Raw genomic sequence first — 60948 nt, forward strand, 5'->3', positions numbered from 1 at the left:
GAACCGGGGCTCACAGGGAATTCCCCGCGGAGCGCTGGATACAAAGGGGGCGCGGTCGGAACCGATTGGACTGCATCCCAGGAGGCCGACATTTCGACTGCAGCTCTTCTCCGATACATTTCCGCTTGGAGCTCCGTGATCCCCAGTCGGTTACATAACGCCTGTCTCATTTGAATTGCCTCATTTTTGCTTCTAGATAAGAAGTAAATTGTTCTATCATTAGCCTGTTGAACCACGAACTCCGCCATAGCAGAGTACATCGCTCCCTGATCACATCGGTACTGCCCGACTCCAAATGGAGTGAGAACTAAAGGTTCCGGTTCAGTTGGTATTTGCTCAAGCAATCCCAGAAGGATCTGATATTGCTCGCCCGTGGGGAGTTTCGCTGGATTTTCCCAACAACACCACGCTATCTGATTAAAAACAGGATCATTTTGTTCAAGGGCGTAGGAACGAGTTTAATATTGGGGGGGACACATTTTGGAAATCTAACAAATCTGTTGTCAATATATACCGTAGGTCAACTTCACTGAAAAAAATACATTAAATGATTATTTCTGATTCTAACGTGTCACTGAGTGTTTCATGCAGGCTGAACATGAACAAAGTCTCCTGCCGCTATCTCCTGCATTAGCTTCTGATAGAAAATCTGATAGACGGTGAAACTCTAGGATTAGAAAAGTCTGACAGATATGACTAAGGGCGTAAGGCAAAGCCCAGAAAGACAAGAAAATAACTTTTATAGCCCAGTTCACTAACATTCTGTTTTTTTTTTTTGATCGGGGACCCATGAGCCAGCCAGAAGGGGAGGAGACTTAGGCTCCTTTTGACACTGTAGACCACAACATTCTACTAAACAGGTTAAAGGCCCTGCTGGGATTTCAGGTTCTGCTCTAGATTGGCTCTCTTCTTATCTCACCACCAGAACATTCACAGTGAAGTCCGAAACCTTCTCTTCAGATACTGCCTCTCTAACATGCGGGGTCCCACAAGGTTCAGTTCTAGGGCCTCTACTATTCGCATTCTATATTCTTCCCCTAGCTGGCATCCAGGGACGTAGCACCAAATTCTGGGCCCTAGGTACAAGTCTTCTAGGTGGGCCCCCATGCTCAATTATTTAATAGCTTTCTTACACATTTTTTGTCATGCTATAAGACAAGATAATAAATATGATCTTAGTTTAACCTCTATATTGAGCAAATACAAATGCCAGCATAATAAAAGTGAAATGGCCAGACTTCACACATAATTATTTTTATTTGCCAACAATGTGTTCAAACAAAAATCCTGGAATTTATTTTCCAGTAAATGCCCACTGACGGGTCTTCATGTTAGCAAAATCACTTATGAGATCTTTAAAGTCCAATCCTTTGGCTAACTGGCTTTCAATAGACAGAAGAGCTAGGCTGTTCAGTCTATCCTGGGACATTGTTGATCTCAAATAATTTTTCACCAGTTTCAGTTTGCTAAAAGCCCGTTCACCCCCAGCAACAGTCACAGGTAGTGTGCAAAATATCCTCAGTCCAATACAAACTTCTCCAGAAATGCTCTGTAATTGCATCCTGTTTGGCATTAAGCAGCTCAAGAGGAGACCGAATGTGTGGAAATGTGGCACAATATATTGTTCTCAGGTGTAGCATCTCATTCTCAAATTCAGCTGTGAGATCCTTGTAATATTTTCTCATCAGTGCCTGGCATGATATCTTCATCTGCTCTTCAGTCATGTCTGTCATGGTTCATGATGTTAAGCTTTGCTGATATATATTGATATATTAAATACATATGACATGAAATAAACCAGGTTCTCTCTGTGAATGTAATGTACTCTAAATTTTATAATCCCTGCATTATCAGCCAAATTATAAGATTGTCCGTTTTCAAGATCAAATATAAAGAAATTTAAAATAGGCTTAAAATATCTAACCAAGTCAATAACAATCCTCTAACACCAGTGTCATCATGCTATACGAAAAGCAGTGGCAGCTTCTCATTCCTGAGATTACCACGAATCCATCGATACCAAGTTTGTCCTGGTCCATGACTGGGAAGGAGCTGAAATATCCACACAAAGTGAACCTGTTATTACTGCGAGGTCCGCGAATTAATTGGCGGCGGCCGCCCGCGATAATAATTCTGATTAATATATATATATTAATTAATTAGTGTTTTCACTGGTAACACTAATTAATTTATATTTGATCTTGATGGTGAAACTAAAGGCGTTTAACACTGAACACCTAACATGAATGCAGCTTCTGAGAGCTAGCTAATATCAGCTAAAACTGTGTTCTGCTGCTGCTGCTCACCGTCCTTCTACTTGCTTCTGTTCAATTAACTTTTCCTCCTTCTCCTTCTTTTCTTTTCTGGAAGCCAGATTTCCCTTTCTTGGGAAAAGACATGACTGACTCTCCTGCCTCCAGCTCTGGCTGTCGGCATCTGCGATGTCTCATAGCTGTACATGCGGCCGTGCAGCCCCTGGCCGCTGGTGTGGACTAAACCACTTTGCACATTTTTAAGGGGTGATAGATGCCTCAGAGATTATTCAGTTATTATTTTTAAGGCGAAATTCTGTTTCTTAACCTCTTTATCCAGGTAAAGGGATGTTTATTAAGACATTAAGTAAGTTGGGGGGAAAAAACAACAACAATAAAACATTTTTATTCAAACTGTCTCAGGGCCCCTCCCTGCAGTGGGCCCTGGGTAAACGGTACCCTCCCCCCCCCCCCAGTCCGACGCCCCTGCTGGCATCATTCAGTCTTTCCCAGACATCTCCTACCACATCTACGCTGATGATATACAGCTCTATATGTCCTTTATGCCACACCAGTTGGACAGGCTGGCCACCCTTGTACTCTGCCTGACCCAGATCAGTAACTGGCTGTCCAGCAACTTTCTTGCTTCAATGCTAACAAGACAGAGACCCTGATCGCTGCACCCCCGGAACTTCAGCCAAAAATCGAGCAAGAAATTGCCTCTTTTTGCCCATCAGCCAAGGCCAACATTAGAAACCTAGGAGTTATTTTTGATCCAGCCTTAAGTTTAGACTCACGTCAAAACCATATCCCGCTCTTGTTTCTTTCAACTGAGAAACATTTCAAAAGTCCGTAAACTGGTTTCTACTGCAGATCTGGAAAAAATCATCCATGCCTTTGTGTCATCACGCTTAGACTACTGTAACGCTCTTTTTACTGGTCTCAGCAAAACCTCCCTCTCACGCCTTCAAGCCATCCAAAATGCAGCAGCCAGACTCTTAACCAAATCCAGCAGACGAGCTCATCACTCCAGTTTTACAGTCCCTCCACTGGCTCCCGGTAGAATATAGAATCCAGTTTAAAGTTTTAGTCCTGACCTATAGAGCTCTTAACAACCAGGCTCCAAGCTACCTATCTGAGCTTTTATCCCCACACATCACCTCTCGGAACCTTAGATCCACATCTGAAAACCTCCTGGCTGTTCCTCGAACCAGACTGAAAACCAAAGGGGACAGGGCCTTTCAGACTATTGCACCCAGACTTTGGAACAGTCTACCTTCAAATCTCCATCTCTCTAACACTGTAGAGGTCTTTAAAAATCATCTAAAAACTCACCTTTTCATCCAGGCGTTCCCTCCTTAAATGTTCAAAAAGATGGCTTTGTTTGGGTTCACACCTTCACTTTGTTTATACTCATGATTTAATTTTCTATGTTTAACACTGCTATTGTTTTTCTGATGTTTTTTATTTGCCCTGATCTTTGTCATGTTGTACAGCACTTTGTGATTTATGTCTGTGAAAGGCGCTCTATAAATAAACTTTTACTTACTTACTCCCCATTAGCCGGATCCAGGTGATTACCGGCCAACGTGGACGTTTTAATTATAAAAAAGCTGTTTATGTGTCAGTAGTGTTTTATTTTTATTTAATAATATGAATGTAGGATATATTTTAATAATATGAATGTAGGATATATTTTAATAATATGAATGTAGGATATATTATCTTATTCCTATGGGTAGAGATGTGTAAACAGATTTAATACAAGACTAAAGCTGTGAATATTCAGTCTGAATTGATCTGACTCTCATCAGAATATTTTAAACTACATCAGCCAACAATGCTGACCAACAATCAGAAAAATCTGTTTGTTTCTGACAGAATGAAAAAAGAAATAATTCACTTACAACAACAGCTGGAACTACGTTAATTTTCAGATGGACAAAAGAAACAAACAGTGGCCAAAATTGCAGTCTAAATGCACCAGAAAGCAGAGTTTAACACTTATTTTTCTGATATTTCTAAGGAAGCGTGTACAGAATGTAATTTATTCTTAAACCGTACTGCCCAGCCCTACTTGTTATGGAATTACATATATTTAACTGTGTTCACTTATTATTACATTCAAATCTTCCTCTTATCAGTAACCAAAACCATCTCATTCTTCACTGTAGCACCTACCTGCACCTCAGCAGGTCTGGTGCTCCCTGTCTCACTCTCAGCAGGTCTGGCGCTCCCTGTCTCACCCTCAGCAGGTCTGGCGCTCCCTGTCTCACTCTCAGCAGGTCTGGCTCTCCCTGTCTCACCCTCAACTGGTTCCTGCTGAACTTCATCTGATCTCTAATATAAAAACAGTGGACAGGAATAAGGAGTAAAAACACTGTTGGACGACTAGTGCAACATTAAAATCATGGTTGTTATAGTATTATTTAGTCGTGCTCACTTGTTATCATGCTCAAATCTTCCTCTCATCATCAACCATCTAAAATCTCACTCCACTGTAGCACCTACCTGCACCTCAGCAGGTCTGGTGCTCCCTGTCTCACCCTCAGCAGGTCTGGCTCTCCCTGTCTCACTCTCAGCAGGTCTGGCTCTCCCTGTTTCACCCTCAACTGGTTCCTGCTGAACTTCATCTGATCTCTAATATAAAAACAGTGGACAGGAATAAGGAGTAAAAACACTGTTGGACGACTAGTGCAATATTAAAATCATGGTTGTTAGTATTATTTAGTCGTGCTCACTTGTTATCATGCTCGAATCTTCCTCTCATCATCAACCATCTAAAATCTCACTCCACTGTAGCACCTACCTGCACCTCAGCAGGTCTGGTGCTCCCTGTCTCACCCTCAGCAGGTCTGGCGCTGCCTGTCTCACCTTCTTCATCATTTCCTGCTGAACTTCCTCTGGTCTCTTATATGAAAAAAGTGACATGAATAAGGTTTAAAAATGAAATGTGATGAGAATGTCACAAACAAGCAACAATCACACTTACAAACTCCATTTTTATGTGGAGATTCTACTTTTTTTATTTATTTCGTGTCAAATGGTTTTTGTCTGTTACTGTTAAATTCGCCATTTTTTGTTGACTAGTAGTGTTGTTTAATGTTTAACGCTAACTAGCAAGATGTTTACGCTAGTCAGCCATTTTAGCGTTTGACCAGAAATACAATTATACTCTTGGACTAAATTATTCCCAGCTCACAATTCCTTTATTTTTTTGCCCATGAGAAGAACTCGCTGAGCTGCTGCCGTCTCTCTGACACCTGTGTCTGCCCTGGCTCCGACTCCGAGAAGGGTCCTGCTCCTTCACTCAGCCAGCTAACTCCCTAAGGGGAGGGGCTGTGTCGGAGAGAAGTCCGCGGTGTCTTTCAAAATAAAAGCTCGCGAGTCAAATATTTCTAAATCAATCTTTTTCTTCTCCATGTTATTGGGGGGGACAAATGCGCGTTTGTCCAATATTGGAGGGGACACGTCCCACCCGTCCCCCCCGGTTCCTACGCCCTTGATTTTGTTGTTCTGCTAGAATCACTAAATCACCCACTAACGGAAATACATGATCATTTTTTACTTGAGTTTCAGCATTCGGAGAGCGCTCCGCTGCGGCTTGAGCTGTGCCGGCCTCGTTCTGAAAGCTCCGGGTACAGGATATTGCCAAAACGCTTTGTGGTTCACCTTGAAATGTCGCTATTTCTCCGGTGACAAATCTCACATTAAGGAGAACATTTTCCGGTTTTACCGTTAAAGATCTATCTGCCATGGCTGGTTGAAAGTTTCTCTTTTTTATTATTTATTTTATTTTTATTCGTTCTCACGTCTTATTCTTTGTTCTTACTCTTTATTCCTTTTTATTTTTTTGCCTAGCTTTTATCCTTGGCTATTCTTACGTCGGAAAGCCGTGATTTCTTTATACCTCTTTGAGTTAATCGTCCGTTCTCCCAAATTTCTTTCCTTTTCGAGAAATTGGTGCGGTTTTCACTCCAAGGTTATAAGCTTAACAGGTCCATAGCGCGTAAGCTTTTATCAGCCTAAAAGACATAGTTCTACGTCGGATAGTCCGGTATTTAATATTTGTACCTTCGCTCTGTAGCCCCACGTTGGTGCGCCATGTCGCGTGCCCGTCCCATTTACCAGTTCCTTTAGAACTTATGAGACGGTGCATCTATCAGGGTTCGGGGGGATGTCGGCGAGTTTTATCGTATTAAATCCGGGTTTGGACCACCTAATTAGAATCTTGTCTTTTATTTTAAAGGTGAAATGACTTGTACGAATAGCCAGCCTCAGAGTATTCCACTTCTTTTAAACTCGTTACCTTTTGGTTAAGATACTAGAGAGAAGTCTGGAGGCAAGCCACGCCTCTCAGCCATTTTTTGGGTTATCCGGAATTAATTGCGCCTCTAACAGCTTATGTGGGAGGTTGGTAACTATAAAATGTTTTATGCTAGTTGGTCAGGCTATCATAAGTTTATCAATTTATTTATTAATCCAACCACTCCAGCTGTTAGAGACTTTTTCAACCTGCAATCAGAGCCAAAATAACCTCTAATAATCTGTTTTTATCACCCTTAAGACAACTCGTTACTCGCAAGGAGGGGGAAGTTAAGACTTCCCTTATCTTAAGGTTTCTTTATATTATTCTGTTACAAACTGAAAAGTAAGTCCTGATAATTCAGAGACCTATGATCGACAAGCTTACCTCTGTGCAATTTATGGCCAGGGCCCCAAACGTGAAGCTTTAGAGAAAACCTGAAAGAATCAGGATTATGTTTCTTTTTCAAAAAAGGTTTATTACAAAATCAAAATACAAAAATGGGTAAATAAAAAACAACTGCTATCCCCCAAGGAGGAATTAGTTCAAAATGATTAAATAAGAGTTAGTTTACACCAGCTCTTGTCTTCTCAGAATCTCCCCAAAACAGCTCCCAAGTCTCTTCTTCCAAGAGTCCTCCTGCCCGATCTGAGCTGCATCCTTTTATATCATTCCTGAGACTGCTCTAAACAATGTAAGAGTCACAAGTCATTCTCTCCTGACAGTTTAGGTCAAGGGGTCATTTACCAAATACACTTTTTTAGCTCTACATAAGACATTTGGTATCATTTTCACTACATGCAGTATTCACATGAGGGCACAAAAGTTCATGTTGCACTCCTGGAAAGGGAGCACAGGCCATAAATCTTCATGTTGGTAGCAAATTGTAGATCTTCCTTCAGCATTCCTGAGAACTTCTGGGTCCAGATGGACTTTCTTCACTCCATTCCAGTCCTTCTTTTCCCGCCAGAGGTGGAGTTAGGGGCGGGCCCATGGGTGGACCCATGGGTGGATCCAGAGAAGCCAGCCTGTCTTTTGACCCTTTGCCTAGTTCTGTCCTCACCAGCAAGTCCTGAACTATTGTCCTCTTGACCCTTGTGTGACCCTTGTCTCTGACCACTGTTTCTAAGCCTTGACTGCCAGGAATCGCGACAATACAACTTCTTTGATTAAACATAATGGCACACGAAAGAGTACAGTGGGATTCTGAACCACCATTACCACCCACCAGTAATCCCGGAACTACTGGTGGGCTTGCCCTTTTAAACGCAGAGCACAACTTGAGATTCTGTGACCGGTTTGACCACAATAGAGGCAGAGGTTAGTGGCGAAGAGGTGTTGCCGTTCCTCCTGGGTTAACTGAGTTCTGCCTATCTGCATGGGCTCGTCTCCAGACGGTGATGCGACTGGTGGTTGAGGATTTCTGGTCTGGGTTAGCGGTGGATGGGGTATGTGAGAACCTTTTGAACGCTCCTTGAGTCTCTTTTCTATTTTCAAAGATAAAGCTATGAGAGCCTCCAGATCGGTGGGTTCCTGGCATAACGCCAACTGATCCTGGAGGTGGTCGTTTAACGCCTGGGAGAATGCTCCAAGGAGAGAGCCAAAATCTAGAGAGGAAATCGCTGCCAGCGTGCAAAACTCAATTGCAAATTCGGCCACGGTCTGCTTTCCTTGACGGAGGTTCCACAACTGTTTCGCTATCTCATCTGGGGACTCAGAGGGGTCGAATGTCTGGTTAAATTCAGTCAGAAACCGTGAGGGGGCGCGCAGAAAACCAGCGTCATGACTCCTAGCCTCAGCCAGGGGCGGATTTAGGACCGAAGAAGATCCGGGGCTTCACACACACACACAAACACACACACACACACACACACACACACACACACACACACACACACACACACACACACACACACACACACACACACACACACACACACACGCACTAGTCAACATCATATATATTTGTCTTGTACCACATAATTTTTAATCTGAAGCTACATATTAAGCATATGCAGGGCAGAATATTGTTCCTATTGGTGTTTTGTGTGAGATGATAGTAAATATTCCCTATCTTTCTCCAGCAACTTTACCTGATAGTAAGCTAACTTTAGGCAAGCCAGCAGCACAACAAATATTTTCACATAAGACTCACAAACCTGAGTCAACACCAGTCTCATCAAAGCTGGGGTTCTGTCGTTGTACTTTAGGTCAAAAAAACGTCCTTATGTCCATCTTCACTCATGCGTTTCAGGCAGAGACTGTAGAAGAAGCCGGCTGCTGAAGGGCTTCTTCTTCAGTGGTGGAGGTTCAGGAAGGCTGTATACAAACTACTGCCAGCTGCTCCCTCTCTGTTGGACTTTGGTACTGCATGTTACTTCCACAATTTAGATCCGGGGCTTTTCATAAAACATTCGGGGCTTGAGCCCAAGTAGCCGGGCCTAACGCCGCCCCTGGCCTCAGCCCAGTCTAAAGCCTTGCCTCGGAGTAACCCAAAAATATATGAGATTTTAACCGAATCTAGAACAAAAGCTTCAGGCGATCTCTCAAAACCCAATTGGCAACTGAATAAAAAACCACGGCATTTGCTGAACTCACCGAAATAGGTGTCTGATGGGGGAGAGTTGGGTAACCAGAAGTTTACTACAGGAGACGGAACCGGAAGTGCGGACGGAGGAGAAACTGGAGGCTGCTGAACTGAAGGTTCCGGGGGAGTTAACTTAGCGGTGAGATTGCATAACATGTTCTCCATCTGGAGTAACCGTTGGTGGGAGTCGGACAATTGCTCCAGCAAGCCATGGATGGTGTGTTCATGATGGGTGAGTATATCTGAAACGGAAGGCGGGATGTTAACAGAAGGATTGGACTCTGCAATGGGGTCAATGTTTTGGCTGGATGATTCTGTCATGTTGGGTGGCTATTTCTTGACCCACAACATGCAGAATCACTCACAGAAACAGGTAAGTGTGTAAAAAAAAGGTTTCATTTTAAATGAGGAGCTAAAGGAGAGACGGGAACCGAAGATGCTCAGTACTGGCAGCAGGATTCCAGGAGGAGGTTCTGAGGAGGGAGACAGAGTGAATATTCAGTGGAATATGGAGATTTTATCTTGAGACGGAGTTTACTGTTTCTTGGTAGTGGTAGAAAGTACAGGGAGGGCTTTGGTCAGGTCCGGGTGAGCAGAGGAGATCCAGAAGGCGAAAAAACTGATTTATCCAGAGGGGATGTAGGAGCGGAGGTTGATGAGGGCAGGTGAGCGGCTGAGAGCGGGCGGCCAGGGAAGGAGGCAGTGTGGTCTGGAGTGCAGGAGTCCGGCTTGGTTCTGGAGATGATGGAATGAGGAGAGAAACCTGAAGGAGAGCAGGGAAGGACATTCAGGAATTTTTCAGGCAGCAGGTTAACTAGAACGAGATACAGGTTCAAGACAGGTTAGAGGCTAGAGCTACCCAAACAGAGTACTCTTCTGGCGTAGTGAAGTGTCACACTGCTCCTTAAATCCCCTGGGCCTTGATGACAGGATCAGCTACAGCTGGTACCTCTCAGACACGCCCACCTGTGGACAATGCTCAGAAGAAAAACAGGGTTACAGGCAGGCAGCTCACCACAAACCATGACAGAATGTTGCCAACCTACACACATCTTTTCATTTTTTTAATCAGATTTATTGACATGGGAAAAATGATCATGATAAGAGTCAGAAAATTTGATAACGATAAATTTTGGATTTATTGCCCAGCCCTATGTAAAGGTTTCTTAAATACCACAGACTACTGTGGCAATTTTGAGATTAGTGTTTGTAAAATGGAAGAGATCCAACAGTAAATTTATTAGCTCATTTATTTGATTTGCTTAATAATAATTTGTTAACGTAAGTCAAAGGCATCCTCATGCATTGAGAAAATAAAACTTTGTACATGTAGATTTTTGTTTAATCAGGTAATGTTCAGTGTAGTTTCTTTCTGGATCAAAGGAAACAATTTACCCAGGGACAAAAGCTTGTCTAGGGCAGGAACTGAAAGACATTTGCACCTAGATGAGGTAAAACATTTATCTTTGTGTGACGCGCACAAGGTGTGCAGTCACATTTGTTTTTTTATTTTTGTAATGGAAGTTAGCCGATATCTTGGTTGCCGCATTTGAGTTAGGGGAGTATGAGAGTTCTGGCAGGAATGAATCATTTCTCTGGTTAATTTCCAAGTGCATATGATTGTGGAGTGTGCCACCAGGGGGCGGTGTAATGAGCAATTGTGGGTTCGCCAGGCGGGGGCACCCTTCTTGTTAACACGCTGCAGCTCTCCTCCTCATACAAGGAAGCAAGGCTGCATCAAACCCAGTTAACTGCCTGCTGTCTCCTCATTTCTCCTGTTATTCAGACATTTCTTCTGAGGCGGGTCTGCCCCCTAGACCGGACCCGTAACAGAAACCTGGGGGCTCGTCCCGGATTGATGACATCACCAGGCGCCAAGGGGTCATCTGTCCAGTCCTGAACCCGTAGGCCAGCAACTGTTCCAAAGTGCAGTATAACGCAAGGAAAGGGGTCAATGCAGAGGCTGCAGGACCAAGTCCCGAAGTTATAAGCAGTAATGGAGGACAGTGAACGCAAGAAGCTGGTGTGGGTGGTGAAGAAGGAACTGTTTCGTCTCACAGCTGATGAACTATCCCAGCTAATGAATGAGATCCCCAAAGCACCAGACCTGGATCCAGATCAGGTTGACCAAGCGGATGAAGAGAGTTGCATTGATTTTATTGTGATGTACATGAACAGTAAGAGCTTGTTAGAGTCAGAAGACCAAGGCATGTCAATGCTGCTACATCTCAATGACAAGATTGAGGATATCAGAGAGGGCCGCTGCATGTTAGTAGGGACTGATGAATCCCCTAATCAGGTCCCTGCAGATGATAATGCTCAGCATACTAATAGTGGTGAAGTTGACCATAATCAAACCCCCCAAGCTGACAGCATTGAGTCACAATTAACTAAGCTTCTCGCTTTAACCAAAAACCTCAAAATGACTGACACCTCTCTAAGCCACAAACAAACCATTTCCGATGAAGATAGCTAACCTCACAGCAAGTACTCACACCACTCCCCTGACAGAATGATAGCTCTGAAAGATTTGTCTCTGCTACAGAGGAAGGAGTTCAAAATTCAGGGTGGACAGATTGGTGATCATGCATCTGACATAAGTTTCAGCAGCGTTAGCAAGCAAATGGACAGAGGACTGAAAGAAAATCACACGGAAGGTGAGGTGGTTCAGGCAGTCCTGCGCATCATCAAACCTGGCATCTTCAAGGAAATGCTCACCAGTAAGGATGAAATATCCATCACTGAGCTGAAGAGCTTCTTACAGTCCCATCTTGGGGAGAAAAGCACAACTGAACTTTTCCAAGGACTCATAACAGCCAAGCAAAATGAAAGTGAGACTCCGCAACAGTTTCTTTACCGAATGATGGGGCTCAAGCAGAAGTTAATATTCACATCAAAGCAATCAGATGATGATATAAAGTATGAAGCTCAAACTGTTCAAAATGTCTTCCTGCACACTGTATACCAAGGGTTAAGTGAGAGACATGAGGATATAAGAAGAGAGCTAAAACCTTTCCTATCTAATCCAACAGTTACTGATGACGTGCTCCTAAAACAGATGACCAAAACCACAAATGAAGAGAGCGAACGCAAAAGGCGCTTAGGTCGTGCCCCTCGCCCTAAAACTGCCTTTGCCCACAGTAATGAAGTTGAGTCCAACACTGTTACGAAAGCAAAGCCTAGCTCGGATACAAAAGCCAAAGATGAGCTTATCCAGCAACTCAGTGCTCAAGTCCAAACCCTGACTGACGCGATAAGCTCTCTCCAGAAGCAAGCTAAAGAGCCACAAAAACTGCAGACAAGCGACTCAAGTTCACCACTTACACGCTACTGTCTTGATAGGCCTCGTCAGTTACCAAGGAGAAACAAATATGGCTGCCCTGACTGCGTCGCACATGGCAGGACAAACTGTAGTCACTGTTTTACCTGTGGAGAAGATGGACACCGTGCAGTAGGATGTTTAAAAAGAACAAAAGTCTACAAACAAAGAACACAGACTAAAGAGCTAGATAATGACTCTCACTCTTCTAACAGTGCTGCTTGCCATTCTGTTGATGTAATGTCTGCATCACAAAGAGTCGCAAAGATTTTAGGACAGAAATGCCTTCTCAAGTGCAATCTAAATGGCTACGCGGTGACTGTGCTTCTGGACACTGGTGCCCAGGTCAGCATTGTTGATCGTGCTTGGAGGAGTGCCTATGCCCTACATCAAAAAGTTTGCCCTCTCAGTGAGCTACTGGGAGACAAGCCCCTCAATGTGACTGCAGTTAATGGTGAGTCTGTACCTTATGATGGCTCGATTGAACTGTTATTCAACCTACCTGACAATGACAACCCAGACCTCACTATTAGAGTCCCATTTCTGGTCAGTAGAGTCAGCCTCCCCCGTCCCATTTTAGGCTTCAACGTCATCCAAGAGCTCATTCTGGGGCAAGGAGAAGAAGCAGATTTGATCTCAGTCCTCTCTAAACTGCTCAGAGATGCCATGCAGATTCAAGCTGACCAGGCCGAGACCATTGTGAACTTTATACAGACTCGTGAGTCCAGGGTTGAACAAGCTCAAGTTAAAGTTGGACGACAGGGTGCTGTCATAGGGCCTGGACAAGTCACTCACCTGAGATGTCCTTTGTCAGCTGATTTCAAAGCTCAAGTTGCTCTGTTTGAAGTCATTGACCCAGATATTAAGCTGCAGGCACTTGACATTGGTGATGGACTAGTTGAAGTTCACAAAGGCAAGCGGCCATATATTGAGGTCCCGGTAGGCAATCACACAGAGTGTGACATCACTTTAACCCACCTAACACTATTAGGGAGCATCCAGGCTATTGACAAAATAATAGAGACAGCAACTTCCTCAGTAAATGACCAGAGCACATCTGATGATACAGAGCGAACACCCAGTGACACAACCTCTCAGCTGTGGCACCCACCTGTCGATGTAAGTCATTTAAGTGATGAACAACAAATTGTCGTAAAACAAATGCTGTATGAGGAGTCAAATGCTTTCTCCCGTGATGAGCATGACATCGGATGCATCCCCAGCCTCCAGATGAACATTACACTAAAAGACGATATTCCAGTGCAACGAACATACTCTGCTATTCCCAAACCACTCTACAGGGAAGTTAAAGAGTATATTCAAGACCTTCTAGCCAAACAGTGGATAGTCAAGTCCCGATCCCCATATGCAGCTCCTGTGGTCTGTGTACGAAAGAAAGACGGCACCCTTCGTCTTTGCATAGATTATAGGCTCCTGAATCAAAAGACAGTGCCAGACAGGCACCCTCTCCCACGTATTCAGGACCTTATTGATACATTGGGAGGATACAGTTGGTTCTCCATCTTAGACCAGGGAAAGGCCTATCATCAAGGCTATGTGGCTGAGGTATCACGACATATGACAGCATTTATCACTCCCTGGGGACTGTATGAATGGGTACGCATCACCTTTGGGCTGTCCAATGCGCCTGCCACTTTTCAGAGGAGCATGGAGGAGATGCTGAGCTCCCTGAGGGATGAGTGTTGCATCCCGTATTTAGATGACATTCTCTGCTATGCTAAAACATTTGAGGAGCATGTGGAGGGACTCCAAAATGTTTTACGAACACTCCAACAACACGGTGTAAAGCTCAGGCCAACTAAGTGTGAGCTCTTTAAAAAAGAAGTGCGCTATGTTGGACGTCTTGTTTCAGCAGAGGGAGTTTGTGTTGATCCCAAATATATTGAGGCTATCCAAGCCCTAACAGGAAAGACCCCTAACACCGTTGGTGAGGTTCGTAAACTGCTCGGATTTCTCAGCTACTACCGCTCATACATTCAAGATTTTTCAAAGATCGCAAGACCAATGTATGAATTGCTAGTAGCCAAGGGAACCAATGTTGCCAGCTCATCCCACCAGCCAAAGAAAACGACAAAGTCACAACGAATGCAGGTGCCATCAAAAACACCGATACACTGGACAGAACACCACCAGAGGGCACTGCATCAGCTCATTACAACCCTGTCAAGCCCACCAGTGCTCGCCTATCCAGACTTCAGCCTTCCCTTTGTACTGCACACTGATGCCTCTGAGCAGGGGCTCGGTGCCGTCCTCTACCAGCGTCAAGCAGGGAAGCTGAGGGTCATTGCCTATGGGTCAAGAACACTGACACCAGCCGAGCGCCGTTACCACTTCCACTCAGGTAAATTAGAATTCTTGGCTTTACAGTGGGCCATTTGCGAAAAATTCAGAGACTACCTTTACTATGCACCACACTTTACAGTCTACACGGATAATAATCCGTTAACCTATGCCATGACCACAGCCAAGCTGAATGCTGTAGGCCACCGTTGGGTTGGTGAGCTAGCGGATTTCAGATTTGAGGTTAAGTATAGGCCAGGGAAAGTTAACGTGGATGCAGACACCCTGTCCAGACTGCCGCTAGACATAGACAGCTATGTGGATGCTTGCACTAAAGAACTGTCAAGAGACACTATTCAGACCATCTGGGAGGGCAGTCGTGCTGCAGAGTCAAAAGACGTTAACTATGTTGCAGCCCTCGACCTGGCACAGAACCACCAGACTCCTGACCTACTCCCAGCTATCAGCCATGCTGAGTTGGTAACAGCACAACAGAGAGACCCTGTTATAGGCCAAGTCAAAAAACTGAAAGAGACAGTCAAAACACTGACCCATGACATTAAGAGCAGAGTTAGTAGTCCAGCCCGAAAAATGCTTTATGAGTGGGACAGATTCCATCTCAAAGACAACTTGCTTTATAGGAAGACTAATCAGAGGAATCAACTTGTTCTCCCTAAAGTGTATCATGAGACAGCTCTCAAGCTTCTCCACAATGACATGAGTGATGTAGGGACAGAAAAGACTCTGGCATTAGTCAGAGACCGTTTTTACTGGCCGCACATGAAAAGAGATGTAGAGACTTATGTGACAAGGAGATGCTCCTGCATTAAAAGCAAAAAGCCTGTCTCCCACATTAAAGCACCAATGGGGAGCATCACTACTAGCCAGCCTCTTGAGCTAGTGTCTATCGATTATTTGCATCTGGAGCCTAGTAAGGGTGGTTACCAATATGTACTGGTTGCTGTTGATCACTTTACTAGATATGCCCAGGCATACGCCACTAGAAACAAGTCTGGCCAGACAGCAGCAGAGAAGCTTTTTGAGGATTTTATCCCACAGTTTGGCTATCCCCACAAGCTGCATCATGACCAGGGGAGAGAATTTGAAAATGACCTCTTCAAAACCCTGCAGCAGTTGTGTAAAGTTGGACATTCACGTACAACACCATATCATCCTCAAAGCAACCCAGCAGAGAGGTTTAATCGCATGCTTCTCCAGATGCTGAGGACGCTGGGTGAAAAGGAAAAGGAGAGATGGAAAGATCACCTGGCATATGCAGTCCACGCCTATAACTGCACCAGACATGAGGCTACAGGTATGTCCCCATTTTATCTGATGTTCGGCAGACATCCCAGGCTACCTGTGGACCTCATTTTTGAACTCAATTCTGACCAAGACCCCAGCACTCCCCGAAGTTATGCAGAGAAATGGGCTGTGAGGATGAAAGAGGCGTACAGGATTGCTACTGAGAATAGCCAACATTCAAGCTCAAAAGGGAAGAAATCATATGACAAACACATCAGAGGCACTGTTCTTGAGCCAGGTGACCGCGTGTTGGTCCGCAACCTGGGAGAGAGAGGAGGGCCGGGTAAATTGAGGTCATATTGGGAGAACACCATATATGTTGTGAAGGAGAGAATTGCTGATGGCCCTGTTTACAAAGTAACACCTGAAAACGGGGATAAAAAGGTCCGAACGCTCCATCGGAATCTCCTCTTTCTAGCCAATGGCTTGCCAGTAGAGTCGCCTCCCAAAGCATCCCCTGTGACACCCGGACAGTCACATGAGACAAGAGCTCAAAGAACAACAAGACAAGACCAGAGATCCACTGAGACAAAAAACAACTTGTCTTCAGATTCAGAGGACGAATCGGTTAGGTACTGGCTGAGGATTCCCCCACGTGTCACAAGATCACCACCTAGTGGGTTCCAGAAAGGGCGCACAACAACCCGAGTGGTAACAACAATGCCCATCCCTGTACAGAATGCAAGAAGCCAGACAGCCATAGAGCAAGACAGGACACTTCAAGAAGATGGGATCCTTGTGAACACTGAAAAGCCAGAGCCACCGAGGGACCAACAGGAGGATGAAAATGATGCACCTGAGATACCTGTGCCGGCCGAAGATACGCAGAGCAATGTCGATCGGGATGATTTGGAGCCATTTCGTCCACATGAGCCAATACGAGTTGGCGAGACTGAAGAAGATGGGTCACAGATCAGGAGGTCCAACCGTGCTCGGCAGCCACGGCAGATGTTCACCTATGATTCCCTGGGCCAGCCTTCATTCCAGCCTTTCTACCAGACACCACCAACTGTCAGTGCGGTAGAGGCCTTCCAGCCTCCAGATGTGCCTATCTGGGCAATGGACTCCAATTCAAGGGTATACCATGCACCATATAGACTCATACCCCAGCATTATGCATGTCCAGTATACCAGTCTACTGCTCCTATGCCTTATATGTCATTACCCATTTATTGGTGAGCAATGGAGACCTGATTACAATAAGGAAGAAAAGAAAAAAAGAGTTTGTAAAGTTTATTAGTTCATAACAGTAGTAATGAAGGTTTATTTCTAAATGTCGGGAGCCATTTTCTATGTCAGGGAGTGTGTGACGCGCACAAGGTGTGCAGTCACATTTGTTTTTTTATTTTTGTAATGGAAGTTAGCCGATATCTTGGTTGCCGCATTTGAGTTAGGGGAGTATGAGAGTTCTGGCAGGAATGAATCATTTCTCTGGTTAATTTCCAAGTGAATATGATTGTGGAGTGTGCCACCAGGGGGCGGTGTAATGAGCAATTGTGGGTTCGCCAGGCGGGGGCACCCTTCTTGTTAACACGCTGCAGCTCTCCTCCTCATACAAGGAAGCAAGGCTGCATCAAACCCAGTTAACTGCCTGCTGTCTCCTCATTTCTCCTGTTATTCAGACATTTCTTCTGAGGCGGGTCTGCCCCCTAGACCGGACCCGTAACATTTGCATTGCTTTTAACGGATGTGGGTGAGTGGTAACTGTACCAGATCTGCTCAGGGCCCTGCACTTGTTGATTATGTCACACTTCAGTAGGCATGTCCAAAGTGCGGCCTGGGGCTATTAGTGGCCACTTGCCAGGGGTGGATTGGCCGAATTTTCATTCCAGTCCACTTCTGTTTGTGGCCCTCAGAGTGATTTTGTGTGGTCCCCAATAGCATTTGTAGAATGATGGATTTGTCTCATGTGGGCTGTTTGTGCAGATCCTTTCCAACATTTGCATGTTTGCATTTGCAACTTTGCATGTAGAAAATAAATCACATTTCTTGTGGCCCAAAAGGACTATTAACTTGAAGAATTTGGCCCATGTCTTGAAACGTTTGGACACCCTTGCACTATGGCAATGCCACTCAGACAACCTGCATTGTGCCCTATTGTTTATCCAGCTATGCTCTTAATTAATAGGATTTTACTAAGTAGAGACCAGACCGTTTTATTTAAAACCCGCTCTGGCTGAAATCCTGATCATCACCACAGACTCCCACTGTCTGTTTCTTTTCTTTCGTGTATTTCCACAATGTCGGGCCTTCCGATATCATCACATGCAAAACCAGTCTATCGCCTGGGCCCAAACCTGACCTTTTTTGTTTACTTTTTTAATGGAGGTTGAATAAAACTGATTCCCTGTGTAGTTTAGCAGTCTGGCTTTGCTGGCTTGAATACAGGGTCTTTAATCTTAATGTTACCAAAAAGAATTATCAGTGACACCAGGCAAGCTTCAAAATCAACCTGGAAGAGGGGCTAAGCAAGCACTGCACAGGTAGCACTGGATTTATATGCTCTGTTCAATTAGTCTGACCCTGGCACACCTTTTTTGTTTCCATATATCTAATTTTCATGGCCTGGCAGCCTGCCAGGCTTATTACATGCTGGGGGAAACCCTGGATCATTTTATTTATTTATGGTGTGCAATCTGGAATGATTTATTGGATGAAATATCAATTACAAGATAATTATATTAACCAGACAAGTCATATGTGAATTTTTAGTCCAGCCACTACCCATAGACAAATCTCAGTCATGGTGTGGGATTTATTTGTTTTTCAAATTGCCTCTGCATGTTATTGGTAGGGATGCACCGATGGATCGGTATTTGATCGTAATCGGCCGATAGCGCCCGTATCGGTTTTGATCGGAATTTTCAAAATAGATCAAAGCAAACCGATCAGGTAGGGTTGTCACGGTAACCAGTGTAGCGGTAAACCCCGGTAAAAAAAAAAAGTTGACAATAATAATAACCGTCTTGTTTTTTAAAAAACTATATTATCTTGGTGGGTTTACCGTGGCTGCGGTGTAGGCGCGGTGACCCTTACCAGCCACCGTATCATCGGCTGAAGTTGCCGGCGGCACGTGCACGCTTTGTTGTTTACAACAAAAACTTTCTTGAAGCTAAAGCTGAAATAATGGTCAAAGAAGGAGACGGCAGCGCTCAGGAGGACATTTATTATCTCTCAAAGAAGACAAAGTCGGAAGTACGGGCATATTTTAGATATTTGAAGAATGCCGAGGGAGTTTATAGAAGACGGACGGACGGCTATCCTGTTTGCAGCACGAGCAGAAAAAGTGTCTGTGAAAGGCAGCAACGCTTCAAATCTCATGACACATCTGCGTGACCATCACCCACAACTCTACAGTCAACGCAAGGCAAGCTAACGTTAGCGTTTTAGCTAAAATGCGTGATCCGAGGATTTGGGTTGAGGGAGAATGCAACGAGTGGCTATATAAAGCAGCCGCAGCGCCGCTACCTGCATATAAACCATGTTGCGGACACCCCCATGTTGAAATGACGCTATGCATTACGGGGCTCACAGGGGCAGATAAGAGTTGGTCTCTCTCCGAGAATAATTATAAATTTAACAATGATTACTGCCTGATGACATTTTCCCACATCTGCAAAGCTTACTGCAAGGACACAAACCGAGGACAACATTCTCCTGATATAGGGTTTATTACTCAAGTAAGGGTAAAAAAGTATCTGATTAGAAGGCTACTTGAGTACTGAGTATTATCTGATCTAATACTTTTAAATGATGACATCAAACAGACACAAAATAAGAAGTTATGGGCAAATATTGGTATTTTAAAGACTAAAGGGGAAAAATGTAAACAAATAAACAACATAATTACAAAATAACACATTTTAGGCTAAATTTAGACACAAACTGAGGACAATATTTCCTGACCTACAGGGTTTATTTAATTGTGTGAAAATGTAGCACGTTTAAAAAAATTACCGCGATAATACCGAAAACCGTGGTAATTTTGGTCACAATAACCGTGAGGTTAAATTTTCACACCGTGACAACCCTAATACAGAACATTTTAGATTAGGTTACATTTCCTTTATTCCCAGATTATGTAGTTTGTAGCACTCATTATAATGTTGTAGAAAATTTCTGGCCAATCCACGTGATCGGTATCGGTGATCGGTATCGGTGATCAGCATTCTTTGATATCGGTATCCGTGATCGGCAGCAAAAAACCTGATCGGTGCATCCCTAGTTATTGGACAATCAACAGCATGACAAACTCATCGCTATGGATGTCAGTCAACAGGGCAGTCCCCATACATTGTCAAAAAAGATGTAAACACATCTTCTTTTTTTAATAAAGGACCTAAGTACCTCTATCTGCTCTTGACTCAAAGAAATCTCAAATCTAAATAGAAGAAGAAGACGAAGAAAAAAAATATCATTTCTCTAGCTCCTGGGTGTGGGTGTTGTAGAGAAGATAATCTTATATTTAATTAGAAACCATAGAATGTGAAATATCATAAAATATGAAATATCACCTTAAAGGATCTTTGAGTAAATTTAACCAGAAGATCAGATCTTTTAATTGCAGGGATTGAGCAACACTTCGTATCAATTCCAAGAAAGAGAGAGAGAGTCAGTTTTAAAAGTTAAAATATTTATTTCTAAATCATTTGAACAAGACTAACTTTAAACACTATGTGTATGATGTAACTAAGGTGGAGTAAGACTGAGGATGGTGTGTGTGTGTGAAATATGTTCAGAACCAGCAAATCCGAAGAGACTATTAGTTCTGAGTGGGAGTGAAAGGGTGTTTCGCTCTAAGATTTGGTTTGGAGATGATAACACACATTGAGACACCATCTGTCGGTCTACGTACCCCAACGGAAGTCCCCGTTTAGATCCAGAATGTCAGGGGTCCAGCTTGGACCCTCTTGGAACCGACACCTGTAGATATGCAGCAGTTGCCGACCCTTCCAGTCTTGAGTTACTCCCAGGTCACGACAGTTTATTGGCATCAGCGAGACCCTGAAGGGGTCGTGATGGTTCAGTTTTTATTCTGAAGGAACCATTGCAGCAGGTGGAACATGCAACAGATTTAATCCAGCTTGTCGTTAGGTTCTTTTGGCTTTAAGAGGAAAGTTACGGATTGGCCACTCCGATAACTTCTCTAGAACGCTTGGAACTCAAGTTAAGATGACGTGGGGTATAGTTTTATAATTTGGATGTTTTGATTTACTGTCGAATCAGAATTTGGCAGGAAAAAAAGGGGATTATACAAACACCAACAAAACCACGCCTCACGTCAGATCTGGAAGGTTCTGATTGGATCAGAAAAGTGAAATGTGTCATGTGACTTTAGCATTACGTGTGATCAGTCTAGTGTCTAGTTTAAAGTTATATTACTTATTAAAATACTATCATAGGATTATAATATCAAGTAATTAATATTCTCATTTCACAGATTGATTGAACATTGAGTTATTTGATTATTATTTAAAGAGAAAGAGTTCTTTGTCTTCTTTCTTCTTTCTTGTGCTGTCTGAGGAAGCAACAGTTTAGATAAGAGCACAGAGCATGAGTGGCCTTGCCCCATATCTTGTAGATTAGGATTGTGTCAGAAAGTTATGGTTTTGCTTGGGCAGAGCAAATAGAGCAGGGCCTTTAGGTCAGAAATGGACAATTCATCACCCTACATATCCCCCCTTTTCAAGGGCACGGTGGTCCGTCAGAGACCACCTGGCGTTGAACAACAGAGGCCTGGAGGGTCTCCGTCGAAAATGCAAGATGCTGTTAGTCACGAGGTCAGAAGAATATCAGTCATGAGTTCAGTTTTCTTCAGTCTTCTTGGTGCAAGCCTTTGTGCTTAAAAAGGAACATTTCATTATGGTTATAAAACTTAACATACTGTGTTGATGGGAAGTGGACAGTTTCTGAAAAGGCATGTGGATCAGGTGAGAGCAAGACCAAGGGACCAGGAACCTTCAAAGGATGTGGAACAGGACACCAGGACAGTGCCACCATGGCTAAAATCTCTCAGCGGTGCAGGGACTCCTACAGGGGTGTTCGAGCCAGAGGACTCACAAAGTTCTCCTGAAACATTCCTGCCCAAACACGCAACGACCAGACCAAACCCTCAAGAATCCTCTGGTCCACTGGATTTTCCATTACCTCCGATGCTGCACTGCTCTGAGAGAGAAGGGCGCCATCTCATCTGTAAGACTTTGTTAGATAATAGGCGGTTATTTTTAAAGGTTTCATTTATAGGTGGGAGAGATGTAGTATCTTCATGTTAAAAGGCTAAAAAGGGTTGTTTAATATTTAAGAGATGTGCAATACTTTGTGTCGCCACTAGGTGGCACTGGTAGATCGTTCATGGTTCTGAAGCAACAGTTTCTCTAGAAAATGTCACGCGAGGGTACACAGGAATAAACCCAAATGCAGGAGGCAGGATGACTAGATCCAATACTGAGGTATTTTAATAACAAAAAATCACCACATAAGTGGGAAAAAGGACTTCACAGGACTTTACTTGATCAAAAACCACCACAGACTCTAAGTTCTTGCTATAGACACCAGCAACACTACACACAACAGCGCCACACCATGCACTGGGAGCAGCTGCTTAAATACATGGTGTGGCAATCAGGAAATTGCAGTCAGCTGCGGCACTCCCCGGTGCTCCAAAGAGGGGCAGGAACTGCAGGAAGAGCCACAGCCAACCTACATAGAGGAAAAACACACATTAAAGACACTCATGAGGAATAACCCATAACAGAAAAGTAGAATAAAAAATATAGCTTGCTAGGTTGGGTTATGCCACTCCAGTTAGAGCACTCTGAAGAATGGTAAATGGCGATGTTCTGTATCCGAGTTAATAAAGTTTAAACTAAGAAGATGTTGTGGAATCTTCTTCATCTGACAATATAACAGCTCCGAAACATGTTTTAGGTTTAATAGATCTAGTTTACACTCATGACAACTCTGAGGGGGGTGAATTTTTTTGTCACTCTTCTGTTTAAGTGTATTAAATGCCTAAAATTCTGTATAATTAATGAGCATCAGACCCACGTGACCGCAGAGCTAGCTCTGGGGAAAGGCCTCAGCCTGAGTCTCGGCCTCGCCTCAAAACTGTTCCGTGATTTTCAGTCTCCCAACATAGACCATTAGTTGTGCCGTTTGTGCATTCTTTTTTGGACATTATTTGTGCATTTGTTGGACGAAATGACTTGCTGTGGTATTAATTGCACTAATAGAGCATCCACTTCATTAAATTTCATTAAATATATTATATTTATGTATTTTAGGTCACTGCCACACTTGCGCTAGCTGAGCTTAGATTTTAACATGTACTGTTTAACCATGAAATTTAAATTTAATAGGGTAAAACCCAGTGCATTTAACAATATATAATTTAATGCTGCATTTTTGAAAATGGGTTGAAATATGACATGTTGGTGGAGCTGGGTTTTGACTATCGGTATGGTCCCCTCCCCTCAGCTGCAGCTCGGCGCATCTCTGATCGCAGCGGCGCCTGTCTGCTGCGCAGGCTGCCGGCTTGTGGAGCTCTTGGGAGGCCTCTGTGTTCCACACGGTTTTACCCAGCGGTCAGCCTGGTGTATCTCTGACCCAGAAGCTCCGGTGTTGTGCACAGTTAACTCCGGTAGCTAGATAGGTACCTCCATTAGCTTAGCTTCTACCTCCGCGTTAGCTTTGGGTTAGCTTGTAGCTACATCACTTCAGTTCGACGGGTGTTGTCATTTGATACCAGCCTTACAGCCCCACCCTCAGCTCCACCTCTTTTCCCTTTTATGGAATTGTCTGGGCTTGACAGATCCTGTAACACGGTCAAAATGGCAGTGATGGCCACCTCCCATTTTGGCACCAAAACTTTTATTTGGAGCCTATGGACACTTATTGTCCAGTATATATGTAAAGGAGACCACTGCTCCCAATCACACTCTTCAAATTCACTCCCTAAGGAAGGGTTAAATTCCATCAGCAGAACACATCTGGGACACCATCTGAAAATGCTAAGATGGCTAAGAAATCATAATGGTCCATTTGTATTTGAGTACAAACAGTTCAAACCCGACCTACCAAAAATTTTAGTCTGCCCTTTTTACTTACCCAACGGAAGTAAACAGAGGGACTTCTTCGTCTTCGTCTTCGTCTTCCTCCGCTTATCCGGGTCCGGGTCGCGGGGGCAGCATCCCAATTAGGGAGCTCCAGGCCGTCCTCTCCCCGGCCTTGTCCACCAGCTCCTCCGGCAGGACCCCAAGGCGTTCCCGGACCAGATTGGAGATGTAACCTCTCCAACGTGTCCTGGGTCGACCCGGGGGCCTTCTGCCGGCAGGACATGCCCGAAACACCTCCCCGGGGAGGCGTCCAGGAGGCATCCTGACCAGATGCCCAAACCACCTCAACTGGCTCCTTTCGATCCGGAGGAGCAGCGGTTCTACTCCGAGTCCCTCCCGAATGTCCGAGCTCCTCACCCTATCTCTAAGGCTTAGCCCGGCCACCCTACGGAGGAAACTCATTTCGGCCGCTTGTATCCGCGATCTCGTTCTTTCGGTCATTACCCAAAGCTCATGACCATAGGTGAGGATTGGGACGTAGATCGACCGGTAAATCGAGAGCCTGGCTTTCTGGCTCAGCTCCCTCTTCCCCACGACAGATCGGCTCAGCGTCCACATCACTGCAGATGCCGAACCAATCCGCCTGTCGATCTCCTGATCCCTCCTACCCTCACTCGTGAACAAGACCCCGAGATACTTAAACTCCTCCACTTGGGACTTAATTTGGAAATTATCATGACCATCTTATGTAAAAGTGGTATCCTGCATCTTCTCCAGCTCACCTGAGCATCATGAGACTACCACTTGGACCCCAGATACTGATAAGAAGGTGATATTTTCCTAATGAAGTGTGACTAAAAAGTAATGAACAAGTTTTAAAAGGTGAAAAAAATAATAACAAACTTTTGGTGAAACTTCTTTTTTCTAATCTTGGCCTAAAATACTCCAGAGGGATGCAGAAGCAACAGCACAAGGGAGGTCTTAAAATTACTTAAAGGTTGTCACTCCATGAAGAAAGTCACAAAGACAGTCAACAACAGAAAACACCTCAGGGCTGACACAATAGGCTGGCTGCAAGATCATAATGGACCTTTTCAACTCTGCTCTTGGCAGAAATATTACCTTTACCCGTCCTGCATATTTCATAATCAGTGGATTTACTGGCATTCCTTATATGCAGTATTACTATGTTTTTCTCTGCTTTGTCTATATCGCTTCAGTCTTTGGAAACACACTAGTGATGGTTCTGATCTACCTGGATCATAACCTCAGAACTCCTAAATATGTTGCAGTTTTTAATCTTGCACTTGTGGATCTTTTAAGTAGCACTTCTCAGGTGCCGAAGGTGCTCGACATCTTTTTGTTTAACCACTTTACCATCCCCTACCTTGACTGCTTGATGTTCTTTTTTTTCAGCTACTTTTTCCTCTCACTCCAGTCTCTTAACCTGGTTGCTCTCTCCTACGACCGGGTGGTGGCTATCATGTATCCTCTGCATTATCAAACAAAGGTTACAAACAGATTTATGCTAAGTTTGATAGCTTGTTTCTGGGTGTTTGTTACAATTGCCGTTTTGACAGCAGTTGGTCTTCTCACACGACTCTCCTTCTGTAATTCAGTGGTGATTAACAGCTATTTCTGTGATCATGGTCAGATATACAGGCTAGCGTGCAATGATGCTTTTCCGAGTTTTGCCATCAGCTATGTGCTTCCATTTCTTCTTCTTTGGCTTCCATTTGCAATCATCTTGTTTAGTTATCTTTGTATTGGCTACTCTTTGGCTAAAGTTGCATTAAGTCAAGAAAGGAGAAAGGCACTTAAAACTTGCTCAGCTCACATTTCATTAGTGATTATGTATTTTATTCCTATTTTAATGACATTTACTATTGGTGCACAAGTACATCCCAATGCCAGGATATTAAACCTGTCTCTTGCCTCAGTTTTACCTCCCATGTTAAATCCAATTATTTATGTTTTACAAACACAAGAAATCAAAAGCTCAATGAAGAAAATATTTAAAATAATATGGCATTCTAGAATCACGGTGAAGTGAGATCTGGTTTAGTTTAAATGCAATAATAATAATAATAATAATAATAATAATAATAAAATTAAAGAATATTGTAAAAGTTCTTGTGTGCAAGGATTTGTTTTTGTTTAGTCAGGATGAAAAAGTATCAATACTAATCAAAAATGTGTGTATGTGTGCTGAACTTTAGCTTTCTATGTGTCCTTTAACATCCTCACTTTTGATCATTTCTTTTCAGTTGGGATCCTTCACAAAACTAGGGACATAATAAGAATCACACACTTCTTGGGTTTTGGTAAACTGTTTTAAAATTGCTGATAATTAAGTCAAAGTCCCATTAGTAATTGTCACACACTGGTGAAATTCATCTCTGACACATTCTCGTGGAGAGAGGTGAGCTGCAGCTGTGGCCGCTCTCAGGATCCATTTGGTGGTATAACTCCGCAATTCAACCCTTTTAAAGCTGAGAGTCAGGCAGGGAGGCATTGGGTCCTTTTAAAAAAAAAAAAAAGTCTTCGGCATGACCCAATAGGGATTTGAACCCCGATCTCCCAGTCCCAGGTCAGACACTCTACTGCTAGACTACTAAGAAGTAATTATTAATTTTATTCATAATGTTACAGCTTTGACTGACACAACCATATTTCAAGCTGATGCTGATCACTGCAAATAATTTAATGCCACTAAAACTGACTTTTACTACAAGTAAATAGACGTAGAACTGGATCAAATGTTTTTCTGACCATGCATGTGAATTTAAAAATGATTAAAGTGTTTTGTGGAGAATGGTGAGTGATTTTCCAAACTCTTTTCGACTTTGAGAAAGCTACAGTGTTTTCATGTTAAAATATTAGTAGACAACATGCATATGTTTAAAAAAGAAGTTAGGGTATGCACCAGTGTTGCCAGGAGAGAATGGTACATGATACAATGGGACATCACGCCCTTGTGTTGCCTGGCTGAAGACACATGACGCAAGGTGGTGGCCCTGCCCAGAACCTTTAACACCCAGCATCACCACCATTTTCCAGTCAATAGCAGCTCTTCACTGTGCTCGGCTGCGTAGGTGGCAGCCCTGCATTGCAACTCGTTCCTTTCCTTCAAGAAACAGTTGTTATATGCAAAATCTAACGTTCCCTTTTGATCGATTAACTTGGTACAGCATTGGTACTATGGGACATACAAGTGCAGGTCATAAAATTAAAATATAATGACAAAATTGATTTGTTTCAGTAATTCCTTTCAAAAAGTGAAACTTGTATATATACATACATACATACAGTAGTTGTAACAACTAATGAAAATCCCTAATTCAGTATCTCAGAGTATTAGAATATTGTGAACAGGTTCACTACTGAAGACGCCTGGTGCCACATTCTAATCAGCTAATTAACTCAAACTCCTTTAAAAGCCTTTAAATGGTCTCTCAGGCTAGTTCTACAGGCTACACAATCATGGAGAAGACTGCTGACTTGACAGTTGTCCAAAAGATGACCATTGACACCTTGGACAAGGAGTGCAAGACAGTAAAGGTCATTGCTAAAGAGGCTGGTTGTTCACAGAGCTCTGTGTCAAAGCACATTAATAGAGAGGCAAAGGGAAGGACAAGATTTGGTAGAAAAAGTGGACAAGCAGTAGGGATAATTGCACCCTGAGAAACAAACAAACCCATTAAAAAATGTGGAGGAGATTTCCAAAGAGAGGACTACAGCTGGTGTCAGTGCTTCAAGATCCACCATGCACAGACGTATGCAAGACATGGGTTTCAGTTGTCGCATTCCTTGTGTCAAGCCACTCTTGAAAAAGAGACAGCGTCAGAAGCATCTTGTCTGGGCGAAAGACAAAAAAGACTGGACTGCTGCTGAGAGGTCCAAAGTTATGTTCTCTGATGAAAGTAAAATTTTGTTTGCCTTTGGAATTCAAGGTTCCATAGTCTGGAAGACGAGAGGAGAGGCACAGAATCCAGGTTGCTTGAGGTCCAGTGTAAAGTTTCCACAGTCAGTGATGCTTGGGGTGCAATGTCATCTGCTGGTGTTGGTCCATTGTGTTTTCTGAGGTCCAAGGTCAACGCAGCCTTCTACCAGAAAATTTTAGAGCACTTCATGCTTCCTGCAGCTGACCAAATTTATGGAGATGCAGATTTCAGATTACATATTACAGTTCTGGCTAGTCACCACTGCTCAAAAGCCATCCACCTATAGGTTCTAGGGACAGCAGTAGCTCAGGAGGTACAGTGGATTGTCCAGTAATTGTCCAGTTGCAGTTGCAGGTTTGATCCCGGCTCCAACCAGAGAATGCTGCTGTTGTGTCCTTGGTCAAGACACTTAACCCACCTTGCCTGCTGGTGGTGGTCGGAGGGACCAATGGCGCCAGTATTAGGCAGGTCAATACTGGCCACCACCTTGCGTCAGTGTGCCCCAGGGCAGCTGTGGCTACATTTTAGCTAATCTCCACCAGTGTGTAAAAGTGTGAGTGAATGAGTGAATGACTGATTGTGTTGTGAAGCCCCTTGGGGGTTGTAGAACCCTAAGAAGGCTCTATACAAATACAGGCCATTTGCCATTCTAGTGGAACACGTTCTCAAGCTCTGAATCATGGGTACCACTGCTGTTGGAAGATCCCTAGCATGTAGGTTTTGACCTCTCAGTAGTTAAACATGCAGTCTCCAAAAGTCCAGAGGAGGGTGCAGCACCTTACCCTCATTTTGAAACAGAAGGTCTCATCTGACGGGGAGCCGCCACGGCAGAAACACCATCAAACTGACAATCTAATAATAGGAATAATAATAATAATGATCATCGAACTTATTTAGCGCTTGTTTAGGACACTCAAAGACAGTTTCATGCACTCTCACATTCACATGCTGCTAGTGATGGTAAGCTACATTGTAGCCACAGCCGCCTGGGGCAGTCTGACAGAGGCGAGGCTGCCATTTGGCGCCGTTGGCCCCTCTGACCACCACCAACACAGGCAAGTTGGGTGACGTGTCTTGCCCCAAGGACACAGCAGCAGAATACCGCTGGCAGGAGCTAGAATTGAACCCATGATTCCCACTCTACCACCTGAGCTACTGCTGTCCAGTGGATACCAGGACTTCATGGGTCACTTTGGGGCTCCCAAATCAGGCACAGGTTCATTCTCTACATCCTCTCTAACAGAAGACAATGCCACACCTCTGCCAGATCTGGGTCATTATCTCCAGTTAAAGCTGCCTTTCTCTTGCCAGGGATCCGCCTCTAGAGAGAAGGTACGCTTCATGATCAGGGCAGCCAGGGACGTATACAGCTCTGAGCAACAAAATATTCCGATTTCACAACTACAATGCGTGAGTAAGATTCTGCAAAGGGAGGGAACGTGTTCCTCCCTGCCTGTTTATATATGCACCACCATTGTGTTGTCCATGTATACTAGCACCATGTTGACACCTCAGGTATAGTCTTAAGTGTGTTAGGGCCAAAAACACAGCTGACCCTCCAGATACTTGATGTGGAGTTCAGACTGGGTTTGGGACTCCACCCTTCACCGCTATGCCCCCATATAGAGCTCCCAGTCTTTCAGGGAAACTTCAGTGGGTGCCACCCTACACTCAGACTGCTGAAACTGAAGCATGCTTTAAAAACTGATCAGGTCTGCGCTCACTTTTAGAATTTATATTAATATACACTTTTATTTATTGTTGATGTAAATGTTACAGACAGTATTAACTGACTGAAAGCCTGTCTAGGGACAGACATTGTAAGCTAGCTTTGGCTATAAATGTTATAGTGATACAGGTTGAATGTACATACTTGTCCTTATCAAATAATAAATTTAAATACAAATATAAATACCTCCACCTAGGGAAAGGGCAGTCCTGCCCGGGAAGAGCACAGCGGGCAAGTCAGGGGGCACCTATGCTCCGAGGGCTACCAAGCACATAGCCTGGTAGGCCTAGAGCATGGTGACGAAGCACAGGGCACGGGTGGAAGAAGCCTGGCTAAATCATCTCCAGCTGTACCACAGACAACCTGAACAGCTTGGAGGTCAGGGTACCCATTTTGCTCACACCACTGTTGCACGTTCGAGCCAGGTAAGCTGCCAAGGTGGGCTCCATAGGAGGTAGGCTCACCAGCCCAGCCTTCTTGGTGCTGTCCAGGTCAGCAAACTGGACAGCCTGGATCTGTAGTGTGGGTGGGCAAAGGTTTTCCTCGGAACGACGTAAGCTTGGCAACAAAGTCTGGGAAAAGCAGCAGGTGGTTCTTAACCTCAACTGGCTCAGAGGGGAGGTAAAAAACCAGGCTGGGTGTTTAAAAGTAGTGGGTGGGGCCACCACCAGGTGTCATTCTCATTTGCTTTTACAGGCGTGAATAGATGTATCTTCAGCCAGGCCACAAGGGGCCAAGTTGTTCCATATTACCTAGTGAAAGAGAATGAACTATTAACTAAATTTCTGCTCCAAATAAAAATTCTCTTTAAACCTCATGATCTAAGACTAATGGATGATAGATTTAATATGTAAGGTAGCTTTGTAAAAACAAAAATCAGAAAATAGAAATGAAAGTTAAACTAAAAGAAATAAGAGATGTGCTATTGTTTTTATACTTAGCACTTTATATTCTGGAAGAGTGAATAAAAGGGTCTCTGAAATCACATAATTTCTCAGAAAATTACTCTAACACCAAAACATATGAAAGTGGCTTAGCATAACAAAGTTCCATTTTTTTTATTTTTTTTTCATAAGGCATTTTGAAGACAATAAAAAAATTAAATAACAGATTAAATAGTCACACACACAATCACAAAATAGTTCAAATCCAGTTGAGTGGTATTAAATCATAGTGAGAAAAATAATAACTCTGATGTTGACCAGTAGACCAGAAGGAATAGATCACACGAAGCAGGTATAAAAGCACTAGCTTATAACTCCTTATTAAAGTAAGATGGAGTGATGAAGATCCTTTAACAGAAAACAAAAGCTCAGATATCTGCAGCAGCGTTGTCTGTAGCTGTCAGCGCGCGCCGGTGAGTGAGACGGAGGTGAGGATCCAAGTGCAGGGGAAGAAACAGGCAGGGAGGCAGGCAGGAACATTTAAAACACTGATTCAATGGAGGGCACGCAGGACAATGAAACAATGAACCAACCAGACAAAATGGACTAACAGGGTTTAAATACAGGAGGAGCTGGGACCTTGGGTGATTGGGAGACGAGAGGCAGGTGGGAGAAATTAACATGGACACAGGACTGAACAGAATGGGGAGACAGGACAGGGTGTGACAGTACCCCCCTCAAAGGGCGGATTCCAGATGCCCACAGGAACACAGAGCAGGGCGGGAGGAGGGGGACCCGGACGGAGGGCCGAGAGGGACCGAGGTCCCGACGAAGAGGAGGCAGGGACCAGTAGAGTCCGGGGGCCTGCGTCTGGGGCAGAGGAGGCGACGACGGGCTCTTGGGGGCCTGCGTCTGTGGCAGAGGAGGCGGCGATGACGGGCTATTGGGGGTCTGCGTCTGTGGCAGAGGAGGCGACGACGGGCTCTTGGGGGCCTGCGTCTGTGGCAGAGGAGGCAACGACGGGCTCTTGGGGGCCTGTGTCTGTGGCAGAGGAGGCAACGACGGGCTCTTGGGGGCCTGCGTCTGTGGCAGAGGAGGCGGTGACGGGCTCTTGGGGGCCTGCGTCTGGGGCAGAGGAGGAGGCGATGACGAGCTCTAGGAGGCCTGCGTCTGGGACAGAGGAGGAGACGAGGATGGACTCTTGGGGGCCCGCGCCTGATGAGGGCAGGACCAGCGGTAACCAGAGGCAGAGATGCCGGAGGAGACGTCCTAGACTTCTGGACTGGAGGCGTCGCCGTCGGCCTCTGGGCCGGAGGCGTCGTTGTTGGCCTCTGGGCCGGAGGCGGCGGCGTCTGCCTCCGGGTGGGAGGCGGCGTCGACCACTGGACGGGATACGGCGGAGACATTGGACTGGAGGGGACGTCGACCTCTGGACACGAGGGAGCGTCGACCTCTGGACACGAAGGAGCATCGACCTCTGGACACGAGGGAGCGTCAACCTCTGGATTGGAGAGAGAGTCGACCTCTGGACTGGAGAGAGCGTCGACCTCTGGACTGGAGAGAGCGTCGACCTCTGGACTGGAGAGAACGTCGACCTCTGGACTGGAGGAAGCGTCGACCTCTGAATTGGAGAGAGCGTCGACCTCTGGACTGGAGAGAGCGTCGACCTCTGGACTGGAGAGAGCGTCGACCTCTGGAGTGGATGAGGCGTTGACCTCTGGAGTGGATGAGGCATCGACTTCAGAACACGAGGAGGCATCGACTTCAGAACACGAGGAGGCGTCGACTTCAGAACACGAGGAGGCGTCGACTTCAGAACACGAGGAGGCGTCAACTTCAGAACACGAGGAGGCGTCGACTTCAGAACACGAGGAGGCGTCAACTTCAGAACACAAGGAGGCGTCGACTTCAGAACACGAGGGGGCGTCGACCACAGGACTGGAGGAGGCGTCAACCACAGGACTGGAGGAGGCGCCGACCACAGGACTGGAAGAGGAATCGACCACAAGACTGGAAGAGGCATCGACCACAGGACTGGAAGAGGTGTCGACCACACGACTGGAAGAGGCGTCGACCACAGGACTGGAAGAGGCGTCGACCACAGGACTGGAAGAGGCGTCATCCACAGGACTGGAAAAGGCGTCGACCACAGGACTGGAAGAGGCGTCGACCACACGACTGGAAGAGGCGTCGACCACAGGACTGGAAGAGGCGTCATCCACAGGACTGGAAAAGGCGTCGACCACAGGACTGGAAGAGGCGTCGACCACGGGACTGGAAGTGGCTGGAACTGGATGCGATTGAACTGGTGGTGCTGGAAACTGGGAGAGGAGGGAGGATAGAGTGTCCAGTTGGAGCTCCTGGAGACTGAGGCTCTGATGGAGTTAGGCCAGCTCAGCTCGGAGACCGGCGAGCTCTGCTGGGTGGACTGCAGGCTTGCTCCTCTGGCTCTGAGACGAGGAAGCTGCTGGCTGGACTGAAACCCTCTCCTGGTGATTCGGGGAGGACAGGTTGTCCAGGTGGGACTCCTTGAGGCTGACGAGCTGACGGATTCGGCCAAGCTCCGCCTGCAGATCTGCGAGCTCTGTCAGCTGAGCTGTGGGCGTGGTTCCTCCGCCTGCAGATGACGGAGGCACGGATTGGACCGGAGACGGGACTGTTGGTCTTACTGGGGGCGGGTCCAAGCAGGTGCGCAGAGACGGGGCAGCGGCGAGATCGCGGCTTCGTCCTGGGACACAGGATTGCGGTGGAGCCTGGCTTCCTTCCCCACGCCGTGGGCCAGCTCCGGGGAAGCACACAGCCAGTCTGGTGCCCATGAAGCTGGAGCGATCCGGGAGCATCTCCCGGTCCAACCTCTGATCCGGATCCGGAAGGGTGGAGAGGAACGCCGTGGCTGAAGCCTGGTGACAGCGTCTGTGGCGAGGCGAAGGTGAAGCCTGAGGAGGAGAAGAAGCCCGCCGGTGTTCCGAAGAGAGGAACTGGAGCAGGCACTCCCAGGGGAGAATGTCCCCGCTAGATCCTTTTACGGGTTGGTTCATTCTGTCAGCACGCGCCGGTGAGTGAGACAGAGGTGAGGATCCATGTGCAGGGGAAGAAACAGGCAGGGAGGCAGACAGGAACATTTAAAACACTGATTTAATGGAGGGCACGCAGGACAATGAAATGATGAACCAACCAGACAAAATGGACTAACAGGGTTTAAATACAGGAGGAGCTGGGACCTTGGGTGATTGGGAGACGAGAGGCAGGTGGGAGCAATTAACATGGACACAGGACTGAACAGAATGGGGAGACAGGACAGGGTGTGACAGTAACAACAGAGCTTAGACACACCAGGTTGGCTACGAGATCATAATGGACCTATTTAACTTTGCTCTTGGAGAAATATCACCTTTATGGAATACTTTTGTTGGGGTTCGTGGGGTGCATTTGCTTTAAGGGGAAAGGTTGTATATACCACAATGGGGCAGTAGAGGATAAGAGAATGTAGGTTGGAGAAGGACAATTAAGTTAAGATGGATGCCCGATTCTGCTACTTGTGACACAGGATTGAATAAAGCTTGGAAAAAGATTTCTCTCCTACACGTGCTTCTTTCTGATACAACTGCCGACTATTACAGTCTTCACAAACACATAAAAGGTAAGATCCTACGACGTCAAAATTAAAATACTATCTTTCTATTTAGGCATCATGTATTTGTAAGTCTGACTCCAGAGCAGTCAGTGCCTCCCCATTCACGAACCTCGCCATATGTCACTGTCAGCCACACTAAATTTAGTTTTTTTTTTCTGCCATTTTGCTGCGTGACGAAAATAAAACAAAAGGGGTAAAATGCCAGAATAAACTCATAACAAAAATGTCACAAAAGTAAAAATTACTAAAATCTTAACGGAACCGGTTTCAGATCAGTACGTATTATAATAGTTTGTTGGGTTTTTTTTAGATGTAGGCCAGAGGGATTAGATCACAAAGGAAGTATTAAAACACTTCAGGTTTGTCCCTCTAACAAAGAAACCTAGAGACATAATCAATAGAAGACACAGAGCTCTGAAGTCTGCAGCAGCGTTGTCTGTTCCAACAGAGCTTAGACACAAGGTAAGGTAATTATGTACTAAGATTACATATAAATGTATACGCTTTATTTCATGCTTCAAATTAACATTTCATTCTAATTCATCTGTATTTTCCCACTGCATATTAGTATAAACTGTATTTCTCTAAAATTAACACGATTGTACTCTGAGCACGCTAAAAAAACGAAACCTATGCTATACTTACCCTGCCATGCAGGTACAGTTGGCTGTGAAGACGTAGTTCTCTGGTTTGTTTACTATGACCCAAGCCTCGTACATAGCAGTCTTGTGTCCTTGTCTTTGGCTAGGAAGGACTTCTGCCTTCAAGACGCAAAACTCAGAGTCTATATCGTGATATTTTACTTTCTGTACGTGGCCACAGACAACATAGTTGTATGCACCTAACGATTTATATGCCCGTAGCTTCTCACGTGTGTACTTACTGGGCCTCTCCACTAAAAACGTATATATATCGGGCCACTGGATATCTGGCCATGCACCTACATCTTCCACCCATTCAGTAATGCCACAGGGATCCGGGAGTCTGTTGCCATTAGTTAAAGTGAGTTTAATAATATAACATTCAAGATTTGCCGGTGATAACCCCGCAGCGTAGCTTGATAAAGCCTGACACAACGCCATTCTCTGTTGCCAAGCTGTGCGCGCATTCTCGCTGACGTCATATTGTTTACAAACAGTAAAAGGGTCTATAAGTTTCTTACTTCTTCCCCCTACTGGTTTAAAGTGGAATTAAAACTGTTTTAAACAAACTTGTATCAGCCTGCTGTAGCTAACTCTAACAGCAAGCTTACGCTAACATGAGCCAACTGATACTAAATAAGCCACAAAATTAAAAAATCCATACTGTTTGGCTAAAAACATAACTACTTACAAGTCCAGTAGCAACAAAGCCAGGTCACAATTAGTTTGATTTTGTAGCCTCCTTCGCCTCCCTCAAGCTAGTAAACAGCTGTTGCTCACTCTTTTTTTTCTTTTCAAAATTTATTAGAAATTTGTAGTTGTTTTAAATACCAATGGACACAGAGACAGAAGGGTAAGAGAAAGGGGGAGAGAGAAGGAAGAGGTGGTGGAGGAGGTCCACAAAAATAAACAATGATAAAATAAGAATCTGCTTCTAGACCTGCAGAAAGAGAGAGAGAGAGAGAAAAAAAGGACACAAAAATATAACAAGACAAAAATATTGCTGCACCAAAATCATGAAGATATACAAAAGTAACCATGTTTGCTGAAAAACACACAGTAATAATTCATAGTGCATTTAGTACGAACCGCAACCACCACAGGTGATGTGTTGAAAATGCCTAAGTCCATCCTCGTGAAAGCACCATGTGAGATTATGCGTGCAAACACGCATTTGTATATGTAAGGTTTTCTAAAAGAGTATCCAATAGTTATTGTGAGGGGCTACAGACCTGCCCCCCAAAGATGTGTGGAAGATGGAGGAGTTCCAAGTTCTAGAGATCCAAGGGTCCCCCCAGAGCACAGGAACCCCAGGAAGACAGCCGCCGGAGAAACCCCAACCCCCCTGCCGAGAGGTGCAGTAGAATGTCTTGAGGGTCACAACCAGCAGCCGCCAAAGCCCCGGGAAAAAAAATGGAAAGCCCCCAGGCCCGCCCACAGCCGACTACCCCTGAGCTGGCCGAGCTCGGAACACAGCGGCCTGGGACCCAAGGGCGACCAACCCCGCCAGGGACCCGACAGAGCCCAGGGATCCAGACTCCACCAGGCAGTCACCGGCAGCGACCCAACAGATTGGAAAAACTTCCTGCCCCCAACACAGAAGCTACAAATATGCAGGCAGACCAAGACACCACCCACTGGCAGAAAAAGTGGCAGAGAGAGGCAAAGATGCTGTAGCACCACAAGATAATAATAGTCATAATAATGCATTGAACTTATATAGCGCTTTTCTAGACACCCAAAAGATGTCCCAGGGTAGGGGAGGAGTCCAACCAAGACCCCGCCTGACAGATACATTCATACACAAACACAGTCACACGCTCCCTCCCTCATGCTCACACATACACATGCAACCTAAAGACTAACAAGAATGTACGTCATACAACCTCCCACGCTTCCCACACACACCCAACTCACTCTGGTCCCGGTACTGCAGCACAGATTGCACAACCATTCCTGGACACCAGAGCTAGCCCCGTTCTGCTGGGGTAATGATGAGCAGGCATCCCCGCCCAACGCAGAGCAAAGCGACACACCACCTCAGACCCCAACCAGGTGAACAGCTGTTGCTCTAAAGCACGGTTATCCCACAAAAGTTGTAAGTGCATTTTCTGGTCAGCAGAGGGATGCAGAGTGTTGTCCCATGTGAAGCTGCTCAAGCTTAAGGCTCAAGAACCACTAAAACCAATTTGAAAGCAAAAGCATAAGGTGTTATAAAACTACATTTCGTGTTGCTTTAAGGATACTTAGGCATTCGCTTTTCTTGAAAGTTATCTTACTAAAGTCATTCTACAGACAAGATGGATCAGATTCAGCGCAGTTTCAATAAAAATTTAATGTGACTACGAGACAAGCACCCCATTTTTCTCATTGTGGCCTTACTCAATAAACCACTGAAAGATGTGTGTGTGTGTGTGTGTGTGCTTTGTCTGATGGATTAAATGAACAAATGCCAGATTTTCCACAATTTTCTAATGTTGTCTGAAGAAAGTATTACGAAATGAAAAGAGAGAAAAAAACAGATAAACATGTACGTTTCATTTTAGTCTGACTTAGGCATATCAAGATAGTGTAATTGTATGTTACTTTTTTATTATGTTAGCCGAAAGACAGATGGGATTACACCACAAACAACATAGAGGTATAAAAAACACCTAAAGCTCTTGAGACCAGAACAAACTGAAATAGAAGGACAAAGAGTAAATAAAAGAAGACGCTACAGGGCTAGCATTTGCAGTACTGCTGTCAGTACTCATAGAGGTTTGACACAATAACAGGTAATCAACATATTCATGGACCTTTTCAACTCTGCTCTTGGACGAAATATCACCTTTATTCGTCCTGCATATTTCATAATCAGTGGATTTGTTGGCATTCCTTACACAGAGTACTACTATGTTTTTCTCTGTTTTGTCTATATTGCTTCAGTCCTTGGAAACACAGTAGTGATGGTTCTGATCTACTTGGATCATAACCTCAGAACTCCTAAATATATTGCAGTTTTTAACCTTGCTTTTGTAGACCTGTTAGGAAACACTGTTCTGGTGCCAAAGGTGATTGATATCTTTTTATTTAATCACCTCCTCATCCCTTACATTGACTGTTTGATTTTTTGTTTTTTCTGCTACACCTGCCTTTCAATGCAGTCTCTAAACCTGGTTGCTCTCTCCTACGACCGGGTGGTGGCTATAATGTTTCCTCTGCACTATCAGACAAAGGTTACTAACAGATTCATGTTTAATTTGATAGCTTCTTTCTGGCTGTTTGTCATAATTGCTATTCTAATGCTAGTTGGTCTTCTCACTAGACTCTCTTTCTGTGATTCAGTGGTAATTAACAGCTATTTCTGTGATCATGGTCAAATCTTTGGTCTGGCATGCAATGATAATTTTCCCAGTGATGTTATTAGTTATTTGTTGCCAGTTCTCATTCTTTGGATTCCTCTATTAGTCATCTTATCAAGTTACTTTTGTATCGGCTATGCTTTGTCTAAAATAGCATCAGGTCAAGAAAGGGCAAAGGCACTGAAAACCTGCTCAGCTCACATTTCATTGGTGGCAATCTTTTTCACCCCCATTTTAATCACATTTACTATTGGTCCACAAATACATCCTAATGCTAGGATAATAAACTTGTCTCTGACTTCTGTTTTTCCTCCTATGTTGAATCCAATTATTTATGTTTTACAAACACAAGAAATCAAAAATTCAATGAAGAAATTGTTAGAAATTAGGAGAAAATCCAGAATCATGGTAAAGTGAGATCTAAATGAAGTAACAAGGAGAAATTGAGACGCACTGATGTTTAGCAGATAAAGAACATGTGTGTTTTTCAGAAGTCACAAATTGGGTGTGGACATTCAGTGAAGAAAGAATTAAAAAAAGTCTAAACATTTTTCATTGTATTGATTTTTTTATTACACAGAGCTTTGAGACTGACATTTCAAAGAAGACAATGAAGGCCTTTAAAGTGTCTTTAGCCGATTGCCTTAAATCAGTAGTTCCCAAACTTATTTAGCCGCGCACCCCCTTCTATGTCTCGACCATGGATATATATATATATGTATATAGGGCATGGATATATGTATACATATATACCGTATATATATATATAGGGGTCGGCAACCTGTTCCCATCAAAGAGCCATTATTACCCGTTTCCCACGGTAAAGAAAACACCGCAGCAGCCACGGCGTTGTGGGCGGGGCCTACCCTCAGACAGCAGAGCGCTGCTCACAACAGGTGACAGCAGCCGGTACCGGTCGCTCGTGTACGTCAAAGTTATCCTTCATAAGACGATAATCAATAAAACGATTTATATAAAATGGATCCAGAAGTTGTAGCCCGTCTCTGCCTACAATATTTTGATATTTTTCACCCTGTTGGTGGTTTTACTGAGCAGGTGCCACTTTTGTCATACGTTTCTTTTTAAAACATGTTTAGACTGTTCAGAATAAAAAATCCAGGCTCTGTCACGTTTGATTGTTGTAATTAAACTTTGTAGGTCAGAAAAGGATCCGATCATTTTGTTTTTCCCTCATTTACAGTGACGGAGATATCGGTGCAGTGCGCCTCGCTCTGGTATTAATCAAGTTAAATTTGTAAAAATTTTCACAAGAAAACAGAACAGTTAAAAGCAGGGCTTGTGTTGACTGGACAGTTCCCGTATTTGACCGTTTATTTTGACGGAGAAAGAATAGAAAGAATTACCCCGACGCATGCAGACAAACTGACATTTTATTCTACGCACATCGCAGATGTAGCTAAATCACTCAAGAAAAGATTCCCATCTGAACATCTGAGCTGGACACTGCTCAGCGCAGCTCACTGTCAGCGCATATTTGCACAGTGAGCTGAAGATGAGGAGAGGGGCTTGGAGCGCCTTGCAGAACCAGAGCGCATGCGGGAATATTCCTTCCACTGAAACGAGAGTTTTCAAAAACCGGTCTCTCAGAGAGACTTGTCACTTAGAAAATGTTCCCTGATGATGAAACTTGGCTGAATTGTGCTTAATCCTGTCTCCAATGCGGCGTCTGAGGAGAGTCCCAGAATCTCACATCGTCTTCAGCTCATAAAGCGCATATGATTACACACAAGCGTGACGCGTCAACCCAGTCACACAGTAGACCGGGTTGGACCTGTTCAGGTTTACGCAGACAATCTTTACATTTAGAATTAGCTTACAGATGTAAAATGTATGCAGTAAAATATAAAGCATTTTATTTAAATATCCATTCATTATTTTACAAGCACAGAGAGCTGCATCAGATGGATGGAAGAGCCGCATGCGGCTCCAGAGCCGCGGATTGCTGACCCCTGAGCTAGGGCATGTGCGGAGGACACACACACACACACACACACACACACACACACACACACACACACACACACACACACACACACACACACACACACACACACACACAAGCAAAATATACTTGTTTTCGATTACGTTTATTGGGCCCACTTACATTTTCTTAGGCCTAGCCACAAATGAGTTTCTGGCTACGCTAATGGTGACTTTTGACAGACTTCTCTGAGCTCCGCAGCCATTAAACTTTTCACCTCACACGCCCCCTAGCGGCAGCTCGCGCACCCCCAGGGGTGCATGCACCACACTTTGGGAATCCCTGCCTTAAACAATTCATGCCACTAAAAGTAATTTTGGATCATCTTTTATTTTTGCTTTTCATGTGTGTGTTGTTTGTTTATGCATGTTTATGTATTTAGCAGACACTTTTGTCCAAAGCGACTTACAAGTGATGATCGGCACATTGCCCTTGAGGCTAACAACAACAATAACAACAACTTGACATCAATCATGGAGAGGAGGGAAAAAAGGAGTGGACAGTAGAGAGGGGGGACGGGTGCAGGGAAGGTGCTAGTTAAGAAGATGCTCTTTGAAGAGCAGGGTCTTCAGGAGTTTCTTGAAAATTGAAAAGGAAACTGCTGTTCTGGTAGTGCTTGGAAGGTCATTCCACATTTGTGGAACGATGCATGAGAAGAGTCTGGATTGTCCTGAGCGTGGTGTAGGCACTGCTAGCCGACGATTCTGTGATGACCGGAGCGGCCGGGCCGAGATGTAAGCCTTTGCAAGAGAATTCAGGTAGATGGGAGCCGTACATTCTCGGACTTTGTATGCTAGTGTTAGCAATTTGAATTTGATGCGTGAAGCTAGCGGTAGCCAGTGGAGCTCAATGAACAGAGGAGTGACGTGTGCTCTTTTTGGCTGGTTTTTTATGTCTGTGTTATTTTTTCAGATGAAAAAGTTTAAACATGATCCTTTTTAAGTTTGTGTACTGGAATAATATGGCTTAGCAACATTATAAATGTGCATGTTACTTGCCATTTATTGCAATGTTGTTTTTGATTTGCTTTAAAGTGACTTGAAACTGTTTGTGCTCTCAACAAAACTTCTTATGGAGAAAATGCTGGAGTCGTCCTATCACTATGTCAGAGGATTTGACACCATTGCTATCCCACTTCTGACAAGGGTCAGCATTTCAGATGGACTGAAACCAGTGCCACGGCCTTCACATAACCCTTATCACGATGGAAAATTATGCTAGCAGTGTAGTAGTTGTGTTGTACTGTTGCAGTTGGAGTGCAATGACTTTCTCCTTTACAATGACCATGTCTCCCTTACCTATTTTCTAAATTTTAAATATCCAATAGACCACACTTCCTCAAGTTTGAATTTTGTTTTCACTGTGTCACTGGCAAGTCACACAGCAGGATTTAAAACATTACAGTACTAAATGTGGGGGAGTGCCCGGCACCCCCACTCCCACCATACAGACAGCTTTCACCATGCCTTATGATAAAGAACTGAGGATATGAGGAGATCAATTTTCTTTACTTTCTGAGCATGCACAATGTATATTTTCTTGGACTGATTTTTTTTTAAATGATGCTTATATTTTCACTGATGTATAATGTTGTATTTGTTTTTTGGGCAATTTTTTTTATTGCTTATTCTCAAATTTAGGCAAGGCAGCTTTATTTATAGAGCACATTTCAAACACAGAGGCAATTCAATGAACTTTATAGTTATCAGGACATGCTATGAAAGCAACATAAAAACACAAATGAAAATACACATTGATAGAATTACAGTTTATAGCTAAAGGAGAAGACAACGTTACAGCGCAGATTACAGTGGAGATGACGGATGATAAGAAACAATTCATTTAAGAAGAAGAAGAAGGAGAAGAAAATATCATTTCTATGGCGCCTTTCAAGATAAAATCACGAGGTGCTTCACAAAAACAAAAAATGTAAAAATATAAAAAAGCATTTAGAAAATGTTTAAAATATATTAAAATGAGCAAAAAATAGACAATTGTGATAGAAAAAAAATGTTAAGAAAGAGAGAAAGTGAACAGGAAAGAGGGAAATCAGTGGATCCTGAGGAAGGTGGAATAGGTGGGGAGAGCAGAATAAAGAGAGAGTGGTGAAGAAGGTCATACAAAAGCCATCCTGAACAAGTGAGTCTTCAGCTGCCTTTTAAAGGAGACCATTGAGTCCACTGATCTCAGGCTCAGGGGGAGAGAGTTCCAGAGTCTGGGGGCCACAGCAGCAGATGATCTGTCACCTTTGGTCTTTAGCCTGGTGAGCGGAACAACCAGTAGGCTTTGATCACTGGACCTCAGGGACCTGCTGGGGGTGTAGGGACTAAGAAGATCACCAATGTAAGATGGTGCTTGTCCATGTAAGGCCCTATAGACCAGAACCAGGATCTTGAAATGAACCCTGAAGTTGACTGGCAGCCAATGAAGCTGGAGGAGAAGCGGGGTGATGTGGGTATGTTTGGAGGACTTGGTCAGAAGCCGAGCACAGACATTCTGAACCACCTGTAGACGGTTCAGGGAGGTTCTGCTCAGACACGTGAAAAGAGAGTTACAGTAGTCTACGCGTGAGGAGATGAAGGTGTGGATAACTGTCTCAAGTTCAGAGCGGGACAGAATGGGACTCAGCTTAGCAATGTTCCTGAGATGGAAGAAGAAGGAGCGAATAAGAGAACTGACATGAGAATCCAGAGTGAGAGTTGGGTCAAAGGTCACGCCAAGATTCCTGACAGAAGGTTTGGTGTGAGAAGCAAATGAGCTGATGAGTACATTAAGGTTTTTTGTTTTGTTTTAAGCAACACTAGGGTTGGGTCAGATCTGAGGTCACGAGGAAGCAAATTCCTAATGTGGGCAGCATAGTGACTAAATGTATCTACACCATGTTTTGTTCTGACCCGTGGTTCTACCAGCTAATTGTTTCCAAGGGATCTTAGAGACCTATTGGGTGTATATACAGGAATGAGATCGGACATGTATTTTGGTCCCATGCCATTGAGTGATTTATAAACTAGTAGGAGCACTTTGAAATCTAATTTTGAGAACTTTTATTTCAATGCCTATTTTATATGTTGACATCTCAGCTGAACTCAATCTTTATTTATATTGCGCTTTACAGGCACGGTGGCACCAAAGTAACATAGAATAGAAAAGAAGAAGAGAGAAGAAGAAGAAAATATCATTTCTATAACGCCTCTTAAGATCACGAGGTGCTTCACAAAAACAAAAAATAGAAAATATCAAAAAGAATTTAGAAAATTATTAAAAATATATTTCAAATGAGCAAAAATAGAGAGTGAAAAGGAAAGAGGGAAATCAGTGGATCCTGAGGAAGGTGGAATGGGTAGGGAGAGCAGAACAAGAAGAGGGTGATGAAGGTCACACAAAAGCCAGCTTGAACAGGTGAATAGACTATTGATCCCACAGTGGTGAAATTCGCTTGTTACAGCAGCACCAACACTTAAGAGAATATTTTGAAGAAAAATAATAACAAAATAACAAAATACATATGTACACATAGGTAGTAGTGTAGTATTATAACTTTCAACCACTAAAAACCACAAATAAAAAAGAAAAAACTTGGGTTGCATCACTAGAAGAAGAAGAAGAAAAAGAACTAGACGATCTTTCATATAGCGCCATCCATCCATCCATTTTGATCCGCTTATCCGGAGTCGGGTCGCGGGGGCAGCAGCCAAAGGCGAGAGGCCCAGACTTCCCTCTCCCCAGCCACTTGGGCCAGCTCGTCCGGGGTAATCCCAAGGTGTTCCCTGGCCAGATAAGAGACATAGTCCCTCCACCATGCCCTGGGTCTACCTTTAGGTCTCCTCCCGGTTGGACGTGCCCGGAAAACCTCACCAGGGAGGCATCCAGGAGGCATCCTGACCAGATGCCCGAGAAGAAGAAGAAGAAGAAGAAGAAGAAGAAGAAGAAGAAAATATCATTTCTATAGCACCTCTCAAGATAAAAATCACGAGGCGCTTCAAAACAAGGCCACCTCTCGATGTCGAGGAGCAGCCGGTCTACTCCGAGCCCCTCCTGAATGACCGAGCTTCTCACCCTATCTCTAAGGGAGAGCCTAGCCACTCTTCGGGGAAAACTCATTTTGACCGCTTGTGTCCGCAATCTCGTTCTTTCGGTCACTAGCCAAAGCTCATGACCATAGGTGAGGGTAGGAACGTAGATCGACTGGTCATGTAGCGCCTCTCAAGATGAAAATCCCGAGGCGCAAAAAGTCTCTGTCAGTGCATGTGAGTCTCTCCCTTTTGGAGCTGACAGAGAAGTATAAAGCAGGCTTAACTGAAGTGGAAGCCCTTACAGAGAATGGTAGCTCATTCCAGAGCTTTGCACCTGCCACAAAGAAAGCCCTGTTTCCTCCTGTCTTTAAGGATGTTCTAGGGAATGAGAGCAGGAGAAGATTATCTGATTAAAGTGTCCGTACCAGGGTATACGGCTGTACAGTGGCGGCTGGTGAAAAATATTTTTGGTGGGGCTGTGCTATTTTTTTTAAACAAACTTGTGCTTTCTGAGCTTTGTGCACAACTTCACTATTTCCTGAATTAAGCACAGCTCTTTTATTTCCTGTCTTACATCATTGGACAAACTGATTAATCCAGGTGTGTCTGACTATTGGCAAACTGCCTTGCGGACCAAGGTTGAAAAATACTGCATTAAATTGCACATAAAATAACATGACCATAAATGGTAAATAGGCAATGCAAGAGGCAAGTAACAAAAACATTTTGTTTAATTTCAACATTTGAATGAACACGAAAAATTATGAGCAGGTCACTGTTACAGTAATGGTAGTAAACACTACTTAGACAAAATGCCAGAAATTTACACTGTTAGGACTTATGGAAAGTGGAAACACTTTCATAGGAAATAATGTCATCAGTATCCTCTTACAAATGTCATATTTCCCACTTTTTGGGACAATAAAACATTTCTGGTTCTCAATGAGATGTTTTTACTTTAAATGTAAAAACATCTCATTGAGAATCAGAAATGTTTTATTGTCCCAAAAGCTGGGAAATTTGTTTGCTGCAGCAGAAGTGTAACAAGTAAAATGGAATCAGATTGATGTATGTACAAATTTACTTGAAATACACATTTACATGATTAAATATGTATAATAGGTATGTGTGTTGAAATTAGTTTTTACAGTTATTGCACAATGTACATGTTATTAAACAAATGTCCCGGTTTGTGGGACAACCAAGGATTTCTGATTCTGATTGTCTTGTTTACAGAAATGTAATGTACAGCTTACCTCTGCACCCAGCTGCTGTTCTCCCTGTCCAAACGTCCTCCGTTTCTTTGTTGGCTGCTGCACTGATGCGCTGCATTCCTCAGTCAGAGAATGAATGGAGTCCCCAATGAGACACAAGTTCCACATCCACCTTCTGTGGATCCCAGCCGTTTTGAATAACAAACACAGAAAGCAAAATAACGCATTAGCGTGATTGCATCCAGCTAGCCACTGCTTCCTGGTGTAATTTTGGGAGAAGCATCGTGTGTACAGTTTACCCTTCTCCTTGTACTGCTGGCTTATCTTTACATCGGGCTGATCTGGTCCAAGCTCTTTGATATTAAGTTTTTCCACCATAGTTCTCCTCTTGAACGGATACTGGAGAAGAGACCGAACTGAATTCAGTGGCTGCTAAGATCCGGTATCCATGTTGTAGGCGCACTGGCGTCCATGTCTACGTCTGCGTCATGACCGTCATGAGTCACGACCAAAAACGTGCTGGAGTCGAGACTCTCCGAGTTCTACCGAACACCAACGAAAGCCTTGGCGGTAGCTCTATCGCCCATCATGCTTCTGAGACGTTCTGAAACAATGTCGACGCTGAATGGATACATTCCCATTCCTACCCTTTGATTTTCTTGTCAGCAACTGGACAACTGGTCCCGTCTTGTTTGGGCGATTGAAAAACAGCACACAGCCTCCACCGCTCGGCAGAGACCGGGAGAGATCGGCAGAGATCGGCAGAGACCGGCAGAGACCAATATAGATATATATATATATGATTTATTTTTGTTACAAAACACACAATTAACTTAGAATATGTGATTATTGTTAATTTTATTTATTTATTTTTTTTTAAATAAAAATTAAAAACACAGGGGAAACTGGGCGGGCGACGCCCTATCGCCCTCTACTGGCCAGCCGCCACAGCGGCTGTAACACTCTTTAAGTAAAATAGAACCAACCCATGCAATGATTTCAATCAACAGGCAGCCAATGCAGTTCAACAAGGACAGGAGTTGCATGGTCAAACTTCCTTTCACCGACTAGGAATATGGTAGCCGCATTTTGCACAAATTGCCACCTTGCCAAAGTGCCACAGCTCACCCCAAATAGGATTCAGTTGCTATAGTCAATGTGGGTTGTAAAAAAAACCATGAACCACTGCCTTTAAGTCATGTCGTGTTAGGGTTAAGGTTCATGTCAGGGTCATTTCAGTATATTAAAATCGGTTAAAAAGCTAATATCGAGCATCTCTAGTTAGAAGATTTAAAAGATCAAGAAAATATAAAAAGGTTTGTGTGTATGTGTATGTGTGTGTACGCATGTGCATGTGATGTGTTATTCAGATGTTATTCAGATGTTGACAAGTAAACCAGAGGGATTAGATCACTAACATGAAGGATGTATTAAAACACAAGAAGGATGGAGTCATCGTCAACACCAGCCTTGTCTGTGTCAACAGAGCTTAGACACAACAGTTTGAATACAAGATCACAATGGACCTATTCAACTCTGCTCTTGGCAGAAATATCACCTTTATCCGTCCTGCATATTTCATAATAAGTGGATTTATTGATATTCCTTATATGCAGTATTACTATGTTTTTCTTTGTTTTGTCTACATCGCTTCAGTCCTTGGAAACACAGTAGTGATGGCTGTAATCTACCTGGATCATAGCCTCAGAACTCCTAAATATGTTGCAGTTTTTAACCTTGCACTTGTGGATCTGTTAAGTAGCACTTCTCAGGTGCCGAAGGTGCTCGACATCTTTTTGTCTAACCACTTTTCCATCCCCTACATTGACTGCTTGATGTTCTTTTTTTTCTGCTATTCGTTGCTCTCACTTCAGGCTCTTAACCTGCTTGCTCTCTCCTACGACCGGGTGGTGGCTATCATGTATCCTCTGCACTATCAAAGAAAGATTACCAACAGATTTATGTTTAGTTTGATAGCTTTTTTCTGGTTATTTGCTATAGTTGCTGTCCTCACAGCAGTTGGTCTTCTCACACGACTCTCCTTCTGTAATTCAGTGGTGATCAACAGCTATTTCTGCGATCATGGTCAGATATTCAGGCTTGCATGCAATGACATGTTTCCCAGTTATGTCATTAGTTATGTGTTACCATGCCTTATTCTATGGGTTCCTCTTTTACTCATTTTATGTAGTTATCTTTGTATCGGCAATGCTTTGGCTAAAGTAGCATCAGGTAAAGAAAGAGCAAAGGCACTGAAAACCTGCACAGCTCATATTTCATTAGTGATTATGTATTTTGTCCCTTTTTTAACCACATATACTATTGGTGCACAAATACATCCCAATGCCAGGATCATAAACATGTCACTTGCTTCGGTTTTACCTCCCATGTTAAATCCAATCATTTATGTTTTACAAACACAAGAAATCAAAAATTCAATCAAGAACATAATAGAAATTAGAAGGCAGTTTAGAATCATGGTGAACTGAGATCCAGTTTAGTTCAAAAGCAAACAGAAAATAAATAAATGTTTTGAAGCAACTGTGTGCGACAGTGTGGAGATGCTTTGTTTACTAAGATGTCAGAAAAATGTTATGTTTAAGAAAACTCAGAAGTGACAAATTGTTTTTTTTATCTAGATGAAAATATATTTTAACTTAAATAAATGTATGTATGTGTATTGAAATGGAGCTGTGAAATTTTATGAACCTTTTCAAGTTTTTTGCAACATTATTCCTAGTGGGTTTTGGTAACATCTTTTTGAACATCTGACCTTATTTTATTGATGTTGTTACAGCTTTGATTCAAATAACCAGATTTCAAGGAAGACCTGTAAGGTCTTTAAATCTATTTGTAAAGCTGATTGACGCAATTTAAGTCACTGACAGAAGTGAAGCTTCCACACAACCAGGGCCACTCATTTCTCCGACTACCACCAGCAGGCTAGACGGTTCAAATGTCTTGCCCAAGAACACAACGACAGACATAGCCAGGGCATGAGTTCAGAACAGAAACCAGTAGTTACAGGGTGAACTCCTAACTCCTGGACCATCTCAGTTGTGTAAAAATTACTGGATGACAAATTTGTAATTTGCTTGCTGTAGAGATGTTTGACCTTATTGATCGACCAATAATATTGGCCGATATTGGCATTAAAATGTAATGTTGGAAAATATCGGTATCGGTTTTTACTTCTTTAATTATCCAACTTTTACGTACAATGCACATATTGTCCATCAAACTCTTCTTCTGTATCTCCTCTTTACAGGAGCCCTGAAAGGCGACACATTTTTGTGGCATTTTTCAGCTTTTTCCCTGATTCTGAACCAAAAATACCCCCCAAAAAAGTGTTTTTTCTTTTGTAAAAATTCTAATCGTTATTTTATTATTTTTTTGCTCAACCCGAAAAGGCGCACAAACACATTAAAAAAAAAGAATAAATAACCCCCCCCCCCCCCCCTAAGTTTTCTAACTATGTACTTGCTTTTAGAAATTATCCCGAGGTGACAATGGTGTTACATCCCATTTCAAACATCTGCAAAATTGCTTCTCTAGTCATTTATTCTAGTTTGACAACTCCAAGTGACATCCTATACATACATATGTCAAAAATTATTTTAGTCCTTTAATAGAATTTATGTTTTTCTATATCTTTATGTATTTATTCCAATTTTCTATTTCAACAGGGTTTAGTTCCTTAAGGGCTATTTGTCTGGAGTGTAAAAATGATAAAAGGGAATTTTTGATTTTATTTGTAAGCATCAAACTCAGCTTTCAATATTTATTTTTCTTTTATAACCAATTCACAACTGCACAATATACTTCTTGATGACTTTTTTATAAATTATTTTGACTTTTCTATTTAATTCGTATAATTTTTTTTATAAAACCCCATCTGCTTGCTACTTATTTTTATATTTTAATTTATATGGGATTATCTTTCAATAAAAAAGCCAAATTTAGACTAAAATGTATTTTTATCCTTTATATTCAGCTAATTACAGCTAAATGTTTATGACTGTATATTTTTAAATGATCTAAGCCTTTTTGGGGTGAGTGGTTGGAACAATTATTTTTACACCGGGATATTTTTGCATTAATGACAATATTGGAAAATACATTTGTCCATGAACCACATTATTAAAATGCAATATAAAAAAGATAGCGGAGAAGTCTTTTAACAATCAGCAAATAAACAACAAAACCTGATTTTTGTTTTACAACTGCAGAGTAAATTAAACCATTCTCTGCATCCATATCAGTTTTTCATCATGGTATCTTTAATGAAAGGATGTGTAGTGGCTTAGTTTGAGTAAATATGGCAAGTCATTTTAACAATTATTCAATAGCCTTACCACTTTGTAAATCCCATTTAAAACAGCAGTAATATAATTTATCCAAGTCCAAATAGCATTCATCCTAGTCTAAACTGAAAATAAAAAATAGCACAAGCAATTTTGCTGCTGGTCAAAATTACCTACTATTTAATGATATTCCAAAATTTCGAATGGGCTGTATGTGATAATGCACCTTCTAGGGTTCTGTCATCGTCATCATCATCGTCATCGTCATCATCATCATCATCATCATCAGCATCATCATCATCATCATCAACTTTACTTATATACTGCTTTTTCCATCGACCAGGAGATGAACCAAAGTACTGTACACGCATAAAAGAATAAATGAAAATAACAATGAATCCTGCAAGGGCCAACAGTGGTGTACATAAAACAAATAAAAGCAAGAGATAAAGCAAGAGATATAGAAAAAAACAACAGAATACAACAGCATTTAACTAAGGCTGAATTATCAAATATATCACTAAAACACATGCTGAGGGAATGCATTAGTATAAAACTGAGTCTTCAAGTCTTCATCCAACCTGAAAGGCGAGTTTAAAGGGACATTACGGACTTTGAATTTGTATGCTCGCGATTGCCCCCTCAGGCCAAAAGCGTAACGGCAGCTTCAATAGTAGGCTCGTGCACAAGGCGCGCAGGCTGTAGGTGCACACTCCTTAACGAAAATAACAGCTGAGACAGTCCCATGTTTGTGTGTGTAGCCTGGAGGACAGAGGACAGGAGAACACGCAGTTAATTAATTAAATAATTTGGTTCTGTACCTTTCTCTTCAGCACAGCCGACAAAGGTTTATCACAATCAGAAAAGGTTTATTGCCATTGTCAGTGAACAAACAATTCACAAACTAGGAACTTACTTCGGTACTAATGTGCTACATATAACATGAATAATAAAATTAAAAATAGAATAAAGTAGAATAAAATATAATAAAACTAGCATAAATCTTTCAGCTATAAAAAGGCAGGTAATGGTAATATGGCCGATAACGTGACATTATGTCAAGTACAGAAGACGAGCATGGTTGTGTGTTTATAAGCTGTTGACAAGTCTGACGGCAGATGGAAAGAAGCTGTTCTTATGGCGGGAGGTTCTGGTCCGGATGAACCGTAACCTCCTGCCTGAGGGAAGCGTCTCAAAAAGTCTGTGACCCGGGTGAGAAGGGTCAGCTGCTATCTGACCTGCACGCCCCCGAGTTCTGGAGACGTACAGGTCCTGGAGAGATGGAAGGCTGCAGCCAATCACCTTCTCAGCAGAGTGCACAATGTGCTGCAGTCTATTTTTGTCCCTCACTGTGGCTCCAGCATACCACACAGCGATGGAGGAGCTGAGGATGGACTCAATGATGGCCGTGTAAAACTGCACCATCAACTGGGCCGGCAGCTTGGCCTTTTTCAACTGCCGCAGAAAGTACATCCTCTGCTGGGCCTTTTTGAGCCGGGAGCTGATGGATGGCTCCCACCTAAGGCCATGTGTGATGGTGGTTCCGAGGAAGCGGAAAGAGTCCACAGTGGTGATGGGGGTGTCCGTCAGGACGAGGGGGAGAGATGTGGCTGTGACTTTCCTGAAGTCCACAATCATCTCCACTGTCTTCTGAGCATTGAGCTCCAGATTGTTGCTACTGCACCAGTACACCAGCCGTTCCACCTCCCTCCTGTAGGCGGACTCATCACCGTCAGAGATGAGCCTGATGAGGGTGGTGTCGTCCGCAAACTTGATCAGTTTAACGGAGTCATGACTCGAGGTGCAGCAGTTTGTGTACAGGGAGAAGAGCAGAGGAGAAAGTACACAGCCCTGTGGAGATCCTGTGCTAATTGTCTGGATGGTGGAAACATTCTTCCCCAGCTGCACACACTGCCTTCGGTCCGTCAGGAAGTCAGTGATCCACCTGAAGGTGGAATTGGGTACGTTGAGCATGGAGAGCTTGTCCTGGAGCAGAGCAGGGAGGATGGTATTGAACGCAGAGCTGAAGTCCACAAACAGGATCCTAGCGTAGGTTCCCGGGGAGTCCAGGTGCTGCAGGATGAAGTGGAGGGCCAGGTTGATGGCGTCGTCTACAGACCTATTGGCTCTGTATGTGAACTGCAGAGGGTCCAGGTGGGGGGAGGTGAAGGACTTGAGATGAGGGAGGACCAGGCGCTCAAAAGACTTCATGACTACAGACGTCAGCGCCACAGGCCTGTAATCATTCAGTTCAGTGACACTGGGTTTCTTAGGGACAGGAACAATGGTGGACAGCTTAAAGCAGGCTGGAACATGGCAGATCTCCAAGGAGATGGTAAAGATGTCCGTGAAGATTGGAGACAGTACCTCTGCGCAGTGTCTCAGGGTTGCGGGGGAGACACCGTCCGGGCCCGGGGATTTCCGTGGGTTTTGCTTACGGAAAACCCTAAGCACATCCACTTCTGTTACTGAGAAGGCAGTGGAGGGGGAGGGGTGGTCAGTGGGGACTGTACTATTCACAGTGGTGAAGGTGGTGGGGGAGGCATGTGACACCAGAGTGGCTGAAGAAACCTGTGCAGTAGGGGGTGTGGGGGATGGGTGTTGCACTTCAAACCTTGCATAAAAGGAGTTGAGTTGTTCAGCCAGTTGTCGGTCGTCAGCAGCATGTTGGGCTCTAGGCTTATAGTTGGTGATTTTCCTGAGCCCTCTCCAGACAGAGGCGGTGTCATTGTTAGAGAACTGCTCCTTTAGTCGCTTGTTGTACCGAGATCTCGCCTTCTTCAACTCTTTTGAGAACCGGTACTTAGCGCCCTTGTAGCTTTCTCTGTCCTTGGCTCTGTGGGCTGCTTCTTTCTCCCTCCTCAGCTGTCTCAGTTTGGGTGTGAACCAGGGCTTATCGTTGTTAAAAGTGACCCTGGTTTTTGTTGGAATAATGCTGTCCTCACAGAATTTTATGTATGACGTCACAGTGTCTGTATATTCATCTAAGTTGTCTGTGGCAGATCCAAACACGTTCCAGTCTGTTGTGTCCAGACACGTGCGAAGCTCCTCCACAGCCTTGCAGGTCCACTTCTTAGAAGTCCTCACTGCAGGCTTGGAGAGCTTCAGCCTCTGCCTATATAAGGGGATGAGGTGAATCATGGCGTGGTCTGAGAAGCCGAGAGCAGCTCGCTGCACGGCTCGATAAGCTCCACTGACTGTAGTGTAGCAGTGGTCCAGCGTGTTCTACTCTCTTGTCGGGCATTTAACAAACTGTTTATATTTAGGCAATTCCTGGCTCAGATTTGCCTTGTTAAAGTCGCCGAGGATAATAACTAGAGAGTTCGGAAAGGTCTGTTTCACACTTAAGATCTGCTCCGCAAGCGCACGTTGAGCCTCGTGTACGTCCGCGTTCGGTGGGATGTAAACAGCAGCCAGAATGAATGAAGCGAACTCATGTGGGGAGTAGAATGGCTTACAGTTTATGAAGAGGAATTCCAGGGCAGGAGAACAGTGCTGGGAAATCACAGTCACATCCGAACACCAGGCATTGTTGATGTAGAAGCAGACACCTCCACCTTTTGTCTTTCCTCCGGATAAGACCCGCTGTCTGTCTGCGCGGAGGAGCTGGAATCCCTCCAAATGGAGCGCGCAGTCCGGGATCTGCTCGTTGAGCCATGTCTCTGTGAAGCATAAGACAGAAGAGGAAGAAACGTCTCTGTTCCATCTCATCAGCAACGCCAGTTCATCCGTCTTGTTACTGAGTGAGCGGACATTGGAGAGGAAGATCCCAGGTAAAGGCGTACATGAGCCGCGTCTTCGTAGACGCACGAGCACTCCCGCACATTTTCTTTTCCTACGGCGTCTCACTTTATTAATAAAAACGTGGACCAAATCCGCCACACCCTACTAAAAAAAAACTGGAAGTAGGTCCGTCGGCATTGATGTTCTAACGTTTAGAAGCTCTTCACGGTGTAAGAGCACGCTGACACACAATTTACAGACAAAAACAAACAAAACACGCTGTACGTTAGCACCAGGGCGACCATCCTCGGCGCCATCTTAGTATTTCAATGATGGGTAAGTCCTCCTGCATGCTCAGATCATTCCCTTCCCTTGCTTGAAAAATTGTTCCAAAATTAAAGTTGAACCCACATCTTTTTTATCTGTGAATTCAATGCCGTTCGGCGAGTCTCAAATAAAAATTTGGGCATCTTACTGAAAGAAAATGTCCCATTAATGTAAAAAAGAAACTCCAAATGAACTATGTTCATACCCGGAATCAAACCCAGGTCTTCTGTATGGGAGTCAGACATCTTACAAGGTGAGCAACACTCTAGTAAAATTCACAGTATCTGTAACTTTTATATCCTTGATAAAACCTGAAACAATGTCAAACCAAAGAATGGTTTGAAGCAAAAATGGCTATTTTGTTGCTAATTTGCAGGAAATATCTAGAAGAAAGTTCTACAGAAAGTAGCTAAGGTCCTCAGAAATGTAGCTAGGTTTGTCACTAGGCATTAGGAACAGCAACAAAGTCGCTGAGTTGGCACTGCCTCTCTCTCTGCTGCTAAATCTACGGATAGCAAATGCTACGGGCTATGCCTGAGCATGAAAGCGCATGAAGCAGCCTGCTCGACCCGAGTAACTCTCTTTTTCTGTGATTTTACAGAAAAACAGGCAATCACAGTAAAAATGCCTGGGCTCATTCTACAGGACCAGGGCATTGCAGGAGAATGTATGAAGAAGAAATTTACTATTTCTATACATGTTTTGGCTGTCAAACTTCCATAATGCCCCTTTAAACAGTCATTCATCCACAAGCATGCGCACGCACACACACACACACACACACACACACACACACACACACACACACACACACACACACACACACACACACACCTGTACATTGCATGGACTGGAAATCCCAAGGTCAAAGTGGGAAACACCCCTAAGATGGTGGAGAACGAGCAAACCAAGTTCCTGTGGGAGTTCTAGATCCAGACCAACAAAATGGTTATGGCAAACCAATTGGACATTGTGGTGATGGACATACAACAGAGGACAACCATTGTGGTTGATGTAGCAAAACCAAGTGATGGCAACATCAGGAAAAAATAACACGAGAAACAAGAGAAATACCAGGGCCTCAAAGAAAAACTTGAGAAAGCCTGGAGAGTGGACACACCGGTGATGCCCATGGTCATTGAGGCACTCGGGGCAGTAACCCCCAAACTGGAAGAGTGACTAAAGCAGATCCCAGGAAAAACATCAGACATCTCTGTCCACAAACGTGCACCTCTAGGAAAAGCTAAGATACTGCACAGACCCTCAAGCTCCTAGGCCTCTGGTAGAGGACCCAAACTTGGAAGGACGAGATCACCTGTGGAGGGTAAGATGGTAATGTTTTTTTATACAGGTGCTGGCCAGTAAATTAGAATATCATCAAAAGGTTGAAAATATTTCAGTAATTCCATTCAAAACGTGAAACTTGTACATTATATTCATGCAATGCACACAGACCAATGTATTTCCAATGTTCATTACATTTAAATTTGATATTCATAAGTGACAACTAATGAAAACTCCAAATTTGGTATCTCAAAAAATTAGAATATTCTGAAAAGGCTGAATATAGAAGACACCTGCTGCCACTCTAATCAGCTGATTTACTCAAAACACCTGCAAAGGCCTTTAAAAGGTCCCTCAGTCTTGTTTTGAAGGCCCCACAATCATGGGGAAGACTTCTGACTTAACAGCTGTCCAAAAGACAATCATTGACACCTTGCACAAGGAGGGCAAGACACAAAAGGTGATTGCTAAAGAAGCTGGCTGTTCGCAGAGCTCTGTGTCCAAGCACATTAACAGACAGGCGAAGGGACGGAAAAAATGTGGTAGAAAAAAGTGTACAAGCTCTAGGGATAACCGCACCCTGCAGAGAATTGTGACGACAAACCCATTCAAAAATGTGGGGGAGATCCACAAAGAGTGGACTGCAGCTGGAGTCAGCGCTTCAAAAACCACCACGAGGAGACTCATGAAAGACATGGGATTCAGGTGTCGCATTCCGTGTGTCAAGCCACTCTTGAACAAGAAACAGCGCAAGAAGCGTCTCGCCTGGGCCAAGGACAAAAAGGACTGGACTGATGCTGAGTGGTCCAAAGTTATGTTTTCTGATGAAAGCAAGTTCTGCATTTCCTTTGGAAATCAAGGACCCAGAGTCTGGAGGAAGAGCGGAGAAGCACAGAATCCACGTTGCATGAGGTCCAGTGTAAAGTTTCCACCGTCAGTGATGGTGTGGGGTGCCATGTCATCTGCCGGTGTTGGCCCACTCTGTTTCCTGAGGTCCAGGGTCAATGCAGCCGTCTACCAGGAAGTTTTAGAGCACTTCATGCTTCCTGCTGCTGACCAACTTTATGGGGATGCAGACTTCACCTTTCAACAGGACTTGGCACCTGCACACAGTGCCAAAACCACCAGCACCTGGTTCAAGGACCATGGTATCCCTGTCCTTGATTGGCCAGCAAACTCGCCTGACCTTAACCCCATAGAAAATCTATGGGGTATTGTGAAGCGGAGGATGCAATACGCTAGACCCAACAATGCAGAGGAGCTGAAGACGACTATCAGAGCAACCTGGGCTCTCATAACACCTGAGCAGTGCCACAGACTGATCGAGTCCATGCCACGCCGCATTACTGCAATTATTGAGGCAAAAGGAGCCCCGACTAAGTATTGAGTGCTATACATGCACATTCTTTTCATGTTCATTCTTTTCAGTTGGCCAACATTAGAGAAACAAACATTTTTTCATTGGCCTTTAGAATATTCTAATTTTCTGAGATACCAGATTTGATGTTTTCATTGGTTGTCACCTATAAATATCAAAATTAAACGTAATAAACATCGGAAATACATTGGTCTGTGTGCATTGCATGAATATAATATACAAGTTTCACGTTTTGAATGGAATTACTGAAATATTTTCAACCTTTTGATGATATTCTAATTTACTGGCCAGCACCTGTATATGTATATGATATTAACATTATCACAAAATGTAAAAAATGGAAATCTTATCGGAAAATGCAGGTCAAGAAGCTTCCTGGACACCTCCTTGGTGAGGTTTTCCAGACACGTCCAACTGGGAGGAGACCCAAGGGAAGATCCAGGACACGCTGGAGGGACTATTTTTCTAAGATGCCCAGGAAAAGCCTTGGGATGCCCCTGGAGAAGCAGACCCAGTTGCTGGGTAGAGGGAATTCTAGGCCTCTCTGCTTAAGCTGCTGCCCCTGCAAGCTAACCTCGGAAAATCGAATGATAATGGGTGGATGGAGTTTTTATCTCTAATGTTGACCCGAGGGATTAGATCCCAGCATTAGGTATAAGTGTCAACGACATATAATGCAGCATAGCAAACAAGTAATCTGCAGCACAAATAAGTGGATTGATTGTCATTCCTTATGAAGTACTACTATGTTTTTCTTTGTTTTGTCTGTATAGAGCCCCGGGAGTTGACGTCACTTCTCCCGGCATGCAACAGTTCAAATCGAAACGGCACCATATTGGCAGGCAGAAGCCCGCAGCTGGACTATTTGTTATTGTCAGAAAACTCAATCAGACGGGAAATATGGTAGATTCCTGTTGTGACCCAGGATGCAGAACAGACGAGGACGACATAAGGAATGAGCTATCTACAGGATTCCCCAAGATCCGGAGCACCGCAAACGTTGGATCATTGTAATAAAACACACTAGTGACCGGGCTAAAATGAAAATGTGGGACCCCGAGAGTAGTTTTCGCTTATGAAGCGACCACTTCATATCAGGTACTTAAACCAACGTTTCCTCAACTGTGTATGGTATTTATTTTAAATGCTTTTATTACAATTCTTAGTGGGCTTCTTAAACTTATTTTGGCGTGGCTTTTTCTGTCTTATTACTCATAGCAGCAAGTAAACATCACGTAAAACGTTGCCTCGTGAGTTCTGCATGCTGCCGTTTACGTGTTTTATGATCACAGCAATTAACCGGCTAAGCTGTATTTCATTTTAAGCAATGGTTGATCAATTGTCAGATCACATATAAAAAGCACTTTGGATTGCAATTATCTGTCTCACCAAGACAGATCTCAGACAGATCCTGAGACGCTCCTGCCTGACTTTTTTTTTTTCACGGAAAAAAATCAGACTGGTGATTTCTCTTGGCGTTCAGTTGTACATTCAAACAGCACAGCACTCTATTTAAACTACTTACGTGTAAATCTGTTATTTGTCCATCCATCCATCCATTTTCATCCGCTTATCTGGAGTCGGGTTGCGGGGGCAGTAGCGTCGAGAGGCCCAGACTTCCCTCTTCCCAGCCACTTGGGCCAGCTCCTCCGGGGGAATCCCAAGGGGTTCCCCGGCCAGGTCCGGTAAGAAGTCCGCTCCAACAGCTTCTGGCGTCGGAGCGGGCAGTAGCGTCGAGAGGCCCAGACTTCCCTCTCCCCAGCCACTTGGGCCAGCTCCTACGGGGGAATCCCAAGGGGTTCCCCGGCCAGGTCCGGTAAGAAGTCCGCTCCGATAGCTTCTGGCGTTTTTAAAAAGTATCCCAGGGGCACGGTAAGGGTCGGAGATGTTTAGTCTATTTAATTTCTGACTATAGAAAACGATTTCTTTGGTTTTAAAGTGTGAAGTAAACTCCAACGAAGTAAAATCCAAGCCGATCCCGTTCAATTTGTTTACATTTGTTGCCTGCCAACATGGCGTCTACTCTCTGAGAGTCACTTGACGTCCGGAGCTCTATTGCTTTGGAAACACAGTAGTGATGGTTCTGATCTACCTGGATCATAGCCTCAGAACTCCTAAATATATTGTGATTTTTAATCTAACTTTTGTAGACCTGTTAGAAAACACTGTTCTTGTCACGTTCAGAACTTGGAAGACCTGTGATGACACCAAACACAGTAAAAAGTTAAATAAAAAGTCTTTATTAGATGTGACGTTACGGAAGAGGGCGAGGCAGGAGACAGAGTAGCAGAGGAGGCGTGGGTCAAAACCAGATCGGACAAGCAGGTACAGGGAAAAGGCTGGAGACGAGGTAGCAGACAGGCGAGGGTCGTGGTGGCAGGCAGAGTTCAAGGCAGGGGTCAGGAGTGAAAATGAGGTCCAGAGGCTGAGATCAGGCAAGGTGAAAGGCTGGAATATTTAGTGGCAAAGAGCGTTCACAAATCTGGCACTGGATGGAGAGCAGGCTGGGGGTTAAATAGCAGGGGGAGCAGGTGCTGATGAGCTGATGACAGGAACAGGTGAGATGAATGAAGTTGATGAGGTGCAGGCTGAGGTTGCTAAGGAAACAGGTCATGGCAGCAGAAGTAGAGGAGGGTGAAAGACAGGGAGTCATGACAGTTCTGGTGCCGAAAGTGATTTAATGTGACTACGAGACAAGCACCCCATTTTTCTCATTGTGGCCTTACTCAATAAACCACTGAAAGATGCGTGTGTGTGTGTGTGTGTGTGTGTGTGTGTGTGTGTGTGTGTGTGTGCTTTGTCTGATGGATTAAATGAACAAATGCCAGATTTTCCACAATTTTCTAATGTTGTCTGAAGAAAGTATTACGAAATGAAAAGAGAAAAAAACAGATAAACATGTACGTTTCATGTTAGTCTGACTTAGGCATATCAAGATAGTGTAATTGTATGTTACTTTTTTATGATGTTAGCCGAAAGACAGACGGGAATACACCACAAACAACATAGAGGTATAAAAAACACCTAAAGCTCTTGAGACCAGAACAAACTGAAAGAGAAGGACAAAGAGTAAATAAAAGAAGACGCTACAGGGCTAGCATTTGCAGTACTGCTGTCAGTACTCATAGAGGGTTGACACAATAACAGGTAATCAACATATTCATGGACTTTTTCAACTCTGCTCTTGGACGAAATATCACCTTTATTCGTCCTGCATATTTCATAATCAGTGGATTTGTTGGCATTCCTTACACAGAGTACTACTATGTTTTTCTCTGTTTTGTCTATATTGCTTCAGTCCTTGGAAACACAGTAGTGATGGTTCTGATCTACCTGGATCATAACCTCAGAACTCCTAAATATATTGCAGTTTTTAACCTTGCTTTTGTAGACCTGTTAGGAAACACTGTTCTGGTGCCAAAGGTGATTGATATCTTTTTATTTAATCACCTCCTCATCCCTTACATTGACTGTTTGATTTTTTGTTTTTTCTGCTACACCTGCCTTTCAATGCAGTCTCTAAACCTGGTTGCTCTGTCCTACGACCGGATGGTGGCTATCATGTTTCCTCTGCACTATCAGACAAAGGTTACACACAGATTTATGTTTAGTTTGATTGCCTTTTTCTGGCTGTTTGCTATAATAGCTCTTCTGATTGCTGTTGGTCTTCTCACCAGACTCTCCTTCTGTGATTCAGTTGTAATTAACAGCTATTTCTGTGATCATGGTCAAATCTTTGGTTTGGCATGCAATGATAATTTTCCAAGTGACGTTATTAGTTTTTTGTTGCCAGTTCTTATTATTTGGATTCCTCTATTAGTCATCTTATCAAGTTACATTTGTATCGGCTATGCTTTGTCTAAAATAACATCAGGTCAAGAAAGGGCAAAGGCACTGAAAACCTGCTCAGCTCACATTTCATTGGTGGCAATCTTTTTCACCCCCATTTTAATCACATTTACTATTGGTCCACAAATACATCCTAATGCTAGGATAATAAACTTGTCTCTGACTTCTGTTTTTCCTCCCATGTTGAATCCAATTATTTATGTTTTACAAACACAAGAAATCAAAAATTCAATGAAGAAATTGTTAGAAATGAGGAGAAAATCCAGAATCATGGTAAAGTGAGATCTAAATGAAGTAACAAGGAGAAATTGAGACGCACTGATGTTTAGCAGATAAAGAACATGTGTGTTTTTCAGAAGTCACAAATTCGGTGTGGACATTCAGTGAAGAAAAAATTAAAACAAGTCAAAATATTTTTCATTGTATTGATTTTTTTTTATTACACAGAACTTTGAGACTGACATTTCAAAGAAGACATTGAAGGCCTTTAAAGTGTCTTTAGCCGATTGCCTTAAATAATTCATGCCACTAAAAGTCATTTTGGATCATCTTTT

General features: G+C 43.7%; 4 protein-coding genes across 4 annotated transcripts; all 4 read left to right on the plus strand.

The window, feature by feature from the left end:
• Positions 1 to 24973: 24973 nt before the first annotated feature.
• On the plus strand, positions 24974 to 26177 carry LOC107374181 (olfactory receptor 1E16-like). Its single transcript, XM_015942326.3, has one exon. The coding sequence runs from the start codon at positions 25209 to 25211 to the stop codon at positions 26175 to 26177; it is 969 nt and encodes a 322-aa protein (XP_015797812.1). The 5' UTR covers positions 24974 to 25208.
• Positions 26178 to 37748: 11571 nt separating this feature from the next.
• LOC107374182 (olfactory receptor 1E16-like) lies at positions 37749 to 38717 on the plus strand. The gene has a single exon (XM_015942328.3). It carries the CDS (start codon positions 37749 to 37751, stop codon positions 38715 to 38717), a length of 969 nt encoding a protein of 322 aa, XP_015797814.3.
• An 8332-nt stretch (positions 38718 to 47049) lies between these two features.
• On the plus strand, positions 47050 to 48018 carry LOC107374184 (olfactory receptor 1E16-like). The gene has a single exon (XM_054731129.2). It carries the CDS (start codon positions 47050 to 47052, stop codon positions 48016 to 48018), a length of 969 nt encoding a protein of 322 aa, XP_054587104.2.
• An 11689-nt stretch (positions 48019 to 59707) lies between these two features.
• Positions 59708 to 60676, plus strand: LOC107374183 (olfactory receptor 1E16-like). The gene has a single exon (XM_015942329.3). It carries the CDS (start codon positions 59708 to 59710, stop codon positions 60674 to 60676), a length of 969 nt encoding a protein of 322 aa, XP_015797815.1.
• The last annotated feature ends 272 nt before the right edge of the window (positions 60677 to 60948 follow it).

The sequence above is a fragment of the Nothobranchius furzeri genome, chromosome 10 (genome assembly GCF_043380555.1).
Source record: "Nothobranchius furzeri strain GRZ-AD chromosome 10, NfurGRZ-RIMD1, whole genome shotgun sequence".
Classification (NCBI taxonomy): domain Eukaryota; kingdom Metazoa; phylum Chordata; class Actinopteri; order Cyprinodontiformes; family Nothobranchiidae; genus Nothobranchius; species Nothobranchius furzeri.

Bases quoted from the DNA above. Each gene is read 5' to 3' on its own strand.
- LOC107374181 (XM_015942326.3), top strand. From the start codon at position 25,209: ATGGACCTTTTCAACTCTGCTCTTGGCAGAAATATTACCTTTACCCGT.
- LOC107374183 (XM_015942329.3), top strand. From the start codon at position 59,708: ATGGACTTTTTCAACTCTGCTCTTGGACGAAATATCACCTTTATTCGT.
- LOC107374184 (XM_054731129.2), top strand. From the start codon at position 47,050: ATGGACCTATTCAACTCTGCTCTTGGCAGAAATATCACCTTTATCCGT.
- LOC107374182 (XM_015942328.3), top strand. From the start codon at position 37,749: ATGGACCTTTTCAACTCTGCTCTTGGACGAAATATCACCTTTATTCGT.